The following is a 72,089-nucleotide window of genomic DNA, read 5'->3' as shown; positions in this document are numbered from 1 at the left end:
TTACAAAATAAGCAGTATAAAAAATAAAGCCACACAAAGCTAACTGACTGGACAATGTGCCTAATGAAACTTACGCATAAAAGTTGTTTAGTCAGAGCCCAAACTGGCAAGTGTTTATTTTGTGTTGTAGGGCTGAAAAGCGCCCCCAGAACTTTGCAGTTTGTTTCTGGACTACATAAAGCGGAGTTTGAATTTGTAAACTCATAAAACCTGTGAAGAGCCATTTGCTCATCAAGGCCCAACGGAAGAGCCCAATAAAAATATATATTTCTTAGAATTGAATCTACTATCAATCTGAGCTTTTCTCAGAGCTGACAGGTCCTCTGAGCTTCCAAAGACATCCTAGCTCTAGAAATCAGTTCAGAGTCTGAAGAACTAAAGCTGAATCTGCAAAACAGAAGAGTAAGAGTAAAATATGCATTAAATATCCAACACTAGCACAATACCATTTCTGCTTCGCTTTGGTAAAAGTTCTGAGGAGTGAAAAGTTTAACTGTTTTGTAGGAGTACTGAGGTTTTTGAAGTGATCCCCTCCTCCCATTTCACAAAACTATAGATAGTCTTCCTGTTGCTTCCGTTGATATTCTTTTCTAGGTCACTCTTTTGGGATTAAAAACTTCCCTTACCTGGTCATCTAATGCATAAGCAGCACTGTCTGCCCCTTATGGTATGGATAGTGGCGCATATGCTAATCAACCCACTGAGAAGGACCCCTATCAATCTAGTAAATCCAGAAGTAGGGCAGCACATAGGTATTAAAATGCAAATTAGTTGAAAGCAGCTCCAGTGTTAAGGCCCATTTAGACGCAACAATTATCACTCAAAATTCGCTCAAAAGCCGTCTTTTGAGCGGTAATCATTGTGTCTGTTTGATTAAAAACCATCATTTAGCAGAACAGCTGATAAGCAGGACCACACACTGTGCTCTGCCTGGGAAGAGCTGATAACAGCTGATAACATTGTATCAGCTGTTCTCAGCTGTCAGCCCCACAGATCAAAGTGAAAGTAATCAGGAAACAGCGGGAGGTCAGTTCCCTGACTACAGCTCCTGGTGGCTCACAGGCTATTAATTGGTACTAATAGGCATTAGTACCAAGTAGTAGTTTATGCAGAATGATCACTCAAAAGCCATCTTATGAGCAATCATCTTTGCAGTGTAAATGCACCCCTATACATAAGAAGTGACACTTCAGACCCACAGAGTCCTATATCAAGCTGTGATACAGAAGATAATGAATGAGGAATTAATGTGGATTGAACATAAATATGGTAGTTATAATATTGAAGAACATGCATACATATAATGGATTTCAGGAGGGATTGTAATATTATATACAATCCACACTGAAATCCATTCTAATTTATATAAACACACACAAACATTAACTAGCGCTGGTCTGACATGTAATCAAATTGAGGCAGGTAGTTGTGTGGTATATGTAGAAAATGGCTAGGCAGGGGTGTCAAACTCATTTTCACCGAGGGCCACATCAGGCTTATGGTGACCTTCAAAGGGCTGATTGTAAGGCCGCCTGCAGACGGCCAGGTCGGATCCCGCTGTGAGAATTCTCGCAGCGGGACCCGACCCGAGCCCCTGCAGGAATCAGCGCGGCACTCACCTGTTCCCACGGCTCCGGCTCTGTAATGTGCCCCGCACAGAAATAGAAATAGAGCATGCCACGATTTTTTTTTCCGTGCGAGATTTCGTGCAGACAAATTGCAGCCGTCTGCATAGGATTGCGTTTTCTACTGCAATCCTATGGCAGCTTCCATGGGTGGAAATTCTGCAGGAAATCCCGCTGCAGAATTTCCGCGCGTGTGCAGGGGGCCTAAGACAGTACAGTAAGGGCTCGTTCACACAAGCGTATTCGCGTACATAATATGCAGTGAATAGAAGCCACTGATTTCAATGAGTTCATTCACATGATGTATATTGTCACACAGCATGACCTATTTTGTTGCGTACGACGCACCCCAATAGACCATTGAAGTGAATTGGCCGCGCAAATACATGGTGAATGCGCAGGAAACCTGTGTATTCACTGCATATTTGCGTACCATTTCAGTGGGCCCTTCTGCATTCCTTTTTACGTATGCAAATATACAGGCATAAGCAATTTTCGATTGTGTAAATACACAGCGTATTTGTGCGACCAAAAAACAATTACACCCGTGTGAACGAGCTCTAATAGTGACCCTGATAGTGGCCCCAGTAAAAATAATGACTCCCACAGTGGCCTAATTAGTAATATTAACCCCCATAGCAACGTTATAATTATAAACCCCCCCAGTAATAAGCCCCGACCTCAGTAATAAGCCCCCTCAGTAATAATAAGCCCCCCCTCAGTAATAAGCCCCCACCTCAGTAATAATAAGCAGCCCCCCAGTAATAAATAGCCCCCCAGTAATAAGCACCCCCCCACGCAATAATACCCCCTCCACAGTAATAAGCAGCCACCCCCCCGTAATAAGAAGCCCCCCACCCAATAATACCCCCTCCCCAGTAATAAGCAGCCCCCCCCAGTAATAAGCAGCCCCCTCCCCCCAGTAATAAGCAGCCCCCCCCTTAGTAATAAGCAGCCCCCTCCCCCAGTAATAAGCAGCACCCCCCCAACCCATATACTTACCTCTTCCTTCCTGTCAGCGCCGCTCCACCTCTGCTCACGCTGAGCCCGGATGCAAACTGACGTTAGTGTGTAGCCTGGCACGCTTTCTCCCTGAGTCCTCTCCTGTGGAACTGATGAGCAGTGAACTCAGGGGAGGCGGATCCTGGCTGCGGCACCCCCGCTGGTAATCGCTGCAGCGGTGAGCGGCGTCGGCACGCTGCGGGCCACATAACACGAGGCAGCGGGCCGAGTGTTTGACACATGTGGGCTAAGGCATGAAACCGTATTATACAACATCCAGAGAGCAGTACACATATAAGGAATGCAAGTAATAGAATCCCCCATGGATGTTTGTTAGCTACAGGTTAACAATCTCAAATAATCCATGATGGTTATATCCCAAAACACCAGACAACATGGTTAGCAAAGGGAGCCATACCGCAGTAAAATATTAAAGCAGTTTACTATATAGAGAGTTTAGTAATTGCTCAGTGGATAGGATGAAGCAGGGACGTCAGTCACCTGGAGGAGCTAGAACGGTGCCATAGCCGGGTTTCAAAGTCCTATGATGAGTAGGCAAGGTCTAGAATGCCAGTGTGGTGTTGCATCATGACATCCCACTGAGCTAACTTGTTCCTATTTGTGACCCTGGAGCTACAATACACCTCGACACCTGTATGCTGTCCTACATTTGGAATCACCCGCCAGCTCTGTCAGCCCAAGTTCAAGTGATTTAAAAAAATCACAACTATGATGCAGACTTCATCCCAAATTCTTGTCTTAAAGGGGTTGTCCCGCGAAAGCAAGTGGGGTTCAGCACTTCTGTATGGCCATATTAATGCACTTTGTAATGTACATTGTGCATTAATTATGAGCCATACAGAAGTTATTCACTTACCTGTTCCGTTGCTAGCGTCCTCGTCTCCATGGTGCCGTCTAATTTCAGCGTCTAATCGCCCGATTAGACACGCTTGCGCAGTCCGGTCTTCTCCCTTCTGAATGGGGCCGCACGTGCCGGAGAGCTGCTCCTCGTAGCTCTGCCCCGTCACGTGTGCCGATTCCAGCCAATCAGGAGGCTGGAATCGGCAATGGAACGCACAGAGCCCACGGTGCACCATGGGAGAAGACCTGCGGTCCACCGTGGGTGAAGATCCCGGCGGCCATCTTCGCAAGGTAAGTAAGAAGTCACCGGAGCACGGGGATTCGGGTAAGTACTATCCGTTTGTTTTTTTTAAACCCCTGCATCGGGTTTGTCTCGCGCCGAACGGGAAGGGGGCTATTGAAAAAAAAAAAACACGTTTCGGCATGGGACAACCCCTTTAAGTTAACAATAGGTAAAAATCTACAGTAGATGACAGCCAATCATCTCCTCCACAGAATAAGTGTATTTAGCCAAGTTAATAAGGAAATAAGGGTCCTTTTACATGGGATGACAGTAGGACGTTTAAGTGCCCGACAATCGTCCCGGTGATTATCGCTCCTCTGCTTTCACAAAGAAGTCATGATTGCTCACTGAATGGAGATGGAACGGGTCAAAGATTGTTTCCAGCCGCCTCCATTCACAGTAAACAGGCGCTCGTTTATGAATGATTGCCAGTTTACATACGCTAATCATTGCTTAATTTTTATGGCTACCTAAATTGCACGACAATCAATAAGCGAATCAATTATCATTCGTTGATCAGTCGCTGGCAGTGCTTACACTTTATCGATCAGATTCACACGATCCAGCGATAACTTGAATGATAATCGTTGCATATAAAAGGGCCCTTAGTCAACAATAAGGGCTACGGACAATTTCTGCGACACTTCTGATCCAACTCTTCTGCTGTCATTTGGATGAATAACATAAACCACTATCACCTGGTATTTGTTGATAAGCCAATAGTTGTAGGCCGCGGCATGTTCTTTTCCATTTCTCCAGCCTGTGTTTTTTCTGCACATAGAACAAGCACAATGATTTCATTCTAACAATATCACAACACGATTTAGGGCTTATTCACATCGACATAGTTTCCATCCATGCGCTGTTCATGTATTACACAGAGCATGGACCCATTATAGCCTATGAGGCTATTCATATGAGCCATTTTTCATACAAACTGGTGGTCGTTGTGAAAAAAAGATATCACTGCATGTCCTATTCCCATCCGTATCATAAACAAGAATAGGACATATAATGAGCACCGTCCACACAGACTGGACAGCACATGAAGCCGTGTCCATGTGCTGTTCAATGCGAGGTGTGCCCCATAATACCAGACGCACCTTGGAATCCACCTTAAAACCTCAAGGTGTTGTATATGAATATAGACATGAATAGATACCATCATTTATGGTGAACGTGGTCCTTAAGCAATGATATTAGTAAATACTGCGGTAGGTAGTCATTTTTTGCTTACTAATGTATGTTCATATATACCAAACACTATGGATCTGCGTAAGGAAATAAACAGAGCCCCTTCAGATATGGTCCAAGAGTCTGGGAGACAAATGTATAACATTTCAGTCACAATAAGCATTAAAGGGGTTGTCAAGCATTAGCAACACTTAGTTGCTTTCTCCTCCCCTCTCCTCACCCCCCCAAAAAAAGCCTGACCTAGAGTTCTGTGGGGTATTGCAGGTCCACCCCATGCACAACAAGGGAGTTGAGTTGCGTACCAAAGACCAATGAATGGACTACTTCTCTAAATTGTGTGCGCACGCATACACTGACCACTGACTTCTGTAGAGAAACCGCTCAGCAGTTTCTGTAAGCCCCAACCACTGGGAGCACTGCATTCAGCCAAACCAGAGGTGATTGGAACCAGAACTAAACATAGGCTTGAGTCTTAAAAGGCGATATGCCATGACAGTCTCAGGAGGGAGTCCCTCTTTAAAGGGGTATTTTGGGACATTTTCTATTGATGACGGACATCTTATCAATAGATGATCGACAGGGGTCCACTAGTCGGGATCCATGATGATCAGCTAATTCCCAGGGCCGCAGTCACTGCAGTCAGTAGAAAGTGCTAATCATAGCAGATCCACCGACAGTCACCAACAGAAAAAAAAAAAGTTCCTAAATGCCCCTTTAACCCCTTAGTGACATGAACTATTTTGGTCCTAAGGATGCAATGATTTGGGGGGGATTTTCATCTCCATTTTGAAAAGCCTAAAGTTTTTTTTTTGTCAAGATGGCCGTGTGAGGCTTGTTTTTTTGCGTGGCAGCTGCTATTTTTATTGGTACCATTTTTGGGGTACATGTAATGTATTGCATAACTTTTATTACATTCTTTTGGAGGGCAGCCTCAATTCTGGCATTTTTTCACAGTGTTAAAGGGTTGTCAGAGTTGTACCATCTCTGGGCAACCCCTTCCGCATGCACTAACATAACAAACTATCAAACCCACCTCTCCCAGCTCTGTCCCCTACTTTAGTCTCTGTTGAGAGCTGCGGAGCTGCTTGAAGATGGTAAAAATCGGCAACCTCTTTCACTATACAGCATAAATTACATGATAAACTTTTTTTTGTGGGTTGATTAAATTGCAAGAATACCAAAATTATATATTTTGTTTTAGGTTTTTCCACAGTAAAAAGTATTTTATGAAAATCATAAAAGCATTTTTGCTCACTTTTTAAAATTTTTACGTGTGTTCAATGTATTGTACGGGCCATTACAAATGTGACGATACCAAACATTTGGCTCTTAAAATTTTGGTATTTTTTGAAGGGAAGAAAATGCAGTTTTCTTTAACTATTTTTTTATAACTTATTTTTTTGACCATTTTTATCTATTCGTTTTATATATTTTATGCCTTTGAACCTAAAATCCTATGATTATACATTGCAGTACTTCTGTACTGCAATGCCTTATTGCTATTCATAGCAGTCATGGGCCATGGCAGGTCCGGATGCTATTGTCTTGCATCTTGCTGCCATGGCAGCCCACTACATGGTGAAGGGCCGATGACATCACAGAGGGAGCACCGAGAGATCGTCTGTCAGTCACAGCTATAGAGGGAGACCGGCTGTCAGTCACAGACAGCTCCTACAGCAGATGGTGTGGGCTCAACTTCTGCCATCCATAGGACATTAGTTCACGGCCATTTGCGGTAACCCCTTCCCAGCCGTACCGTAAACTCACATTCTGGGTAGGAAGGGGTTATGTGTCAAGTCATACTGAGGACAATCTCATTACTTCTATTCTAGTAGCGCACTTCTGGATGTGTTTTTCCTTTTTTGTTACTACTACTTTTTCACTACACTAATATGTGCAGCTGAAATCAAACATTTCACCACCTGGACAGGGTTTTCACCAGACTAGGAATTCTATTTAGTCATATGCTACTATGAGGAGCAAGTGGCTTGACAACCTTACTGCTGCCTTTGATTTTAGTACTGAGGTGACATTCACTCAGCATTAGTCAAGTAGGTACCGAAGAGTTGTCAATGAACTAAAACTACAGTGGAAGTGAAAACTTATCCAAATTAGCCTCTCCTGATAAACTGGCTGGTCATGTAGTAACATTATGCAGAAACTGTGTAGAAGTCATATATGCTTTTAATAGGGTTTTGCATACCTAATGACACAATGGAGCTTGGTCCTGGACTCCATTCGCTGAAGGTAGGGTCTGATACATCACACACATTCAATGTCTAAAATGAAAATAAAACACAAACAATAATAACATATCACTTAGATCAGTGAATGTGCATTAAAGTCCTACTGGTTTCAATAAGAGAGCTGTCAGTATAGGGCCTCGTTCACACCAGCGTGGTTTTAGCGCAGTATAGGTGTGTGAAAAGATCGTGGCTATACTGCACTAAAAATAGCGTGAACGGGCGATTTCCAGCTATTAAGTCTCGAGCTTAATTAGCAGTGAACTTGCCGTTCACACGATCGGGAGCTGCGTGGTGCGGGTTATCCAGACCCTGTGGGCGGCTGAGGACCCGGCTTACCTGGGCAGGTCTTTTATTTCCTAGCCTGTGGACTCGTGCGGAAGTGCTAGCCGACATGCACAGTACTTTTTTTTTTAACCCCTGCTTTCCCTGCAGAATCCGTGGCCCGTCTGCAATTCAATTGCCAGATCGGACGGCTTCCACTGACTTCAAAAGGTCCACAAATCAAATCCGCATGCTTTATTTAAATTTGCAGATGCTTTTGTTTCCCTATGGGTGGCTTGATTTGCACAAATCAAATCCACCTGTAGACATTGGCCTCAAAGCTAGAAGCTTAAGGTGCACATACACAAAACCCCTGGAGCAAGCATAATCACAGTTGCTGAATATGTGCTCTTCCAACTAATAAAACATCCCTGCTTAAGGGCTAATGCTCACGGACGGATTAATGCCGTGTTCCCTGTGACGGAATAACGCAGCTATTAGGTTCTATTGAACCTAATGGCTCAGTCCTCACATGCGGGATTCTGCCGCAGGAAAAAATTGTGGCATGTTCTATTTTACGGCGTTTTTTTCCGCGGCGGGTGATCTCCATTAATATAGTATAGTAAAACTCATAGCTTTTTACCACGTTTTTCAGTGATCACCAGCGGGCATTTTTTTTTTTCCCCACGGGATGCCCGCAACGTAAAACCGCCGGTGTATCCGGCTCCATTCGTGAGCAGGAGGCCAAAGGAACACAGACAGTAGCAAAATATGGACAAGAACCATCTTGCAGAGTACAAAAAACAACTAGTAAATATCAAGGATGTGCTTTCATAATACAGCGGGGTATAACATGCCTCTTGTTCCGTCTTCTCCACTGAAATATCAATTTCTGGAGTAAAGTAACTTGTTCCAGCGCTAAGATTTGAATCGTCAGTGTCTCTGGAATTATCCTGTAAATAAATAGATAATTAATCTATGCTTATGTATCCACATTCATTTCAATGGGACAAGTCCGTATTACTCAAAAGGGCCGCTATAAACAAAATACAGCGCTTTGAACACTAACAGGATTGTGCTCAGATGCAAACATTACGGTTACTAGTGTATCTAATGAACGTGGTAATGTAAGGAGGTCTGACTAGTGACAGTCTCTGATCTGCTAGAAATCAATACTTTTCTCACAGTAGGGTAGTATTTTAATAAGTTTTCCTAAACACAAATAAATGTGACAAAATAAAGGACATGATAGGACATGACTTTTTTGCATCATGCTTACTTGGAGTGCCTTTGTTCCCAATGGGATCCCACAATAGTCTTCATTCTCTTCAAACTGGTCATTTCTACCTAATTAAAGACATAAAAAAACAACATTCACTGCGAAAAATTAATGTAAGTTAAAATCTGGGTAGAACAGTCCTCGTTGCCGGCGTGCTTATTTCCTAAGGGCTCATTCACAGGTGCATATTTTTTGTCCATGTGCTGTCCATATTACTTTAGACTAGGTTCACACGGGGCGGATTCCCGACGGAAATCCCGCGGTTTGGCCACAGCGAAAAACCGCAAGATTTTCACCAGGAGAACCTCTGCTTTAAAACCCGCGGAGGAGGAGATCGCGGCCGCAGCGGAAAAAAAAAAGATAACATGTTGAGGTCGGCAAATCCGTATCGCAGTGGCGGCTTCTGCCGGCTTAGCCGCAGCGGATTTGCCGTCCCGTGTGGACAAGATTTCTGAAACCCTGAAATCAATTGCCAGCAGAATCCTCTACCGCGGGTGACATGTGTGACAGCTGCGGTAGAGAATTGAAGAATTCCTCTGCTGTATCTGTCACAGATGTTGCAGATGTAGCAGCAGGGAATTCGTTTAACTAGCAGAGATGAAGGAAACATCTGCCGCATGCGGTAGATGTGTTCTTCATCCCCACGGGGATCACGGCAGCGGCGGAGAGGTAAGTCTATATATATATATATATATATATATATATATATATATATATCTTACACTAAAATTTTTCTTTTTCAGGGAAGGGCTTATATGTAAAGCCCTTCCCTGAAAAAGAATGCAAGGGTGCCGGAAGACCATTGTTTTCAATGGAGCCGACGTCATTCATGCCTTTAGAAGGCATGACTATATCGCGGCCCGATAGCTGCATTTACTATCATGACAAATACCGTATCCAGCTGTCACGCAATGACTCATCCGATGTAATTTATTAGTGTGGGAGCTTGGTGCAAACCATAGCTGCATATTATGATTAATAACCACAGGGAGATCTGGGACTTAGATGACTATTTCTCTGTGAAGAGCTCCTGGGACACTGGTTTTTAAGGCTATAGGCACAGGGAAATCTGGGACTAGGATGACCTTCTGTGAAGAACTCCTGTGGACACTGATTAGGAAGGAACAGGAACATCTAGGACTCAGACCCAGATGAGTCCCAGAGTGTACGGGGCTGCTGTGAGAACAGGTAACTTGGGAGAAGAAGGAATCTGGGGCAGAGGGGGTGGAGCAGGACCTGGCCAACTGCATATAGTTCAAGAAGGAAGTCCCGTCCCTCCCAGGGCGCCAACAGGAAGTCTCACCCTCCAGCTTCAGCCTGTTTAGGCCTGAAAACCTGGGATCGAAATTAGAAGTAAAGGACTGCAGGGCAGGTGCTACTAGCTCTGAAAAAAAGCCCTGGAGGGAAGAAGGTGGCAAAAGAGGAGTCTTCTCCCCAGCACAGGTGTGGGAAAGAGAAGGCCATGGATGTGCCCTAAAGAGTTAGATAAAGAATGAGGAGGAAGGGGAATGCCAGAGACCTGCCCAGGAGGGAAGAAAACTTTGGAAGACTCCAGAAAAAAAGGGAAGGATTTGACCCAGATGGTTGATAGTAGGAGGATAGTGTTCTGGGTGATGGCTGAGAATGAAAAAAAGAGTCTCAACATGGTGGATGGAAGGGATGTTCCCATACATACCTGGGATATTTATTTCTGAAATAAGGATCTTGGCCTGGATGGTAAGAGTCCCTCTGACTCAACTCACCTTAGTGAAGATCACCATATTGGGGGGACCCTATTACTGGTAGGCCACAGAGGAGTTAGGGCTCATCTGTGCTTCCTTTTCTTCTGTAGGTAGGACAGGCAATAGAGAGGTTAGAGCCACTCTGTTTTCCTTCCTCACCCTCCATTATTCCCGATTTAGAAAATGTAAAAAAAATGTAAAAAAAAGATCTACCTTCTATTGACACTAAGCTGAAGATGATTTAGCTTAGTACGCACAGGAGGGGCATAGCAGGTGGAAGGAATTAACACTTTGTGTAGTAAGTGTCCATCACCTAGTGATAGCAGCTATACCCCAAGGTCTTGCTGTGTCCCCCAATGACAGAAACAAGAAACACATACTCAAAAAATATATATGGTACACACACATACAGTGAAATCAGTCCTTTTGTCATGAATCAAAATTGCCTAAACCCACGTGAATGAGCCCTAGAGGTGTTATGACCCCCTGTAAACACCTTTTAGCAACCCCTCATCAGTACTATACAGGTATTGGCTGCAGAACACTGATGTCCTCATTGCTCCTCTTTCCCATGTATGCTTGCATAGTACATCTTTGAAAAGTTCTATACATTGCTATAAATGATTCCTCCTCCTTTTTGATGCACCTGGATGAAAGAAAACTCAGTTGAACAGAATGATATGTGTTTTATTATATCTGCAATTAGTATATCAACTGGACCTTAGAAGTGGGGTATATTATATTGCATACAGATGTATATTATGTACTAAGGGCATTACACATTTACCATAAAAGGTAATGTTTAAATATTACTTTCTGTTGAAATACTAAAGGATCATCTCTCATATATGATATCTAATGCATCTTGTACCAGTGGCCTAACTCTGCAAAGAGCTAGTGATTCAACTCCATAATTGTCTACAACATTTCATGGAAAAACATTCAATCAAAACTATTCAAGCTGCTCAAAGCAATGTGCTGCAGCCACAGCCATTGCTACTGATCAAGACTGTGCATTGTATGCTAACTGGCCAATATATACCATACTACCAATTATTAGGAAATTACAGTACCAGTGTTTCTGGTGGCGCAAAGCGCTACATAGCGTTGCTACATGCACATCACACACACAGCTGTAGTACATGGGCATGTGACAGACACACACAGCTGTGCTACATGCCATGCGCCTGACAGACACAGCTTTGGTACACGACATGCGCCTGACAGACATGACATGCGCATGGTACAAACACAACTCTGCTACATTATATGCACGTGACAGATGCAGCTGTGCCACAGTACATGCACATGTTACAAACTCATCTCTCCGACATGACATGCGAGTCACATACACAGCTTTGGTACATGACATACATCCATGCTGACTATACACATTACACGCATAGCACATTAGACAAACAGCCACTCGCAGCTCTACTACATACAATGATGAGCCCCTAGTCATCCCTGACTCCACCCACATGGGTGATCACATGATGGTGATGTCATCACAGATTCTGTACTTTGTCAGCTTATCCAGTATACAGTATGGTACCAAACCCCAGAATGGCTCACATGCACACAGCTACATGGTACAGGATGGGTTAGCTACATGGAATAGGAAGGGTCAGCTACATGGTGCAGGACGGGTCAGCTACATGGTGCAGGACGGGTCAGCTACATGGTGCAGCATTGATCAGCTACATGGTACAGGACGGGTCAGCTACATGGTACAGGCTGGGTCAGCTACATGGTACAGCATGGGTCAGCTACCCGGTAGAGGATGGGTCAGCTACATGGTAAAACACTTAAACGTCGCTTAAAAGGGTTGTCCCGCGAAAGCAAGTGGGGTTATACACTTCTGTATGGCCATATTAATGCACTTTGTAATGTACATTGTGCATTAATTATGAGCCATACAGAAGTTATTCACTTACCTGCTCCGTTGCTAGCGTCCTCGTCTCCATGGTGCCGTCTAATTTCAGCGTCTAATCGCCCGATTAGACGCGCTTGCGCAGTCCGGTCTTCTCCCTGGTGAATGGGGCCGCTCGTGCCGGAGAGCTGGTCCTCGTAGCTCCGCCCCGTCATGTGTGCCGATTCCAGACAATCAGGAGGCTGGAATCGGCAATGGACCGCACAGAGCCCACGGTGCACCAGGGGAGAAGACCCGCGGTGCATCGTGGGTGAAGATCCCGGCGGCCATCTTAGTAAGGTAAGTAAGAAGTCGCCGCAGCGCGGGGATTCGGGTAAGTACTAAACGTTTTGTTTTTTTTAACACATGCATCGGGTTTGTCTCGCGCCGAACGGGGGGCCTATTGAATTAAAAAAAAAAAAATGTTTCGGCGCGGGACAACCCCTTTAAGTGTGCAGATCCGCCTCCCTTTGCCAGCCAGCTCCCATAGGGATCTACGAGAGCGGCTAGCGTGGTGTCACCAAAAGATAGTACTTGTCCTATCTTTTGACAGAGAGAAATGTCAGAATTTTAAAAAAAGAGCCTATTTCTTATCTTTGTGCAGCAAAAAAATCGTTCATCTGAATGAACCCATAGGAAACCGCTGGTTCTTTTAGATCCAATTTTTTGACATGCCTACTCTGTGTCAGAATGCTGCTTGTGTGAAAGAGACCTAAGGGCTCACGCACATGGACATATGCATCTCATCGATTATGTACGTATTTTTCAAGCACATAAAATGTGAAGCACACATGTATTAGCTGTGTATGCTAACCCCCCAGCCTGAATTGGTGCGTAATATACGACAAAATAGGACACGCTGCATTCTTTGTCATATTACCATTGCCGATCCTCAGCATCTCTGTATATAAATCTGAAGACAAAACTGACAAAATGCCAAATTAACTGAACCAATAGAAAGTGCAGGGGTTAAAAAGGTAATTTATCCAAGTAGTAATATATCCAAGTTCAAGAATGTACAGTATGACAAATTGTATCTCACCCCAGAGAACAACATGGCCGCAGCTATAAATGGCACTAGATGGATAAAGATGAAAAATATAAGGAAAGGTTTAAGTATCCATTGAAAACCATAATATATGAGCCTGGAAGGTGAGATGATGGGAGTGCGGCCTCCCTCTACATTTACTGCTGTGTGAACCATTGTGACAGGTGCCACCAGCAACAGCCAATAGGATCGCAGGATTTGCTTTCAAGCCGAGCAAGAAAACGACAGTTGGTGCCAGTCAGCGATTGCTCTTTCAGAGTTCAGATTGGCTCCCTATTGCTCCCACTAAAGAGATTTTAGCAACTTTTCAGCGACTTTAAACACTTCTTTCTTCTACTGAGACCCGGATCTACATCACTGTGATGGCGTATTTACCACCCGTTGACCGTGAGGAGGGGTAAGAACCAAAAACTATAATACAGGGAATTGCTGGTTTATATAATCTGAGTTGGTGATTATTGATCACTGCTTATTAGGAGCAAATTATAGCAGTGGGTTTAATCAGAATTTGAAAGAAATGGGTGATTGTTAATAAATATGGAGAGTTGTTATAATTATTAATATGAAGATATTTGGGTTAGTGAATATATAATGGTGATATTGAATAAACTGAGATATTTGGATGACTATGAATAAATATGGACATGATTGTATTTATCATGTTTTTGTATGTAATGTATCTTATATTAGACAGTTTATTTGTATTATTTATGTATTTATCATGCTTTTCTATGTAATGTATCTTGTATTGGACAGTTTATTTGTATTATGTATTTATCATGCTTTTGTATGTAATGTATCTTATATTGGACAGTTTATTTGTATTATGTATTTATCATGCTTTTGTATGTAATGTATCTTGTATTGGACAGTTTATTTGTATTATTTATGTATTTATCATGCTTTTGTATGTAATGTATCTTATATTGGACAGTTTATTTGTATTATGTATTTATCATGCTTTTGTATGTAATGTATCTTGTATTGGACAGTTTATTTGTATTATTTATGTATTTATCATGCTTTTGTATGTAATGTATCTTGTATTGGACAGTTTATTTGTATTATCTATGTATTTATCATGCTTTTGTATGTAATGTATCTTGTATTGGACAGTTTATTTGTATTATTTATGTATTTATCATGCTTTTGTATGTAATGTATCTTGTATTGGACAGTTTATTTGTATTATTGTATGTATTTGCACTTTATCTGTGTTTTGTATATGCATCTATGATGAATCTTCTTGTATTATTCCCAATATACTGTATGTACATTTTACTTCACATACGTGTGCATGTCTTCATTCAGTTAGTTGCCAGTCCCCTAATCTATTATTACAGACCCTGGTGCAGAGGTTCACTTTTGCGGGATAAGTTGTGTTTTTTAATAAAATTATTTTTGGGTGCATATAATGTACTGTATACCTTTTATTAAATTGTTTTTAGGGGGGTTGGGGGAAAAAACATTCTGCCATTTGTTTTCGGTTGCAAATTTTACAGCATTCAACATTGCTTCTGTGTTGCCGCATTCCAAAAACCATAACATTTTTATTTTTCCATCAACGGAGCTCTATGGGGCTTATTTTTTGCAGGATGAACTCTAGTTCTCAATTAGCCAATCTCTCCCACTAGGGGGCCTTGAATGTCACCATATTTTATCATTTTTAGAATATAGTACTATGCTTCATTTTAGCAGTGTATTACAAAGCCTATGAAGATCAGCCAGTGGCTAAGTCTCATAGGCCACCATAGCTGGCAGACCCAGTGACCACATTCAAGCCATAGCAACCCATCAGAAGCCCCGTGATCACATTGTGGGAGTTTCACGATTTTGGGACGCTGGCATCCCTTCGCTGCCTGGACTTTTTTACTCGGCGCTGCTCTTTTCTCCTGGAATTGTATCTGGGAATAACTACAGAGATATTTGGGTGACGAGGAATAAATATGGCGCTGTGTTAATAACTGTTTATTGTAGTTTAATGAACAATATTAACATGTTCTTTTCTTGTTTTCTGTGTAGAAGAGACGACGTGAGCACCTGGTAAGCTATGACGTTCACTATAGGGGGTCAGTTACTATACAGAGAGGGACGGGACATATACACATAATGTAACGACAGGTCTATAGGGACTGCACTGGGATCTATATGTATAACTTAGTTACACTGGACACAGAAACGATCAAGTGTTTGTCCTAATAATAACCCCTTTTTATTTCCCCTGTTAAGGATCATGGACGGCGTAGTGAGATTCCTGCGTATGCTGTTCCGAAGAGACGACAGAGGGCGGAAGAGGAAGCGAGATCCCAGCCCGTGCGAGGAAGACCCCCAGAAGAGGAGGAGGCATGACCCAGCCCAACAGCAGGAGGAAATGGCAGCATTCTTCCGAGTTCTTGGTAAGATGCATTGGGGGAGATTCAGAAAAGGTTTTATGCCAATTTCTGGCATACAAAAAAATTGTAATTCTTTATAGAAGTAAGGAATTGTAGAAAAATTGTAATTTTTTACTATGTACACCAATGTTCATCACTATGAACGCCGATGTTCATCACACCCCCACCCAGCAAGGTAACATGGCTTGGTGGGAAGGGGTGTGGCCTCCTGGACCGACACATTTATGTATAAATTATGCCACAAACTGGCATAAATTATACCAGAAATGAATGCCAGATTGGATGTGATATGTCTAACCTACTTATCTAGTCTGCTGCGCTATTAGTCCCCTAAAGAAAAAAAGCCAAACAGAATGGATAAAAACAGAAGTATTTCCATTTTTTTTCTATAATTGATTTCAATATGAAAAAATGGATCTGTTTGAATTCAGGTTAACTTCAGTTTCTCTATTCTAAAAAATGAAGATAGAAACCGAATGCCCTAATGGAGCCTAAATGTAGATGTGAATGGGGCCTTATTGTATCACTGTCTCTGTGATACGGTCACATGTGATGTCCATGACTTTCAGTAGAGCTCCTGTAGAAGTACAGAACTGATGGCTCTTCCTGCTCTGCTGCTTCTTTCAGTGTTACATGATGGAGGAGATTATGTAACTTTACTGCAGTCACTAAACTAATTCATAAAACTGATTCATTTATTAAAGAAAAATTGATATAGTTCCTTTTTGTTCTAGATTATGGACAACACTGGACGTTTCTCGCATCTGATAGCTGCATGATGATATCCGACAAGGTAATATAAAAATGTGGAATATGTGGTTCTATTCTTTACTTGTTAGTAGTCGCAGCCTCTAACTGTCCTTCTTCTCACTCTAGTATCTGCTGGCGATGGTGATGATCTACTTCAGGAGAGCCGGACTGCACATCGAGGAATATAGAAACAACTTCTTTCCCGCTTTGTGAGTTGCTTTATTATAACAGATCTGTATTTACAGACTGATGTATAAATGTAATGAATACTAAAATAAGTAACAGGAAAATGAAAATAAAATATGGTGAAGACTCCAGGATCCCATGACTTTACCGAGTGTTCATTCGATCGCCCCTTTTCTCCAGTTCTCTCTTCTTCTGACTTGTTCATCGTCCAGTTTCATTTTTTCTTCCAGGTTTTTAGCCAACCAGATGGAAGAGGAATTCTGCTTCCGATGGGAGATCTTCCCCTGGGCCTTTGGACCGACCTGGATGGAGAACAGACAGCAACTCTTCAAGCAACGAAACCAGCTACTTATCCGGATGGGATTTAGAACTTGGGTGGACCGAACCACTTGTGATCTCGTTAGTAGAAATAATATAAAATACTCCAGTCTTTGATGAAAAATCTGTGGTGATAATGATATTCATACTCTGTTTAATTCTAGGTCATGGCAGAAGCCCCTTCCCATTGGGCGTGGACAAGAGAGCGGCAGAGCCATCACAGCTGGGCTCTTCACATGTTCAGGAGAGGCGCTGAAGACTTCACCATCAGCGGCCCACAGTTCAACCGACCAACCTGTTCCCTCTGCAAGTTCGTTCACCAGAATCCATCGATGGTAAAAGCCTTCCAGGCACAGGAAGATCTCTACAACGATCTCGACGTCAGCGGCGACCGATGAAGACCGGTAACCTTTTTATATTCCTACACATTCACAGAGACACTGTGTCACATATTGATGGATCATATTCATACATGTACACATGCATACACCCGCACACAGTCACTGTAGATAGTCACATGCAGTCACTGTAGGTAGTCACACACCCCCACCTTGCATACATTTTATAGTGTTACCCTCCCTTAGTATACCCTGAGGAAGGGCAGTACAGCAGCCATGGTTTCCCTACAGGTTTCCTCCACAGGGGGTTTTTCCTGTCCTGCGTGTTGCTGTACCCTCCTTGTGAGTGATGGGAGGTAACAACCAAAACACATATAATGAAATAAATTTTACATTATTTAACTTACTATATTTGGTCTGAGTCATTTTTTTCTATTTCTGTGTATGATAGTAAAATCCCATTTACTGGGGTCCTGTGTAATATTACATATTGCCTCCATGTGCGTCAGTATGTGATTGGTGTTGGTCTGCCATTGGGATTCCAACTGTTCATGAGAATGAATGGGCTGCTGTACTTGGTGGGTCTGCATGTGACGATAGAAGAGGATATGAGAGTAAGAAGATATGATCTGTCGACAGTTCTGCTTTTTGTTTCCACTCAAAGGACATCAAGCTGTATATACTTCATATAAAGATTGTCACTGACTGCTATGCTTTGTGCCTCTTGTGGAATAAAGTATTCTTCATTACTGACGTTGTCCGCTTCAGTTATTGCGCCATCATTGAGCATTACAAGTGGGTCAGGTGCCACACATTAAACACTGACCCACTTGCACATTCAAATTGTAGCAACCAATGAAGGATATGTATCTGCACCCGCACCTTATTTGTTAGAAAGAAGGATCCATGCATTTCTTTCTGCACAGAACGGTCTCTGCAGCAAATCCCCATGCGGCCGCTAATCCCGGGATTAGCCAGCCATGCAGACGAGATTTGTCAAAAATCTTGTCCACACGGGACGGCCAATCTGTTGCGGCCACGCTCTCCTCTATGGGAGTGCCGGTCACAATGGAAAAGCATACGGCTAAGCTGCTCCAAAACCCGCGGTTAAGTGCCGAGGGTTTTGAAGCTGCGCTTTCTGGGGGAAAATCTTGCAGTTTTTCGTTGCGGCCAAACCGCAAGATTTCCGGTGGGATCCACTCTGTGGGAACCCAGCCTTAAAGGAAACTTCTCAGTGCCCAACAGCACCAAAAACTAAGTCTTTTTTTTAATAGTCACCTTTTCGCGGTGCTCGCTAATGATGTCCACTCGCAGTCTGATAGTCTGACTCTTTCTGGACCACTGTGCGCACACAATCTCACAGAAGGGACTATAAAAAAATAACCTCCCCGACCCCGGCCCCACTTCACTGAGCAGCATCATAATTATTTATGGTGATGTTCAGTTTAGAGAGGTTCCCTTTAAATAAAGTTGTATTATTCTGTAACAAGGCGTATAAGGTAACAAATGAACTATATCATAGAACAGAAGCTACAGAAGGTATGGGCATGCTTTTGAGTTCCCTGTTAAACCTTGAACTTGTCCAACTGTGTAGATAAATATCTAGTTAGTAGGTGAACACTGACCTCCCAAAAATGCTCAGGTCATAGCTCTAATTGCCGGGCTGCACCTGCGCTTGAAAATTTAGCCTGCCAAATTTGGGGAAGATGCGAGCTCTAGCACTCGTATAATAGCACCCTGATGGTACATCCCATTAACCCCTTAGTGACCACAGATATGCCTTTTGATGGCCTCACTAGCTGTACCTTATTTCACACGGCCGGAAAACAGTGATTGCATAAAAATGAATAAAAAGTGAAATAAAAGTTAAAGTTTCTGCTCCCCTTACAGATGAGATCCATGAGAGGAACTGAAAATACTCACCTCCGTCCTCTATGATGTCCTAGTGCAGTCTGGTCCTTCCAGGACCCCACGCTGTCTTCTGCGCATGTGTGCCAGACGGAAAATGATGGGCGCATGCGCAGAAGGCTGGATGCCTGGAAGATTTAAAATCTCTCCGCTAATGGCTAGCATGAGTAGCTGAGAGCAATGAGATGGCATTCACCGGGTAAACATACCGACCTGAAGGCCTTAAGAATCTTTCAGTACAAAAAGGACAAATACTGTAAGAAACTGTGTCAGCTTGGGCTTTAAGTCAGGACTCTCCCAGCATGTCTTGCAGCCTTGGCTACGGTGTCATCGAGAGTTTCCAGACCCTAGTGCAGATATTCTGACTATAGAGGGAATTGATTAATGCTAGCGCTGACTGCCATCAATGCCATACACATGACCTGACAGGAGAGGGCAGTCTGCAATCACCTCTGGTGGGTAGGGACAAGCATAAGCTGGAATAGCTGCATGATTGTGTCTAGTACAGAGAATAACTAACTGTCCCCTATGGGAGAGATTACTGATGCTGTATGGTGGTTGTGACAATAGAGTAACTGTCTTAGAGTTAAGCAGCAAAAGTATAACCTGTTCTGCGGAAGGAGGAAATGAGCCGTCTGGTACTCGTCATAACAGTGTGGCCATGAAGATATTGATTGATGGACATCTGTGACCGTTATAAAACCATGTTAACCCCTTAGTGACGGCCCAATTGTGTTTTTACGTCCTGCTATTGCAGGACGTGTATAGAGGGAGATAAGGCCGCTATCTCCCTCCATACAGCGCGGGCGTCAGCTGTTTCTTACAACTGACACCCGCGGGCAATAGCTGCAATCGGCCTTTCAATTCTGACAGCGACATTTAAATCCCCTGAACAATGTTCGGGGGTCCCTTACGGCCCCCCGCGGTCAGATCGGTGTCATGGCAGCCGGGGGCCTTCTGAAAGGCCCTAGGGGTGCCTTAGGAGACTCCCTATCAAGCCATCCCCGTGGGGTGGCTTGAAGGACTGCCTGTCAAAAGCAGTATGACATAATGCTATACGTCATACTGCAGGAGCGATCAAGGCATTGGTCCCCCTTGGGAACTGAAAGGTGTAAAAAAAAAAAAACAAGAAAGTTTTACTAATTAAAAAAATAAAAATAAAAGAATCTAAATAATAAAGCAAAAATATGTATTTGTAAAGGTCCGATCTAGCAAAGTAATGCATTATTTTCCCCGCACGGTGAATGTCGTCCGAAAAAAAAAAAAAAAAGAACGCCAGAAATACGCTTTTTTGGTCACCCTGTCTGCAAGAAAAAAAGTAATAAAAAGCGATTAAAAAGTCATTTGTATACAAAGATGGTACCAGCAGAAATGTCAGAACATACCGCAGAAAATGAGCCTTCAAACAATTATGTCGCCAAAAAAATTAAAAAGTTATTGTGCGCAGAAAATAGAGACAGAAAATAATTTTTAAAAATTAAATGTCTTTAAAAAAATATATAAGCAGTACAGAAAAAAAAAAACTATAAAAGTTTGGTATCATAGTAATCGTATTGACCCGTAGAATAAAGGTATCATGTCATTTATGTTGACGTTTGTGCGCCGTAGAAACAGAACGCACTGAAAGATGAAGGAATGTCATTTTTTTTCAATTTCTCTCCACTTAGAATTTTTTTAAAGTTTTTCAGTATATTATATGGTACATTAAATAGCACCATTCAAAAATACAACTCATCCCGCAAAAAACAAGCCCTCATACAGCGACGTCGATGTATAAATAAAGGAATTACGATTTTTTAAAAGGGGGGAGGAAAAAATGAAAATGGAAAAAAGCAAAAAAGCTCCGTCACTAAGGGGTTAAATAGAGACTGGCCATATAGGACGGTTTGCGAAAATACATTCAAGACGGAGAATAATGCTTAAATGGATGAACCCGTGAAACAACCTGATGCCTGTCCAGTTGCTTTCATCGTGTATAGAATCTAGTTCTAACGCAGATATTCGTCCTATGGAAAGCAGTGCTGTAGATCACGTCTGATGCAGCGTCTCACAGTAATACAGAGATGCTGCATGTAATGTGACCGCCTGATTCTAGCAACCATGTCCTACACAGAGTCCAGCAGTAACACAGATATCCATTGTATGTGTCTGGTGGATACCTGCAAGCACAATGTAATCAGAAGAATCCAGCAGTCATGCATTTATTGATCTTATGGAGGAGGAGGCAAGTGGCAGCCTATGCTCACAATCACCCCACAATCATGTCGGACACACAATCTGGCACGAATACCCTTCTTCCTATGGAAGAGAAAACAAGGCGGCTTGACTCTTGCATTCACCACCTAATCATGTCAGATACAGAGTCTAACAAACATATTAGTACAAATCCTGTAGAAAGGGGTAACGAGGCAGTCTGGGACTTGTAGTTACTCTATTATTTCAAATACTGAGTTTAGCAATAAAATATTTATTCCTTCTATGGAGGACGGCGTTATATTTCTATGCACTGCAAAATCATGTTGAATGCTGAGCCTAGCAGTAATACATCTACTTCTTTAGAAGGCATGACGATATGGGGGCCCGATAGCTGCATTTACTATCATGACAAATACCGTGTCCAGCTGTCATGCAATGACTCATCCCATGTAATTCATTAATGAGGTAGCTTAGTGCAAACCATAGCTGCATATCGTGATTGATAACCACAAGGAGATCTGGGACTTAGACGACTATTTCTCTGTGAAGAGCTCCTGGGACACTGGTTTTTAAGGCTATAAGCACAGGGAAATCTGGGACTAGGATGACTTTCTGTGAAGAACTCCTGTGGACACTGATTAGGAAGGCTGTCAGCACAGGAACATCTGGGACTCAGATCCAGATGAGTCCCAGAGTGTACGGGGCTGCTGTGAGAACAGGTAACAGGGGAGAAGAAAGAAACTGGGGCAGAGGGGGTGGAGCAGGACCTGGCCAACTGCATATAGTTCAAGGAGGAAGTCCCGTCCCTCCCAGGGCGCCAACAGGAAGTCTCACCCTCCAGCTTCAGCCTGTGTAGGCCTGAGAAGTCGAGGCCTAAATCAGAAGTAGAGGAGGGAAGAAGGTGGCAAAAGAGGAGTCCTCTCCCCAACACAGGTGTGGGAAAGAGGGAGACCATGGAATACCATAGACCTGCCCAAGAGGGTAGAAAACTTTGGAAGACTCCAGAAAAAAGGGAATGATTTGTCCCAGATGGTGGATAGTTAGGAGGGAAGTGTTCTGCATGATGGCTGAGAATAGCAAAAAAAGAGTCTCAACATGGTGGATGGAAGGGAAGTTCCCATACATACCTGGGATATTTATTTCTGAAATAAGGATCTTGGCCTGGATGGTAAGAGTCCCTCTGACTCAACTCACCTTAGTGAAGATCACCATATTGGGAAGACCCTATTACTGGTAGGCCCAGAGGAGTTAGGGCTCGTCTGTGCTTCCTTTTCTTCTGTAGGTAGGACAGGCAATAGAGAGGTTAAAGCCACTCTGTTTTCCTTCCTCATCCTCCTCTATTCCCCACTTAGAAAAGGGAAAAAAAATGTTAAAAAAAGATCTGCCTCCTACTGACACTAAGCTGAAGCTGATTTAGCTTAGTACACACAGGAGAGGCATAGCAGGTGGAAGGAACTAACACTTTGTGTAGTTAGTTTCCACCACCTAGTGATAGCAGCTATACCCCAAGGTCTTGCTGTGTCCCCCAATGACACAGACAAGAAACACATACTCAAAAAATATATTTGGTACACACACATACAGTGAAATCAGTCCTTTTGTCATGAATCAAAATTGCCTAAACCCACGTGAATGAGCCCTAGAGGTGTTATGACCCCCTGTAAACACCTTTTAGCAACCCCTCATCAGTACTATACAGGTATTGGCTGCAGGGCATTAATGTCCTCATTGCTCCTCTTTTCCCGTATATGCTTGCATAGTACATCTTTGAAAAGTTCTATACATTGCTATAAATGATTCCTCCTCCTTTTTGATGCACCTGGATGAAAGAAAACTCAGTTTGACAGAATGGTATGTATTTTACTATATGTGCAATTAATATATCAACTGGACCTTAGAAGTGGGGTATATTATATTGTATACAGATGTATATTATGTACTAAGGGGATTACACATTTACCATAACAGGTAATGTTTAAATATTACTTTCTGTTGAAATACTAAAGGATCATCCCTTCTATATGATATCTAATGAATGTTGTACCAGTGGCCTAACTCTGCAAAGAGCTAGTGATTCAACTCCATAATTGTCTACAACATTTCATGGAAAAACATTCAATCAAAACTATTCAAGTTGCTCAAAGCAATGTGCTGCAGCCACAGCCATTGCTACTGATCAAGACTGTGCATTGTATGCTAACTGGCCAATATATACCATACTACTAATTATTAGGAAATTACAGTACCAGTGTTTCTGGTGGCGCAATGCGCTACATAGCGTTGCTACATGCACATCACACACACAGCTGTAGTACATGGGCATGTGACAGACACACACAGCTGTGCTACATGCCATGCGTCTGACAGACACAGCTTTGGTACATGACAGACGCATGACATGCGCATGGTACAAACACAGCGCTGCTACATTATATGCGCGTGACAGATACAGCTGTGCCACAGTACATGCACATGTTACAAACTCATCTCTCCTACATGACATGCAAGTCACATACACAGCTTTGGTACATGACATACATCCATGCTGACTATACACATTACACGCATAGCACATTAGACAAACAGCCACTCGCAGCTCTACTACATACAATGATGAGCCCCTAGTCATCCCTGACTCCACGCACATGCATAATCACATGATGATGACATCATCACAGGTCCTGTACTTTCTGTCAGCTTATCTAGTATACAGTACAGTACTACCAAACTCCAGAATGGCTCCTCCCACAGCAGTGACATCACCACAGGTCCTTTAGCCTGCTGGCTCTCTGTGGTGGCGGTAGGTCAGTGTCTTCTATCAGGACTGCTGAGTTGTGTCTGACATAATAACAGCTTAGTTAAATTCTCAGTGTGTTAGGACCAACTATGACGGCGCCAGCGGGCGGAGCTATGACGGCGCCAGGGGGCAGAGCTATGACGGCGCCAGGGGGCAGAGCTATGACGGCGCCAGGGGGCGGAGCTATGACGGCGCCAGGGGGCGGAGCTATGACGGCGCCAGGGGGCGGAGCTATGACGGCGCCAGGGGGCAGAGCTATGACGGCGCCAGGGGGCAGAGCTATGACGGCGCCAGGGGGCAGAGCTATGACGGCGCCAGGGGGCAGAGCTATGACGGCGCCAGGGGGCAGAGCTATGACGGCGCCAGGGGGCAGAGCTATGACGGCGCCAGGGGGCAGAGCTATGACGGCGCCAGGGGGCAGAGCTATGACGGCGCCAGGGGGCAGAGCTATGACGGCGCCAGGGGGCAGAGCTATCACGGCGCCGGGGGGCAGAGCTATCACGGCGCCGGGGGGCAGAACTATCACGGCGCCGGAGGGCAGAGCTACGACGGCGCCGGGGGGGCAGGGCTACGACGGCGCCAGGGGGCAGGGCTACGACGGCGCCAGGGGGCAGGGCTACGACGGCGCCAGGGGGCAGGGCTACGACGGCGCCAGGGGGGGGGGCTACGACGGCGCCAGGGGGGGGGGCTACGACGGCGCCAGGGGGGGGGGCTACGACGGCGCCAGGGGGCAGAGCTACGACGGCGCCAGGGGGGGGGGGGCAGAGCTACGACGGCGCCAGGGGGGGGGGGGCAGAGCTACGACGGCGCCGGGGGGGGGGGGCAGAGCTACGACGGCGCCGGGGGGGGGCAGAGCTACGACGGCGCCGGGGGGGGGGGGGCAGAGCTACGACGGCGCCGGGGGGGGGGGGGGGGGGCAGAGCTACGACGGCGCCGGGGGGGGGGGGGGGGCAGAGCTACGACGGCGCCGGGGGGGGGGGGGGCAGAGCTACGACGGCGCCGGGGGGGGGGGGGGCAGAGCTACGACGGCGCCGGGGGGGGGGGGGGGGGCAGAGCTACGACGGCGCCGGGGGGGCAGAGCTACGACGGCGCCGGGGGGGCAGAGCTACGACGGCGCCGGGGGGGCAGAGCTATGACGGCACCAGGGGGGGCAGAGCTATCACGGCGCCGGGGGGGGGGGCAGAGCTACGACGGCGCCGGGGGGGGGGGGGGGGCAGAGCTACGACGGCGCCGGGGGGGGGGGGGGGGGGGCAGAGCTATGACGGCGCCGGGGGGGGGGGGGGGGCAGAGCTATGACGGCGCCGGGGGGGGGGGGGGGGGGGGGGGGGCAGAGCTACGACGGCGCCGGGGGGGGGGGGGGCAGAGCTACGACGGCAGATAGGGATGATTTTCATGGAAGGGTTTATATTTCAAGCCCTTCCCTGAAAATCACTGCAGGGGTTGCCTACATCCCATTGCTTTCAATGGGGCGGCTGCAGCGCTGGCCACATTGAAAGCAGTGGGGGAACATCGCGATCCTCTGCCACAGCTGTAGCAGGGGATTTTTTAGTCTCTGTGGGGAGTCCCATCATCACTGAACACTGTGACCTTGCATCTGCACGCATATCGTAAAGGTGCGAATATTTTGAGACATGCTTTTTTTTGCGCACATAGGCTTCGTCCTAAAATTGAAACAACTTTGGGAATGTATAGTTAAAGTACCTGGTGGCCTTCTTTTGAATCATTCTGAGGTGAATCTACTTATTCCTAGTCCACTCCTGCTTTTAGTCTTTCGAAAAATTACCTTTGAATGTAAAAGGGACTTTAAAAAGGAGGCCACCAGGTACTTTTACTATACTTTTACATTCCCCAGGTTGTTTTTATGTGGAACCGGAGGGTTGCTTTAACATAACAATCTACAGATATATTCTATTGGAACAGTAGCATACCAATTTACTGCTGTATAGAGTAGTTAGTAAAATTATAAACCAAGTGGTATATAGCAAAATGATATTTGTCTACATTTCTGACATAAGTTTCAAGTAAAAAGAAAATCAAACCAGCAAAATGACGAAATAGTTTCTCCAGCTTAGTTTCCTCACAAGCAGCCTTGTTTTGCTTCTGCTCTTGTTGGGTGTGTTCTTCATCGTCGTTATCATAGCCATGTTCACACAATGTCTTGTTTTGTAGGTGCTGACTGCCTGACTTCACTAGGTTAGAGATAAACAAAGTCATAATTGTTATTACAACAAAAGCTATTCATACCACGTCTGGCCACCAGCACAGACCCAACAGAACACATCACTGTTCAAACACATGTCCGGCCACCTGCACAGACCCAATAGAACACATCACTGTTCAAACACATGTCCGGCCACCTGCACAGACCCAACAGAACACATCACTGTTCAAACACATGTCCGGCCACCTGCACAGACCCAACAGAACACATCACTGTTCAAACAAATGAACGGCCACCTGCACAGACCCAACAGAACACATCACTGTTCAAACAAATGAACGGCCACCTGCACAGACCCAACAGAACACATCACTGTTCAAACACATGTCTGGCTACCAGCACAGACCCAACAGAACACATCACTGTTCATACCACGTCTGGCCACCAGCACAGACCAAACAGAACACATCACTGTTCATACCACGTCTGGTCACCAGCACAGACCCAACAGAACACATCACTGTTCAAACACATGTCCGGCCACCAGCACAGACCCAACAGAACACATCACTGTTCAAACACATGTCCGGCCACCAGCACAGACCCAACAGAACACATCACTGTTCAAACACATGTCCGGCCACCAGCACAGACCCAACAGAACACATCACTGTTTATACCATGTCCGGCCACCAGCACAGACCCAACAGAACACATCACTGTTAATACCACGTCTGGTCACCAGCACAGACCCAACAGAACACATCACTGTTCAAACACATGGCGGGCCACCTGCACAGACCCAACTGAACACATCACTTGTTACGGCACTCTGCCCCCCGAGCGCCAGTTGGGGTGCCCTGATCTCCCGCACCCCCGCTGTCCCTGCCTACTTGCCTCGGCCCTGGCTAACCCCAGGCGGACAACTGGACGGCGGTCCCTGCCCTGGCTAGGGACCTGGCGACTGACAAGCAGGAACCTACCTAATGGGGGGAACAGAGTGCCGACAGAGGAGGCAGATGAATCAGACCAACAAAACTGACAAGGCTGGAGATGGAACTCGCAGGCCAACTGGCAGGGTGCTGGATAGCAACTAGTGCTGACTGGGCCAGACTAGATTAGAGGCAAACAGAACCAACAAAAACAGACTGAGTAACAGGGGACCAGAGGGAGCTGACCGACAACTAGGGACTGACTGAGGAGAACCGCAGACAGACTGGCTAGGTGCATGCAGAACCAATAACTGGCAATGAGCTCAGTTCACTGCCAGTCTTTTAACCACAAGGTTCCGCCCAGGGGCGGAGAGTGGGAGGAGGCAACTCCACCCACTGCTGTATAAGAAGCACAGAGGAGTGCGGGCGGCACCCTACGGGCGGGCACGCCCACGCCGCCACCCACTGGCCAACCCAAGCTGCTGGGATGACCTCGACACAGGGCTCCAGGCTGCTGGAGCCGACGCCGGAGCGACGCGCGCCGACCGCGGGACCCCATGCCGCACTGTATGGTAACATTACCCCCCCTCTGACGGGGGACCTCCGGGCCCCCGAAAACTCGACCAGGCTTATCCAGGCAAAGGCTGTGAAAACGCTGTACCAACCCGAGAATGTGACCCTCCTGAGTGGACACCATGGACTGATCCTCAGGTCCATGACTTCGGTAGTCTGTGGCTGCCCCATTTCCTTCAGGGGCAACCGTTGACATATCGTCATGTTTCAGGTCGTCTTCCGAGTCAATGTCCAACCATTCGCCACTGTCTTTTGACCCATCCTCGCTACCAATGACGCTGCCTTCAAAATCTGAGGCATCTCTAACTTTAAAATCACTGTCATCTGAGCTATCATACTCAAAAAAACTCTTCCGGGCCCCCAAAAATTGTACGGTTCCTGGACCCCGGCAAGAATCCAGGACCTCCTGGGCCTTGTGTTCAACTTCATCACAGACCAGGGTGGGCGGCGGGGGACCGGAGGTGGGCATCACCGAAGAGACAACAGGTTTCGACAAAGACTTATGGCACCCCGTGCGACCCCTCCTTTTGCGATTTCCAGAGGACCGGTACCCCTTCTGTTCGACTGAGCAGGGGGGAGGGGGAGCACGATGGCTATGGCAGGAAGGCCCCCACTGGGTTAGCTCCCCAGTGGCCCAATCGAATTGGGGGTTGTGCAACGCCAGCCACGGCATCCCTAGTACCATGTCTACTGACATTTTCTCCATCACCAGGAATGATAGACCTTCCGAATGGCGACCCCCCACCATGAGTTGTAACACTGGGGTCTTCCATCGAACCAAGCCCGAAGCAAGAGGAGTGGCATCAATGGTAGCAAAACGAATTGGCGTCTTCAGCGCCACAAATTCAGCCCTCAGGGGCTCAACGAGACGCATGCTTATCAGGTTAGCAGCTGCTCCGGAATCAATAAACTCCTGCCCTAGGCGGGAGAAGTTCCGGAATCTAACCTGGCAGGGTATCAGAAGTCTAGGACGTACCTGAGGTCCTAGGCGACCCTCCCTGCAGTCGCCTAGGACTGGAAGTCTTTCTGCCGATTCAGACTGTGGACGCTGAGGCCTCCAGGGGCAAGTTATCACCCGATGTCCAGCTTTCCCGCAGTAGAGACAGAGATTATGTAATAACCGAATCCGGCGTCGCTCCTTGGGGTCCAGCGGGTCCAGTTCCATAGGTTCGGGAACAGAGACTGGTACGGACGGGGAGGGAACAGGACAAATGACCTCCCTGACTCTATGGGTCGGTCTATCTTGCTTCCCAGCCCTGAGCCTCCTATCTGCCTTCACTGCTAACTCCATAGCCTCCTTTAAGGACCCGGGAACGGGATGGGAGATCAACAGTTCTTTGACCGCGTCTGAGAGACCTTGCATAAAAACGTCTTTCAGGGCACTATCGTTCCATGCAGTATCACCCGCATAGCGTCTGAAATTGGAGCAATAATCCTCCACACAAAGCGACCCCTGATGCAGCGCCAGCAACCGAGAAACCGCCAACCCCACTCTGTCTGGTTCATCGAAGATGCCCCCAAGTTCCTGAAAAAAGGAGTCCACCGAATGCAGGGAGGGGGGAACCCTCGGGAATGGAAAAGGCCCAAGTCTGGGCAGAGCCCCGCAGCAGGGTCATTATGAGCCCGACCCTCTGGACCTCCGAGCCGGAAGAGCGGGGACGCATCCGAAAAAACAGGCGACACGCCTGTTGAAAAACAAAAAACTTGTTCCTCTCCCCAGAGAACACCTCGGGAAGAGGGCACTTGGGTTCGGGACTGGTAACGGCATTCTGCTCCTGCGACAATGCCCACTGCTCCTGGGCCACCATGCGAGCTGACAAATCCCGGATCACCGGCACCAGGTCTTGCAGCTGGTTTGCGAGGGCGCTGATCGCCGCCATGAAAAGAAAAACAGTATTTTAAGGGCCAGTTATTATGTTACGGCACTCTGCCCCCCGAGCGCCAGTTGGGGTGCCCTGATCTCCCGCACCCCCGCTGTCCCTGCCTACTTGCCTCGGCCCTGGCTAACCCCAGGCGGACAACTGGACGGCGGTCCCTGCCCTGGCTAGGGACCTGGCGACTGACAAGCAGGAACCTACCTAATGGGGGGAACAGAGTGCCGACAGAGGAGGCAGATGAATCAGACCAACAAAACTGACAAGGCTGGAGATGGAACTCGCAGGCCAACTGGCAGGGTGCTGGATAGCAACTAGTGCTGACTGGGCCAGACTAGATTAGAGGCAAACAGAACCAACAAAAACAGACTGAGTAACAGGGAACCAGAGGGAGCTGACCGACAACTAGGGACTGACTGAGGAGAACCGCAGACAGACTGGCTAGGTGCATGCAGAACCAATAACTGGCAATGAGCTCAGTTCACTGCCAGTCTTTTAACCACAAGGTTCCGCCCAGGGGCGGAGAGTGGGAGGAGGCAACTCCACCCACTGCTGTATAAGAAGCACAGAGGAGTGCGGGCGGCACCCTATGGGCGGGCACGCCCACGCCGCCGCCCACTGGCCAACCCAAGCTGCTGGGATGACCTCGACACAGGGCTCCAGGCTGCTGGAGCCGACGCCGGAGCGACGCGCGCCGACCGCGGGACCCCATGCCGCACTGTATGGTAACATCACTGTTCAAACACATGTCCGGCCACCAGCACAGACCCAACAGAACACATCACTGTTCAAACACATGTCCGGCTACCAGCACAGACCCAACAGAACACATCACTGTTCAAACACTTGTCCGGCCACCAGCACAGACCCAACAGAACACATCACTGTTCATACCACGTCTGGCCACCAGCACAGACCCAACAGAACACATCACTGTTCAAACACATGTCCGGTCACCTGCACAGACACACACCACACATAATGCATGAAGGCAAAACACCAGGATGTTGGGTAACCCACTCACAACTTTCATACATATAAATCGCTAATGCAAGTGTCCTCACACCACACGATTAGTGATTAAAAAAATGTGAAGGGTGTAGGAGCAGCTGACCGAAATATAATGTTCAGCACAATATAGGAAGTAAGCTTGCTTCTCTGTTTTATTTTAAACCAGCGTAAAGACGCATTTTGGGGCAATGCCCCTTCCTCCGTTATAGATGAGGATACACTATTACAAGTACAGTAGAACCTCAACTAACGTCATTAATACTGAATGAATATAAAACACAACTGTAAAGAATAAATTAACATTTAACAGATCTTTGGACATTTAGCTTACAGTGCTTTGACATAGGACTGCAGGGACAACATTAGAGCAGTACGTATCACTGAGTCATCTGTGGTTTGACATAGGACTGCAGGGACAACACTATAGCAGTACATATCACTGAGTCATCTGTGGTTTGACATAGCACTGCAGGGACACACCCCTTCACTTCCTGTTGCAGGGTGTGTCTCACCAGTGAGCAGGTGCTAGCAGCTCCAGGCCTCTCTCTTTCTCCTCCAGGGCCAGGGACTTTTGCTCTCTCCTACCCAGGAGAGAGTGAGGTCCTGGGCTATGGCTAGAGGGAGGACTACTACCCCCACTCTCTGGAGCCAGCCGGCGGATGATGGGGATGCTTCACAACCGGCTACCCAGGAGGGGCTGAGGAGATCTAGCAGGAGACGCAGCGATGTGTCTCCTGCACCCCTCCTGGAGACCACCCGAGGTGGCCGTCGGGCTAGCCAGAGTGAGGGACGGCGGCCCTCCGGGACCTCGGCTGCTGGGACTTCCAGCAAAGGCCCTCCTGGAGCCAGGCCAGGTACTCCTGAGGGAAACCCCAGTCCTACCATCGAGCACTGGGGGACACTGCGGCCTAGGGAGGATGTAACCGTCTTTGCTGCCAGGCTCGCTTCAAGGACCCAGGAGTACCGTGAGGCCGGTGGCACCATCAGAAGGCTTCAGGAGGAGTTAAAGGCAGCCAGGTCCCTGGCCAACAATTCAGGTGGGTCAAGGAGGGCCCAATACAATCAGGCCGTCCAGGAATTGAAAAGCGAGATCCTCACCCTGGTTGAGAGGAGGGCGGACATCTTAAAGGGGTTGTCCCGCGCCGAAACGGGGGTTTTTTTTTTCTTCAACCCCCCCCCCCCCTGGAGGGTCTCTATTTTGGCAATGACCTTCCTGAGCGAGACCCCCAGGCTAAAAAGAAGAAAAGTGGCAAAGAGATCACCCAGGTGGAGTACAGGTACGTCAGCCTCCCTGGGCAAGCTTCTGAACCAGGGGAAGGGGGTAGCTGCATGGGTAGCCCCCGGGTCCGACCCAGCCTGGATTCTGCTAATGTGGGTTCAGTGCAAAGGAAGGGGGAGAGTACTAGGCATCCTGATCCAAACACGCCCCCGGTTCGTAATAAAAGGAGGGGTGATGGGCAGAAGCTGGTGTCTGACAGTGAGATTCCTAAGAGTGGGGGTCATCCGGCGTCGGATGATCCAGGTAAAATGTCAAAAAAGGTTGCGAAGGTGGGGGGTCATCCGGCGTCGGATGATCCAGGTACAATGACAAAAAAGGTTGCGAAGGTGGGGGGTCATCTGGCGTCGGATGATCCAGGTACAATGACAAAAAAGGTTGCGAAGGTGGGGGGTCATCCGGCGTCGGATGATCCAGGTACAATGACAAAAAAGGTTGCGGAGGTGGGGGGTGCACCGGCATCAGGTGGCCCCCAGAAAGGCCCTGCGGTGGGCCTAAGTAAGGGGGGTCACCCGGCGTCGGGTGATCCCAAGAGTTCAGGGAAGGTGGAGGAACTGGTTGGGGATCACCCGGCGTCGGCTGGCTACCCGAAAGGCCCTGCGGTGGGCCTGGATAAAGGGGGTTGCCCGGCGTTGGGTGGCCACCAGAAAGGCCCTGCGGTGGGCCTAAGTATGGGGGGGTCTCCCGGCGTCGGGTGATCCCAAGAGTTCAGGGAAGGTGGAGTAAAAGATGGGGGGTCATCCGGTGTCGGCTGGCCCCCAGAAAGGCCCTGCGGTGGGCCTGGATAAAGGGGATTGCCCGGCGTTGGGTGATCCCAAACATCCTGGGAGTTTGGGGGGCCATCCGGCGTCGGGTGGCCCCAATAAGGGCCCTGTGGTGGACCCTAAAAAAAGTGGAGACCCAAAACGCCGGAATTCTTTTGCTGGGGTTACACGAAGTATGATGGCAGGAGGCGGAGCCAAAGGTCCTGAATGCATGGCTGGAAGTCCCTTTCCCCCCAGTGCTAAGGGGGGTGGGTCTGGAGGCTCGGAGGGGACTATATTTAAGAAACCCACCCTGGGTTGCTCCTCTGCAGGCAAGGGGGGAGCGGCTGGGAAACCTCCGGGCCGCCAGGTGCCCCTTACTCTTCCGGCCAAGAGAGAAGCCATTACCGGTCTGGTCGCAAAGAATAGGGAGAATGATGAGCGTGAGAGTATGGAAGGCATGGAGGTGTGTGAAAGGGAGGAAGGGAGCAACATCATGGTGAGAGGTGTGCGTGAGGGAGAGTCCAGGGGTGTGGGGAATCTAAATAATACAAGATTAAATGTTGGGGTGTCTGCTGGTGGAGGAGTATCTGAGGGAGGTACAGGTAAATTTACAAAAGTCACAAGTGAGGGTGGAGTGTCTAGTGGTTCGGGAAGGAGTCGGGGCCCTGGTCCAGCTGCCGCCCCGGCGGTGACTGCCCCTAGAAGCTACGCTAGTGTTGCTGCCGGGGTAAGTGGGGGACCTTCACCTCCCGGCTTCAGGGACCCCAGGTCACACGAGCTATTCCTATCCGCCTTAAAGAGGGGAGAGAGGTCGGTCACTATAGAGGGTGAAAAGCGCGACCTATCCTTTTGGATAGATAGGTTTGGCACAGGGGCCGTCCGAGAGCAAAGGCAGGGAGAAGAGGCATGGTCGCTTCCTACAGCCGGGCAGGGGGGGTCCGGAAGGAATGTGGTTCGTCTCCGATGGGGAGGCAGTGAAGCCTGCCCTAACCGTACTAGGGTGGTGGAGCTTCTCCTCGGGATGGAATTCAAACTCCCTGTTTGATGTTAGCTTCGTGAGACCAGAGGGGCTCGAGCTCTTCTGGTCAAAATACGAGCTGGCTCAGACGGAGCCCGAGTGGCGGGATTTTGCAGTTCAAGCAATTACCCGCCAGAATGACACTAAGAGAGTGACCGTTCTGACTAGTAACGAGTCTCTCTCTTAGGCCTCCTTCCCATGAACGGATTTACGCCGCGTAAATCCGCTGCGTTGCACCATGCTATTAGGTTCTATTGAACCTAATAGCACAATGCTCACGATGCGTAATTCCACCGCGGAATTACGCACCGTGAAATCTCCCGTCCTCACCCGCAGCATGTTCTTATTGCCGCGGGTGTACGCGCTGACGGCTTCCATTGCAGTCAATGGAAGCCGTCCGTTCACGCTATCTCCCGCTGCAACCAGCGGAAGATAGCGTGAAAAAACGCTTCCCCGCCTACCGCCGCGCGTCACATGACGCGGCCGGCGCGTCACATGACGCGGTGGGCGTGTCACATGACGCGACGGCGGTGGGTGGGGAAGCGTCTTCACGCTATCTTCCGCTGGTAAGTATGGGGTCTCTGGGGGGCGCCGTGACGGGCTTCACTGCGGAATATTACGCGGCGGAGCCCGTCACGCTCGTGTGAAGCCGGCCTTATGTTGACATCATGACCTGGATGGGCAGGTATGGGCAGGTATGGGGAGATTCTCCATCCTCCCCAGAAAAACAGGGATGCACACAGTATCTGGTCAGGGGCCTGGACTTTCATGGTAAAGTTGAAACGTGCAGGTAATTCCGTTACCCACATCCCTTCTTCTGCGTTCCTGGGAAGGGACAGGATTCTGGTTTTCTACCAGGGGCAGCCGAAGGTCTGCCACAGGTGTGGGGACCCCACACATTTCAGCGCACAGTGTAAGGTGCTGGAGTGTGCGCTGTGTGGGGGCAGAGACCACCCATCCTCCTCCTGTGGCAGCATTCGGTGTAACCTGTGTGGTGCTTTAGGGCACCCATTCAGTCGTTGTCCCTTATTCTTTGCCAACATCGGCCGAGCCCAGTCAGAGGGTCAGCGGGCCCGTCGCTCCGAGGGCGAAGCTGGTGGCAGCAGGGAGGAGGAAGAGCTACGGGGTCTCGGCGGGGTGCCTGGCCAGCCAGGGCAGGAGGGGAGTCGAGCTGCTGAGGCCCCAAGGGATAGCGATGTGGATGAGGCAACCAGAAGGATGGAGAGAGAGGAGGTGGCTGCCAGTTCTGCCGGATCCTCCCATGAAGAAAGTGCGGACGAGGAAAGCGAGAAATGGCAAAAGCAGAAAAAAAGGGTAAGGGAAGAACAAGAAAGAAAAATAGGGGTTCTTCCTCTCTAGAGTGGGATGACTCGGTCCCACTCACTCTGGTGCAGATACCAAAGGAAGGCCCCATCAGTTCTCTTACGGTCGACCTCTCTAACCGGTACCAAGCTCTCAATAACACCTCCTCTTCCCTGCCAGGGGGAGAGGCTGGGGGTGAGGTACCGGAGGTGTTGGCGGAGATAATTGAAGAAGGAACCCCGGGGGACGCTGGGTCTCTTTCTGTGGGGGACCCGGTTTCTTCCGGGAAGGGGGCTACCCTGAAGCCAGAAGGTGAAGGTAAGGATGAGAGTAGTGATATGGATGTCTCAATTTCATTAAAAAGAAATAAAGGAGAGACCTCTTCTTCCGACAGGGAGGAGGGGGAGAGTAAGAGGAAAGCCATTCAGCTCAATCACCAATGATGGCGGCACTCACCCTGTTGACGCTGGCATCCATTAATGTTGCCAGCATTAAGTCAGATGCGGCTAGGTTTGCGGCCTTTGATTTTCTCAGCTGAGTTGAAGCTGACATTTTATTTTTGCAAGAGACCAGGCTGACAGATTTGTCGGTCATGTACAAAGCCAAGCGTGAGTGGAGGTGCGGAGCCTCCTATTGGTCTCTTGCGGCCGAGCCGTATAGCGGGGTGGCGGTCCTTTTTAAGACCGCACAGGTAGAATGCAGACGGGTTATCGAGCTGGAAATTGGGAGGTGCCTGATCTTCGATATTCTCATGGGAGGTCAAGAGTTGCGTCTTATTAACATCTATGGACCCCAGTCAAAGGAGGGGCGCAAAGACCTCTTTATGAGAATTAAGCCTTCCCTTTTTACAAGCCGGCAAGTGGTCTTTGGAGGAGACTTTAATAATGTCACGAGGCTCTGTGATAGAGGAGGTTCCAATAACCAGTTAGGCTACGATAGCGTCGCGTTAAATAGAGTAGTGAGGCACGCCTTGTGGATGTCCACGTTCGGTACACCCCAAGGCGCACGGGATTCACTTGGTTTAGAGGTAGTTATTGCAGGTCTAGGATAGATAGGTTTTATTTAAAGGAGGAAGCCGTCTCCTCACCGTTATCGGTGGTGGAGGTGGAGTTCTCCGACCACTGTATGATTCTTTTTTCTCTGAATGTCACAGAGACCCCTCGGATGGGCAAAGGTTTATGGAAGTTGAATTCGTCACTCCTGGAAGAAGCGGAAATAAGATGGTCCCTTGAGGATTTTCTTCAGAGCCAGGAACCACTACTGGGCCTATGCAGCAGTAAGTCAGAGTGGTGGGAGATGTTCAAACATCGGGTAAGAAGGTTCTTCCGACAGATCTCCAACCTCAGAAGCCTGAACAGAAAGCGTATGTATCAGAGCCTGAGGAGGAAACTCGAGCGTTTGGTCTCGACTGGAGGTAGCCGCGAGGAGATCTCCAGAGAGAAATCCTTGCTCAAGAGATGTCAGTATGATAGGCACGCATCTGTGGTTCTTGAGAGGGACTTTGGGAAGTACCGCTCGCCTGACCCCTACAAGAACTGTAAGATGTCAGTGAGTTGTAAATTGGTTACGGGTCTGCTAGACAGTACAGGCTCCCTGAAAAGGTCCAGATCAGGGATCCTGGAGGTCGTCAGATCCTTCTACTCACATCTCTTGGGCGGGAAAGAACTTAATCGGGACGAAATCTCGACTTTCCTGGCAGAAACCGTTCCCGAACCAGGAGTAGACCCCTCTCTTGGCGTTTTGACAGAAGCAATTACGGAAGATGAAGTCGGACTGGCGATTGATGGGCTCTGGTCCAAAAAGTCGCCAGGCCCAGACGGCTTAACATCTGAGTTTTATAAAGCCTTTAAGGAAATTTTAGTTCCCCTCTTGACCGAGGTTTTTAATGAATGTCTATCCTTGGGCGTTCTGCCGGAGTCAATGAGGAAGTCGGCCCTAATTATTCTGTCAAGGGGTAAAGATCCGCTCCGTATTGAGAATTGGCGTCCCATAGCGCTCCTCAATACGGACAGAAAGATTCTGGCAAAAGTGCTGTTCAGTAGGTTGGTGAAATTTGCACCCCAGCTCCTTTCTGGGGCTCAGCACTGCTCTGTTCCTGGTCGAAGCACGTTTAGCGCCGTGCTGAGTGTCAGGGAGGCTGTGGAGCAGGGCAGGGCGGGTCTCTGGAAGGGGTTTTTACTTTCCCTGGATCAGGCTACAGCTTTTGATCGAGTAAACCACGAGTACCTTTGGTCTGTCCTTTTGAGATACGGTCTGCCGGTGGGGTTCGTAAAATGGTTAAAAACATTGTATTCAGGGGCTGAGAGTTTCCCGCTCGGGAACGGTTGGGTTGGCCGTCCTTTTGTAGTCGGGTCTGGAGTTCGTCAGGGATGCCCTCTGAGCCCCTTGCTTTACGCGTTTGCTGTCGATCCCTTCCTCAGAAGGGTAGATGGGGGACCGTTGGCGGGGGTGAGGATGGACCTGGGGGTCCCGGACCTGGCCTTGAGGACAGTGGCGTACGCTGATGACGTTACTATCTTTCTCTCCTCTCAGGAAGGGGGGGGGGGTGATGTCGGAAGTTGTCCGCTACTCGGAGGTCTCCGGGTCAAAGATCAATCGGGAAAAGTGTGAGAGTCTCTGGCTGGGAGGGGGAGATCCTGCTTTTGATCTTCCAGACGCTCTCCCAGAACCCCAAGATTCTGCTAAAATTTTAGGCATCGATTTCGACCAAGGGAATTATCCCGAGAAAAAGTGGGAAGGCAGATTGAGGAATGCCGCTCAAAAGGTGGATCAATGGAAAGGGTGGTCTTTGACCCTGAGAGAAAGGGTTTGCTTGATCAAGACTTACCTGCTCCCTTTGTTAATGTACCTGGAAAGTGTCTGCATTTTGCCAGAACCTCTTTGGTCACGGGTCTACAGCCTGTTCTTCCAGCTGTTATGGGGGAATAGGTTGAACCCAGTCAAGAGGGAGGTTACTTACCGTACGAGGAGACTAGGCGGGTTGGGTATGGTCAACCCAGTGGTATTCCTCGTGAATACCTTTTTGAAAGCTAATATCGCAAACCTCTGGAAAGAGAGGGCTCCTCCGTGGGTATCCTCCTGTAAGGGATGGTTTCGGCCGTTCTTCCAGGAGTGGGAGACAGGAGGGCGTGAAGGACTTTCGTACACCGCACGGACATCTTCCGGCTTACGTTGCACCGGTTCTGAAGGTTTTACGCCAATGGGGGCTGACCGTGGGGGAAGTCAGGACGCTGGCCAGGTGTGTGCTGGACCAGAGGGTCTTGGCAACCCACTTTCAGAATTCATTGGCCCTCAGAGACTGCCCAGGTGGGGATTTGAGGGTGGGTTTGTCTCTTTTAAATTTGGTAAGAATCCCCTCAAAGTATTGGGACTTGACCTGGCGCTGTTTCCATGGTAAGCTATATGTGGGGGACAACTTGAAGCACAAGAACACCGAGGACAGAGGTTGTCCCCGGAAGGCATGTGGCAACACTCGGGAGAGCATGGACCACTTCCTGCTTCATTGTCCCTTTAATATAGAGGTATACAAGAGGGTAGGGGCTTCCATCGGTTGGCCTTGGCTGGCTGACCTTACCTACGCTGAGTGGTGTTATGGAGCATTAAGAGATCTGGGTGGCAGGGACCGCTGCACTTTATTTTTAGTAAGTCTAGTGGTTAGGTATCACACGTGGAGCGCACGGCGTGTAGTATCGACGCAGCATAAAATCCTCCTCGAGGACGAGGTAAGTAGGAATATTCTCGGTGACCTGGTGAAGGTGCGTTCTCTGGAGTTTGAAAGGTTGGGTAGGCCTCGAGCAGCCTTCCTTTGGAGGGGTTTTTGTTTGGGGTTCCCTAGCCTGGAGAACTGTTTCCCGGTGGGGGGCTGGATTCTTTCACCCTAGCTTTTTGTTTTGTTTTAAGTTAAAAGTTAAATAAAAGGCTTACGGGACCCGAACCAGGGCTGGAGGTAATGGTTATATTTTTGTTATTTATATATTTTTCTGTATATTTAGGGCGCCCACCCACTGGCGATATTTTTTTTTAACCTGCGAAATTCGCAGCATTTTTTTCTCTGCAGTGGTCTATGGGACTTGTAATGTTAAAATCGCGATCGCGCAAAATCGCAATTTACCGCGAAATCGCGATTTTGCGCGATCGCGATTTTAACATTACAAGTCCCATAGACCCCTGCAGAGAAAAAAATGCTGCGAATTTCGCAGGGAAAAAAAATCGCCAGTGGGTGGGCGCCCTTAGGCTGTGGATTATTATGCATTATATGGGTTTGTGGGTGGTATTATATGTTTGTTTGTTTTTTTTTGTTGTTTTTTTTTCGTGGGTGGTATCATGTTTCATGGGTGGTATTATGTGTTTTCGTGGGTGGCATCTTTATAGGTGGTATTTGTGGGGGGTTAGTATTACGTTCTGTGTATTTACAAAAAAAATAAATAAATAAACAAAAAAGTAAAAAAAAATAAAAATATATATATATAATATATATATATATGTTCATAAGCATGATTAGCAGGTATTGGCAGCGGACCAGGGGATGGGTAGAGGGTAATGTGTGTGTAGTTTAGAGGGGGGGGGGGAATAAATAATAATAAAAAAATAAATTAAAAGAAAAATTTAAACAATAAAAAATAAATAAAAATAAAAAAATAAATAAATAAAAAAAAATTTATATATTCTTGTTTTACTAATGTGTGTTTTTTCTCTGTTTAGTAGGTTGGAATATACAGTACGACGGGATTATGGAATAGGTTGTCTTGTTTTTGTTGTGATATGTTTTCTTATGTAAAATTTGTAGTGTAAATGGGACGCGTGAGATTGGGGATGCGGCCAGACCGGTTTTTCACTCCTGTACAGTTTCTGTAAAATTTTGTAAATATGAATATGTTTGGCTATTATTTCTTGCAAATATTTCTGTTATTTTCGGTTATTTTTGCAAATATTTCTGTTCTGTAAATGTGTGTGTATATATGCTTCTTGCGAATGTATTTGGCAAATTTTTGTTATTTTGTTATTTTTGTTATTACGCCCTGTAATTTTTTTTACTTTTATAATAAAAAGATTATCACTGTGTCATCTGTGCTTTGACATAGGACTGCAGTATTTATTTGCAAATATTTCTTTACTGTACTCATCTGTACAGTACTTACATTTTGCAGTACAGTGGGGATTCAGGAGGCAGGCAGCGCTTAGCCGGCACTTTGGGAATTCAGCTGCTGTACTGCGTCAGGATGCAGGCAGACACAGCAACGTTCAGCCGGCACTGTGCACTGTGGAGAGGGGAGGAGTAGGCGCGCGCTGATGCAGGAGAAGCAGAAAAGGAATGGCATCAGCTGTGCTCTGCCTCACTGAGCGGCAGCCGGGGTCATGGAGAGGTCGGCACCCTTATCTGAGGAATGCAAGTATATTTGAGGGACCGCCGCTGCCCTGACACATCGACTTTAATTGAAAACAGCTTTACTTAAAAGCAACGCTACTCAAGGGTTTACTGTAACATATTAAAAAAAGGAAAGATGTGGGTACAATAATTATAGTGGATAAAAAGTAAGTAAAAGAACAAAAAGAAAAAGAAAACAGAGGAAAAATATGTCAGTCATACAATAAAACATTATGCACTGTTCTAGTACATAGTAATACAATAAATATAAAATAATGTAATATAATAACTATGGTGGTGATTTTTTTGTATGGCTTCCTGCAGACGGCCGGGTCGAACGCTGCTGCGAGAATCCCTGCAGTGAACCGGCGATCACCTCCTCCCGGTGTCTCGCTCTGCTCTGAGCTGGTTGTTGCACAACCGCGCTTGCGCAGACCAGAGGCTGCGCGTCACCGGTGACATTTCTGTCCTCGCACAGAAATAGGACATGCTGCGATTTGTTCACTGTGCGAGTCTTCATGCAGTCAGATCGCAGCTGTCTGCATAGGATTGCATTATCTAAGGCAATCCTATGGCAGCGGGCATGGGCGGAAATTCTTTGGGATATCTCGGTGCGGAATTTCCATCCATGTGTATTTGGCCTATGGTGGAGAAATATATTGCGACACAGAAAAACGGAAACTAACTTTAATAAGCAGCCATTAACCCCTTAGTGACTGAGCTTTTTTCCATTTCCGTTTTTTCCTTCCCCCTTTTCAAAAATTTTAACTCCTTTATTTATCCATCGACGTCGCTGTGTGAGGGCTTGTTTTTTGCGGGATAAGTTGCGTTTTTCAATGGTGCTATTTAATATACCATATAATGTACTGAAAAAATTCTAAGAGTGAGAGATGGAAAAATATAAAATGCCACCATCTTTCAGTGCGTCTTGTTTCTACGGCGCACAATCTGCAACAAAAATGATATGATATCTTTATTCTATGGGTCAGTACGATTACTACGATACCTAACTTACATAGTTTTTTTTTTTTTTGCTGTACTACTTTTTTAAAGAAAACTATTTTCTGACACCATCTTCTGCGTGCAACACCTTTTTATTTTTTCGTTGACTTAGGCCTCATGTCCACGGGGAAAATAAGAATTAAAATCTGCAGCGGATTTTAACTCTTCTCCCGCGCGTGGATCCGCACCCCATAGGGATGCATTGACCACCCGCGGGTAGATAAATACCCGCGGATCGTCAATAAAAGTGATTTTAAAAAAAATGGAGTATGAAAAAATCTGGACCATGCTCCATTTTCATGCGGGTCTCCCGCGGGGACGGCTCCCGCGGGCTTCTATTGAAGCCTATGGAAGCCGTCCGGATCCGCGGGAGACAAAAATCATATTTTACTCACACGCTCCGGTTCTTCTCTTCGGCGCCGCGCCATCTTCTCTCAGTCGCGGCCGGATCATTTTGCTTCGACCCGGCGCATGCGCGGGGCACGTCACCGACGTCATCATGCACATCCGCCGAGCCGAAGAAAGAAGATCCGGCCGCGACGAGAGAAGATGACGCCGCAGCGAAGAGAAGAAACGGAGCGGATCGGAGGTGAGTTTATTCTCATTTATTCTTATTTTCAGCCCTCATGTCCGTGGGGCAGGAGGGACCCGCTACGGATTCTACATGGAGAATCCGTAGCGGATCTGATTTTCCCCGTTGACATGAGGCCTTAGTTGTGTGAGGGCTGATTTTTTGCGGAACGTTTTGTAGCTTGTGTAGGTACCATTGTTGAATACGACTTTTTAATCACTTTTTATTGCATTTTTTCTTGGAGACAAGGTGACCAAAAAAGCACATTTCTGGCATTCATCGTGCGGGGGGTAATGCATTACTTTAATAGATCAGACTTTTACGGACGCAGCGATACCAAATATGTATTTTTGTTTTAGGATTTAGATTCTTTTATAACAAATATGGCAAAAGGTTTTTTTTAAACTTTTATTATTTATTTTAATAATTAGTAAAACTTTATTGTTCTAATTTTTATCTTTAAAGTCCCCACAGGAGACAACAACTTGCAATACCCTGATCGCACCTGCAGTATGATGTAATACCATAGCTATACTCCACGGGGGTGGCTTGATAGGCATTCTGCCATGATAGCCCAGGGGCCTTTCAGAAGGCCCCCAGCTGCCATGACACTCGCATGGCTCCCTGCGATCTCATTGTGAGGGACCGAACAGGACACCCAAACATCGTTTGGGAGACTTGACAGCGGCATTTAAAAGGTTAACACCTCCAATGAGCCATGTGGCTGAGTGGTGCTGTTGCTGCTGGGTGTCGGCTGTAACAAAAAGCCGACATCCAGGATGTATGAAGAGAGATCTCTCTTCATACATAGACCGATGATACAAGTCGTCAAAAGGCGTATTGGCGGTCACTAAGTGGTTAAAAGACAAAATGTGTGTATGCTAAAATGACTTTTAACCCCTTAGTGACCACACTTTTTTGTTTTTTTCCATTTTTGCTTTTTTCTCCCCCTTTTAAAAAATCATAACTGCTTTATTTATCCATCGACGTCGCTGTGTGAGGGCTTGTTTTTTGCGGGACGAGTTATATTTTTCAATGGTGCTATTTAATGTACCATATAATGTAATGAAAAACTTCAAAAAAATTCTAAGTGGAGAGAAATGGAAAAAAAACATTCCGCCATCTTTCAGTGTGTCTTCTTTCTACGGCGTACAAACTGCAAGAAAAATGACTTACCGTATATACCGGCGTATAAGACGACTTTTGAACCCCCAAAAATCTGCTCTGAAGTCGGGGGTCGTCTTATACGCCGGTAATACAAAAAAAAGAAAGTGTCAAAAAAAAAATAAATCATTACTCACCTCCCCCGGCGTTCTGCGGCGCTGCTGCAGGCTGTCGCTCCCTCCTGGTCCCCGGCAGAGCATTGCTTTCTGAATGCAGGGCTTGAAATCCCCGCCTCCAGAAAGCTAATACTGTGATTAGCTAACACACGCCGTCAGCCAATCACAGCCATTCAATGACATCATTGAATGGCTGTGATTGGCTGAAGCCACGTGTGTTTTAGCCAATCACAGCTTTCAATGATGTCATTGAATGGCTGTGATTGGCTGACGGCGTGTGTTAGCTAATCACAGTATTAGCTTTCTGGAGGCGGGGATTTCAAGCCCCGCATTCAGAAAGCAATGCTCTGCCGGGGACCAGGAGGGAGCGACAGCCTGCAGCAGCGCCGCAGAACGCCGGGGGAGGTGAGTAATGATTTTTTTTTTTTTGCTTCGCTGTATTCCCGGCGTATAAGGTGATAGTTGGGGGGTCGTCTTATACACCCCGTCGCCTTATACGCCGGAATATATGGTAATAACTTTCTTCTATGGGTCAGTATGATTACTACGATACGAAACTTGTATAGTTTTTTTTTTGCTGTACTATTTGTATATTTTTTTAAAGATATTTAATTTTTTAAAATTATTTTCTGTCTCCATCTTCTACGCAAAATAACTCTTATTTTTCTGTTAATATAGTTGTACGGCGGCTCATTTTATGTGGTACGTCCTGCAGTTTCCGTTGGTACCATTTTGGAATACATATGACTTTTTGATCACTTTTTATTAGATTTTTTCTTGGCAACAATGTGACCGAAAAAGGGCATTTCTGGCGGGGTTTTTTGGACGACATTTACTGAGCGCGGTAAATAATGCATTAGTTTGATAGAACGGACTTTTCTGAATGCAGCGATACCAAATATGTATTTTTGTTTTATTATTCAGATTTTTTTATTGTAAATATGGCAAAAGGTTTTTTTTTTTACTTTTATTTTATTTTTTTTTAAATAATTAATAAACCTTTATTGTTCTTATTTTTATTTCAGTCCTCCTGGGGGACCACAACTAGTGATGCTTAGATCGCTTATGCAGTATGATGTAATGCCATAGCATTACATTATACTGCATTCTGAAAGGCAGACTATCAAGCCACCCCACGAGGATTGCTTAATAGGCATTCTGCCATGACAGCCCTGGGGTCTTTCAGAAGGCCCCCGGCTGCCATGACACCTGCACGGCTCCCCCAATGTCATCGCAGGGGGGCCGTACGGGACCCCTGAACATCGCTCGGGGAATTTAAATGCCGCTGTCAGATTTGACAGTGGCATTTACGGTCGGGCGGCCGAACGATCTGTTGCCTGCAGGTGTCAGCTGTAATAAACAGATAGCAGCGCTATCTCCCTCCATACACGTCCTGCACCCTCAGGACATAAAAACGCTATAGCGTGGTCACTAAGGGGTTAAAACTACTGTGATGCGATAAGCAATATTAAAGGTTATGGTGAAATGATTTTCTGGGGGAAACTTTTTTTCTGGCCTTTATTACTTTATAAACCAGGGAAGAAGGCGTACACACACATCTCTGCCTCTCTGCCTCGTACACCATACACGTACCAATAGCCAACACAAGGGTAAGTTCTCTACACCTAAAAATTATGCTAGAGTCTATCTATTGGTGTTTCATTTGAAATCCACAACTAGTCTTTTAGTGTAGTATTACTATCTCCCCATTTGTCCCATCATTCTACCATACCTTTTAACCCCTTAGTGACCAGCCCATAGTGTTTTTACGTCCTAGCCAAGTAGGCTTTAATCCCCGAGAACGTAAAAACATGCTTCCTGTGGGGATTGAAGACACGTGGGCTGTGGATGTGACAGTTCCATGCTGTCGGTGCCCGGAGGTAGCCGACAACATGGAGCTGTCATGGGGCCACAGGGAGCTTTCCCCGGCAATGCGATTGGCGCTATCCAATGAATAGCACCGATCGCGATAAAGTGCAAAAAAGTTAAAGAAAAATAAAGATTCAGCTGCCCTGATGGATGGGATCCATCAGGGCAGATGAGATTACTTACCCCGGTCCTCTGTGCTGTCCCGCGGTGATGTAGCCTTACAGGACCTGGCGCCGGCCTTATGCACAACTGCGCCAGGCGTCATTATGTCAGCCCCATGCGCAGAAGGCCGGGAGCTCCGGCAATTTGAAATCCACTTGCTCCCAGCTCCTGAAGGTAGCTGGGAGGCAGGAGTTGTCACTGAGAGTCGCGGTGAGTGGTCCCTGGGCCAGTAATTCCTGTTATCCAATGGATAACGGCGATCACGGAAAAGTGAAAAAAAGTTTAAGTTTCATCTCCCCTCATGAATCAGATATATTAGGGGAGGTGAAAATACTCTCTCCGGTCCGCCGTGATTTCCCCCGCCAATCAGGACTTGCCGTGGGCTTCTACGCATCTGCCGATCTGGCATGCATGCGCAGAAGGCCGAAGAGCTTGGCAAACTTAAAATTCCCCATGCATCCGGCTGTCAAAGATAGCCGAGTGCAAGGAGATGTCCCTGGGGACAGCTGTATGCGGTTCCCGGTCACATGATCACTGTTATCTATTGGATAACAGTGATCATGGAAAGTTAAAAAGTGTAAAAAAAAATTTTTTTAAGTTTAAAAAGAAGTTTCATCTTCCCGTATGGATTGTGTCCATGAGGGGAGATGAAATGACATACTCAAGGTCCCGGATTTGTCCCCAGATGCGATCTTTATCCGTGGACATTACTGTAGCTTCGACGCAAGCGCCCGTCAGCATAATGGCGCAAGAGTCAAGGATTGCCCGGCAAATTTAAAACCCCCCTGTTCCTGGCTGCCATAGGTAGCCGAGAGCCAGGAGATGAACTGGGGGGCTGTGGTGAGCGGTTCCTAGTCACATGAATCACGTAAACATTTTTAATAAAAGTTATAGTTTCATCTCCCCTCATCGATGTGATCAGTGAGAGGAGATTAAACTTCTTACAGGAGGCCTCCATATTTGAACCCCGATGCAATTATCCTCCACGGACCTTTCCCAACTCATGCGCATGTCCCCGCCAGAAAAATACTGGACACGTGCGCAGGAGCCGGGATGGGCCTGGAAAATTTAAAATCTCCTACCTACCGGCTACCTGAGAGCCTGGAGCAGTGATTGGTGGCCTTGTTGAGCGGTACCCGGTCACGTGATAAAAAGGTCTACCATTAGGCCGGTCTCACACGACGAAAGAAATAGAGGATTCCGCATGCATTGGATCTGCGGTAATAAACTGAACAAATGCACAGATTACACAGTTCCGCTCACATTAGCGGATCGGAATTACGTAATCCACTCGCAGAAAACAGAACGCAGCAGGTTCTATTTTACAGCGGATACCAGCAACATAGAGACCATTGCGCTTCATGGTCATGGATATACCCACAGCCCAAACATAAGTACATTGTGTACGGGCTGCGGGTATCCGTGTCATCGCTGAGCAATGGCGGGTGAAATATGAACAAGAAGAGGTGTACTGCGCATGACCGCCTGTGTGAGAAGGCAGTTATGTGCAGTACATTACGCGGCCGTATGCAGCGCCACGGCTGAGCTCACAGCTAAGGTCCGCTGTGGCCTCCGCAAGCGGATTACACATCTGTTCGTGTGAGCCCGGCGTTATTTGGACCGCTACCTGTAATACGTAATTTACAAGAAGCCCCGAGAACGCTCGCCTTCCTGCAGTTCCAGGAACAGCTTGTTGGGAGTCTTCTGTGTGAAACCGCCGCACCTCAGCAAGCTTACGAAGCCTTACAGAGGGTCACTTTTTACACCCCATCCCTGAGGTCAAGAAATACCCCCCAAAAAGCATGAGAGGAGGGGAGATACCCGATTTGATTGCCCTATGTGCCCATCCCAACCAGAACCCCGTAATTACCCCTGTCTTTGGAAATACCACACAGTTAACATTATTACTTTTATCTAAGATTTGGGGAACGCCAAAAAAGTGTGGAGGGGTTGGGGGGATTATTTTTCGGGAGTCAATTTTTTTTTCCACACAAGTGAGCAATGGGGCCTGGGACTTATTTAGTTGTGCCCTGCAATCCAACAGGTGTTCCCTCCATTATAAGCCTAACCATGTGTCCTGTAAGTAGATTGGGGCCACAATGGGTATATTTCTGAACACGAGAGAAACAGGGGTATCAATTTTGGGGTGAACGTCTTCATTCCTATGTACACTGTACAAAAAAACCATTTTTAAATTAACACAATTACCAAAAAAATGTAAATCGTAATTTTGTCCTACTGCTTTGCTTAGATTTACTCAAACATTGTAGGATAAAAATACGCAGTGCACCCCTAGATGAATTTGTTAAGGGGTCTAGTTTTCAAAATGGGGTCATTTGTTGGGGTTCTTTGTCGTTTTGGCCGCTCAAGGGCTCTACAAGTGGGCAATAGGGCCTGAATCACCTTCATGCAAAATCTCTGTTCTGAAAGCCACCAGCTGCTCCTTTCATTTTGGGCCCCGTTGTGCATAAGGACAGAAGATTAGGGACACAATAGTATGTTTCTGAACACAGGACAAAAAGGGGTATCCATTTTGGGGTGTAAATTCTCATTTTCGTATGCACTACAAAATCTGCCTTTAAAATGACATATTTGCAAAAACAAGACATATTTTTTATTTTTTCTCTTCTAAGTTGCATTAACTCCTGAAAACAAATGATGGTGCAAAATACTTCTGACCCCCCTCAGTGAATATATTAAGGGGTGTAGTTTTTAAAATGTGGTCATTTGTGGGGGCATCTATTATTCTGACACCTATGAGGCTTTGCAATCTTGGCTTGGTGTAGGAAAACAAAGTGTTCCTCAAAATGTTGATAAATAATGTCAAATTTGTACATCTCCTAAATGGTTAAAAAAAACACGAAAGTTCTTTAAATGTGCGTCCAGAATAAAGTGAACAGATGGAAATATATCAAAAATTTGAACAGTATGATTGCATATATTTGATGTAATTGAAAATGTGAACAAAATGATAATTTTTTTTATTTTCCCAATTTTAGCACTTTTAATAAATTATCACAAAATTCTATCGGCCTATTTTTACTACCTAAATGAAGTACAACATGTGGCGAAAAATAACAATGTCAGAATCACTTGGATATGCAAAGCCTTTACAGAGTTATTCTATGTAAGGCCTTAGTCAGACGGGCGTTTTTAGCCGCGATTTTTTTAAAACCATTGCTTTGCAATGGTATCGGACACATGAGCGCTCTTTATGCGCTCGTCCGATAAATTATAGAACAAAAAATCGCATATCGCACCTATCTGCGATCTGCGATTCCTGTTCTCTTCTGTATATGCGCTCAATGGGGCCGGCGGCAGCAGCGCCGACCCCATTGAGAACATATAGAAGACAAATCATTCTTCTCTGCCACAGCTGTAACAGCTGTGGCAGAGAAGAACGATGTTTGCCCATTGAATTCAATGGAGCAGCAATACAGCCGATCCATTGAAAGCAATGGGCTGCCGGCGTGCGCGGGGTGAATTGTCGGGAAGGGGTTAAATATATAAACCCTTCCCTGCAATTCATCCTAAAATGTATTAAAATAAAAAAAAATTGTATACTCACCTTTCCGCTGCAGCCGGAGTCCAGCCGCGGCCGCTGTCAGTTTTCCTGAACTGCTTCTCTGCACTATCAGCCGGCGGGGCTTTAAAATCCCCGCCTGCTGAATGATCTGCCTCTGATTGGTCACAGCCCTGACCAATCAGAGACTGAAAACACTCACACACCCATTCATGAATTCATGAATGGGTGAGTGACTGCTGCCTCTCAGTGCTGAGCCAATCAGGGGCAGGTCTGACTCACATCCATTCATGAATGGGTGTGAGTGAGGCATGCCTCTGATTGGCGCAGCGCTGAGCCAGTCAGGGGGCAGGTCTGACTCACACCCCCTTCACACTCACTGCAGGACGGCCGCGCGGAGCTCCGGCTGCCGGCAGAAGGTGAGTATACAATTTTTTTTTATTTTTACACATTTTAGGATGAATTGCAGGTAAGGGCTTATATATTTAAGCCCTTACCGACAATTCATCCCGGGCTCGCCCGCAGCGCATTGCTTTCAATGGAGACGGCTGTATTGCCGTCTCCATTGAATGCAATGCGCTGGACAGCTCCGGCCCGTTTCTAATGAAACGCGGCTAGGAGCAGATTTTCGGGCGATTTGCGGGCAACTTGCGCACACCGGTCACGCGATTTGTGGATGCGCATCCGTCATGCGATCCGCAAATTGCGCAAAAAACGCCCGTCTGACTAAGGCCTTAAAGTGACACGTCAGATTACCAAAATTTGACTTGGTCATTAAGGCGCAAACAAAATTTCAGTTCTAAAAACCAGCAACTACTCCTTTCATTTTGGGCCCCGTTGTGCATCCAGACATAAGATTAGAGCCATATATTTCTGAACACAGGACAAACAAGGGTATCCATTTTGGGGTGCAAGTCTTCATTCATATGTGTGCTGTACAAAAAAAGCTGTTTTTAATTTGACAGAATTGCCTTTTGCTTTGCTTGAATTCATTCAAAAACAGTGGGGTCAAAATGGGCAGGATCCCCCTCAGTGAATACATTAAGTGGTGTAGTTTTTAAAATGGGGTCATTTGTGGGGGTATCTATCATTCTGACACCCATGAGTCTTTGCCATCTTGGTGAAGGAAAACAAAGTGTTTCTCAAAATGCTGAAAAATAATGTTAAATTTGTACAGCTGCTAAATGGTTAAAAAAAGCGAGAGTTTTTCAAATGTGCACCAGAATAAAGTAAACAGATGAAAATATAAATCTTAGCAAAAATTTGTACAGTATGTTTGCCCATATTTGAGATTCAACAGTTGAAAATGTGAAAAAAATGAAATTTTTTTTCAAAACTTTCCCAATATTGGCACTTTTAATAAATATACCCATGTTCTATCGTTCTATTTTTACAACCTAAATAAAGTACAACATGTGACGAAAAAACAATGTCAGAATCACTTGGATATCCAACCACAGGAACCCCCAGAGATCACGAAAATGGTGCACCCGAGTCCCCCTAAATGAATGAAGTGGAGGTGCACTATGTAACAGAGGGAGAACGCAAAGTTCATCAGTCAGCTATCTCCATAGACAGTGAATGGAGTGACCACTGCTCCATTTACTAAGGTGGACTCAAAATCAGCTGTTTTTGTAACTACCCAATAGTTGGAACTCAGGCAGTAAATATATGATTGCCGATCTGGTGGATAGATGACAAAATGATTTTAATGGAAAAGCCCCATTAAGATGAGCTACAGCCAGCAGCCATGAAGAGAAGTTACAGAACAGGGAAGCCCAAGTTGAACGTCTGCACCAGAGCCCATAAACCTCCAGCTACAGCCCGGGGTATAAAGTATGTATACTGTAGCTACACACGTTTTAATGTGGTTTAGTGATTCACAATTTTAAATTATATGTTCTTGTTCCTCAATTAACCCCTTAAAGACTTGGCCTATTTGGGTGTTGACGAAGTGGAGATTTTTGGGTCGATTTTCATCTACACTTTTCAAAAGCCATAGCTTGTTTTTGCGTGGCAAACTGTAATTTAATGGTGCCATTTTTGGGTGCATATAACGTATTGTAAAACTTTCATTCATTTTTTTGATAGCAGGGAGAGAAAACAGATTAATTCTGCCATTGTTTTTTGTGTGTTTTTTTACAGCGTTAATTATGCAGCAAAAATGACAATACATAATTTCTGCGGTTCGGTACGATTACAACAATGCAAAAATTCTTTTTTTTAAGGTTTCCCCACTTTCCCACAATAAAAACCCTTACTTTTTGGAAATGATTTGTTTTTATAAATCGGTGCATTCTAAGTCCAATAACGTTTATTTTTCCATGGATAGAGCTTTGTGAGGGCTTATTTTTTGTGGTACGAGCTGTAGTTTTTATGGGTACTATTTTGGGGTACATATGGCTTTTTAATCACTTTTATAGATTTTTTGGGGGGGGAATGAAAGAAAATAAACATGTGGCCTATTTTTAGAGGGTTTATTCATGCTTTTTGCCGTGCAGGATAAAACTAGTGTTCAATTTGTTGTGCGAGTCGTTCTGGATATGACGATACCAAATATGTGAGATTTTAAATTCTTTTACATTTTGCACCCTTAGGGTGACTACCCACTACACTTTTTTTTCACTGCGACATTCGCAGCGTTTTTTTTCTGCAGGAGTCTGTGGGACTTGTAATGTTAAAATTGCAATCGCGCAAAATCACGATTTCACGGTAAATTGCGATTTTGCGCGATTTTAACATTATAAGTCCCATAGACCCCTGCAGGGGAAAAAACGCTGCGAATTTCGCAGTAAAAAAAAGAAAAACTGTAGTGGGTAGTCACCCTAAGGGCGCCCACCCACTGGCGATTTTTTTTTGCCTGCGAGATTCGCAGCATTTTTTTCTCTGCAGGGGTCTATGGGACTTGTAATGTTAAAATCGCGATCGCGCAAAATCACGATTTCGCGGTAAATTGCGATTTTGCGCGATCGCGATTTTAACATTACAAGTCCCATAGACCACTGCAGAGAAAAAAATGCTGCGAATTTCGCAGGGAAAAAAATCGCCAGTGGGTGGGCGCCCTAATAAGGAAAAAAAAAAGCACAAAAAGGGTTTTTTAACGTTTTTTTTTTTTTTACATTATTTGTGTCCCTGTGGGGGACCTGTACCATAGCTGTTATAACCACTATGATAAAGCATTGCAGGACTTCTGTCCTACAATGCCTTATCACTTGTTATAGTGATAACAGGCACTGGCAATGCAGGACGGCTGTATCTGGCGTCTTGTTGCCAGGGTAACTTCACGGCCCTCCGCAATTACATAGCAGAGGGTCCGATGATGTCATAGAGGAGTGCGCTCCATCTGTGAACCCTTTACATACCACGATCTACATAGATCGCAACAGGGAAGGGGTTACAAGTGGGGGTCGCTGTCTTGATGCATCGGTAGGCCAGCTATCAGTGACAGCCGACTCCTGCTGCCGAATAGTGTGGGATCTCGAACTATTGCACTATCCCTAGGGCGTAACTGTACATCGTGTTGTGTTAAGTACCACCTTCTTAGCACGTACAGTTACGCCCTGTGGCGTTAATGGGTTAAAACACCTTAAAATATGGGAAGAGATCGAGATCAAGATCAATACACTTTTGCAAACTCTTAAAAGCAAGTAGAAGACAGGAACAGAAGGCTGATAGCAATCAGATGATGGCACAAACTGATGATGAAGATGGTTGTCAGATAACAGAGTAGATAGGTGATGGAAAAAATAATAACAAACTGAAAATTACTGAGCCTTAGGATACTATTACATGGCTGATGGTTGCCAGAGTGATCACTCAAAAAAGTCATTACGGAGGGCTGTAACCGCATGTAAACACGGGACCTAACAAAGCAAGCGAGCGAGATTCCCTCACTTGTCAGGGGTAATTGATCTCTGTCTCACCTAAAAACCAAGCAACTGTTGGCCCGTATAAACAGGCAGTCGGTTATCTATATATTACTGCCTGTTCAAGGTAAATGAAGGCGGGCAGCCGGAACAGATCTCTGACACACTAGGCTTTCATTCAGTGAGCGATTATTGCATTATTAAAGCATAGGGGGCAAATTGTTGGGACGGCTGTCCAATGCTTAGCTGTCCTGTGTAGAAGTACCCTAACGCTAATCTATCCCAGATGTTGACCCTAACCAGACACTACTGTCACTGAATATCCTTATATCTCTAATGGAAACTAACTGAAACACTGACCCTGACAAACCATGAGAGAGCACAAAGACCCAGAGATAAGAGAAGCCAACTAAGCAGAGCTGAATATAAGAAGCAAGGCAGATACAAACCGAAAAGAAGGGGCTCTGGTGAGTGCGGCATCTCCATCACTGTTTACAATACACAGCTTTGTACTTTTAGTAGGGGCCGTGACTTCTATTACAGCTCAGTCCCATTAACTTGAATGGGACAAAGATGCAGTGATCTGTAATAAGGCACAGCCGCTACTAAAGCTACAGCTGGTAAACACTGAAGGGGAAGCAGAACTTGTCAGAGCGCTCAAAGAGCTGATTTAATACTGACATCCTATCCTAAGCATGCAGATTTACTTTACTACTACTACCCCAAAAATAACACACTGTCTTATATTAATTTTTGCCCCAAAAGAGGCACAGTGTCTTATTTTCAGAGGGTGTCTTATGCTCACCTAGCTGCCGACGTTCCGCTGCCTCGCGCTGGTCTGCGGCGCTGCGGCAGGCTGCCGTGTCCTCAGTGCTGACAGCATTCTCTCCCTGGCAACTAACGGGGCTATGAATACCCAGTCTCCAGCAAGAGAGTGCTGTGATTGGATCACGAGTGCCGCTGGCTCAGCCAATCAGAGCCGGGGCCAGGGTAGGGCTTATTATTGGGGGAGGTTTTATTTTTGGGGAAACACGGTAGGTGAATACATTTTTACCTAATAAAAATATAAGTTCTGTATATAAAATGCCCTATTTTTTGGCCTGTAAGGTGCACTTTCTTTTCCCTACAAAGTGTGTGTTGGGGAAAGTCAGTGTCTTATAGAGTGAAAATGCCGAAATTCTTACCTGGCCGGTCCGCTTCATAGTAGGGGAGGAGAGCCACCCGTACGTATAGCTGATTGGTCAGTGTTGGGGGGGAAAGGCTGCTGCTCCTCCGCATCTACCAATCAGCTGTACGTACGGGCAGCTCTCCTCCCCTGCTATCGAGTGGACCCTGTGTGATAGCAAACTCTAGTGTAAATATTATTCATAGTACACACGTTGTATGATATACTCTCATTGGTATAAAATGCATATGTACATGAACCTTCATAGCTACATTTTACTGCAAATCCAACAGCAGAAACATGGATAACTGCAATCTGAAAGTTGGCGCAGACATGTGCAATCATTAAAGGAAAGACATAACTTCTAAAGCCTTCAGCATGACATTGAATGTTAAAGATTAGAGATGAGCGAATGTACTCGGTAAGGGCGATTTCACAATCGAGCACTGCGATTTTCGAGTACTTCACTACTCGGGTGAAAAGTACTCGGGTGCGCTGTGGGGCGGGGGGTTGCAGAGGGGAGTGGGGGGTAGCAGCGGGGAACAGGGGGGAGCCCTCTCTCTCTCCCTCTCCCCCCCCACTCCCCTCTGCAACCCCCCGCTCACCCACAGCACACCTGAGTACTTTTCACTCCAGTAGTGAAGTACTCGAAAATCGCGGTGCTCGATTGCGAAATCGCCCTTACCGAGTACGTTCGCTCATCTCTATTAAAGATGTATAACGAGATCTCTACAGGCAGCTCGTTTTCCTTTAACCCCTTGAGTGGCGGGTTTCCTACCACCCTGTCAGACCCACCAGGGCAGGTTTTTTAAAACAGTCTAATTATTGAATTTCAACTAATTTTGCAGTTGCGTCTCAAGAGCCATAACTTTTTCATTTTTCCATTGACATGGCCATATAAGGGCTTGTTTTTTGCGGGACAAGTTGTGATTTTTTAAACAGGGCGGAGGTAAAAAAAAATAAATGGGGAAAACAGAAAAAAAGGGGCCAAGTCATTAAGGGGTTAAATAATGCATTAACTTCCTTCTCTGGGTCATTACGACGCATGGATACCACATGTGTGATTTTATTTTTGATTTTTTACAAAGTAAAGGTAGACAAGTGTTTTTATTATTTTTTTTTTTTATTTTTTACTTTTTTTTTTTTTTTTTTGTCCCTTTAGGGGACTTCCACAGGGACCCATCAGGACCCCCTGATCACATTCCGGGGGTCCGATGGTGACAGCCCTTTACATGCTGCAGTCACAGCCCTTTACATGCTGCAGTCACATAGACTGCAGCATGTAAAGGGTTAACACAGCAGAGATCGGAGGTTTTCTCTGATCTCTGCAGTAAGAGCTGGTACCTAGCTGTCCTCTGACAGCCAAGCACCAGCTCTCCCTGCCACAGAGACCATCGGCTTGCTTCTGACAAGCCGATGGTCTCTATGGCAACCTATAAACAAAGCAGGAGACTTAGAAGCAGGAGATTGCCGGCATATCGGCAATATCTTCTGCTGGTTTTTCAAAGCCCTTGCTTTGTTCTCTGTGGGACTGTGCAGGCAGAGCACAATGTCACAGCTTGTGGCATTGTGCTCTGCAGCTCCCATAGTGATACATAGCCCGGAAGATTTCCGGGCTATATCACTATCGGCAGTGGAGCTCGTCCCGCAAAATTTCCGGTCGTGCTACTCAAGGGGTTAACGGGTCTTCTCCTACATGGAAATGACATCTAGACAACGAATGCTACTTTTAATAAGAGTCATTATCAGACAACAGTGTACACTACGAGAGTTGGAACAATGTTACGCATGCAATGTCTAAGGTCCAATGTCTATGGGCGGATTTGAATTATAAAATCTGAGCGTGTCTCCTGTGCGGGAGATCCGCAACTTCTGCTGCCCATAGGGAGTCATTAGCATCCGCATGACAAGTAAAAACATGCGGATGTGATTTTTCCCGGCGTGTGGATAACACGCACAGGAAGAAATCGCAGCATGCTCAATTTTACTGCGGATCCCGCAGGGACAGCTTCCGTTGAAGTCAATAGAAGCTGTCCCTGCCGCGGCACACCCGCCGCTGTCACTGTGGCTGTGCCGCGTCTCCGCGAGAAAGCAAGAGATTCAAGAACAAAAAAGAAAACACTGTGCATGCGCATCGCCAGATGTAATTGAACGCATCTGCTGTGCTGAAGAAAGAAGATCTGGCCATCTTGGAGGAGACCCATGCTGGATTGGGAGAGGTAAGAAACTGTCTTTCCCTCTCCATGTCCGCGGGCATGCACGGATTCTGCTGCGGGATTCGGTGGTGGAATCTGTGTGTGCGCAAGCGGGCATGAGGCCTAAGATGCACTAAATATCTATGTGTGTTATTCCTCCTGTAATACCCCCCTCACGGCCTGGTCTGGGGGAGTTCAAAATATATATTTCTCCTATGTTCCTTCTCTTTAACCAATGTGCATCTTCTAGAGCTAAAAATATGGTATATTTTTTTCCAATAATCACATTCCTACTATACTGATTTATTGAACAGTTAGAGAGCGACACCCTGTGGATAATTTCAGAACTTCTAGTAGCTTATAAATGTCTCCATATCCTGGCAATAGAAAAGATCTAGGACTAGATGAACTGCTTAATATTAGGAATATAGTTTAAAGGGGTTGTCTGATATAATTTTATTTTCTTTTTCTAAACGGGTTCCCCGTACTGGAAGATAATATAGAAGTGTATGCTCGCCCCCTGCGTATTCAGCAACGCAACTCCATCCTCAACGCGGGGTCTGCGTTTACAGGCTTCAGTCAGCCTGTGTATGGACATCACAGACTACTGCAGCCAATCGCAGAGCTCATCACTCGAGTGCTTAGGTCTGTGATCAACTGCAGCAGTCTGTGACATCCCATACACGGGCTGCTGCAGCCTGTAAACATTATGTCACAGGCGAGATCAGAGCGGGCGGGAGATGTGGGGAGCCAGGGGAGGAGAGTATATTCTTCATTATTTTCCAGGACAGGGAACCAGTTTTTTTTTTGTCAGACAACCCCTTTAAGAAATGTACATGCCTGAAAAGCATTATATGAGATGTCATGTAAGTTCCAGGGAGTATTAGCATGGCCCACAGTGTCCTATATTAGACATTCTAGAATAGGAGGAATGAGTCTGTGAAACATTGGGGCATTGTTGAAATGAGGAAATAAACATCTTGCGGATGCAGAGTACAGATTTAGCAGATATAACAAGATTTTATAGAGTAGCACAATGGTTAGCACTGTTGTCTTACAGACCTGGGGTCCTGGGTTCAAATCCAACTAAGACAATATCTGTATGGAGTTTGTATGTTCCCCTGTGTTTGTATGAGTTTCCTCCCACACTCCAAAACATACACATAGGTGAATGTAGATTGTGAGCCCCAGTGTGGACAGAACCCAAAATCAAGCGATGTGCTATGCATACACAATACAAATAAAGGTGATTAGATGTACTTATGATTACCCTGTATTATCTATATGGTCTTGGTATACAAGTATTGCAGATACCTCAAATTTCTATGGCATTTACCGTATATACTCGAGTTTTAGCCGACCCGAGTATAAGCTGAGTCAATAAGTTTTACCACAAAAAATGGTAAAACTTATTGACTCGAGTATAAGCCTAGCTATACTTGAGTATATACTAGGTAAAGAAAAAATGCAATACTCCCCTCCCAGCCGACGTCTGTGTCCCCGATGCGATGGTCTCCCAGACGGTGCGGCAAACTGCTTGAGAATTCTCCCTGCTCAGCTTTGAATTCCCCTGCTGTTAGCACTGTAAGCTCTGTAATTGGATTGAGCGCCAGCCAATCACAGCCGTCGCTCGATAAACAAAATCACAACCATTCAGTGATGTCAACCGCTGAATGGCTATGAAGGATCGAGCGCCGACTCTGATTGACTGGCACTCGATCAATCACAGCACTTACCTACACAGCGTTGACGGCGGGGGAATTCAAAGCTGAGCAGGGAGATGACAGCAGTGAGAATTCTCAAGCAGCTTGCCACACTGATGGGTAGACCATCGCATCGGGGACACAGACGCAGGCTGGGAGGGGAGTATTGCAGGTTTTTGTTTTTTTTTACCTAACTTGAGTATAAGCCGAGGGGGGCTTTTTCAGCATAATAAATGTGCTGAAAAACTAGGCTATACTCGAGTATATATGGTATATTGGAAAATATAAAACAAAAACTTACACGAAGAAGGATGCAGCATTTCTCCTTCCAATATCTTTGTTGGCCTATCTGGTGCAAAACTTGAACTTGGATATCTGTCCAATAAGAATAATAGATCTTAATATATGTTGATGCTTTTGCCATTGTGGTAAAGTGACCCATTAGGCCTGTAGAAACAAAGATGGCCGCACCAGCTATTCTGATTACCTGAGGCACACTGTGTTTTAGTATGCATCATTAGTATAAGACACTGCACCTGCTTTGATTAACTTCTTAGTGACCGCTGATACGCCTTTTGACGGCCTGTATCGACAGTCTGTGCATTAAGAGAGATCGTGCAGTGATCCCTCTTCATATATCCCAGGTGCCAGCTGTTTCTTACAGCTGACACCCGGCGGCAACAGCTCTGATGAGCCGCGCAGCTGATAGGAACTGTTAACCTTTTAAATGCCCAGAGCAATGTTCGGGGGTCCCGTACGGCTCTCCTTGTGATGAGATCGCAGGGAGCCAGGAGGCCCCAGGGCTGTGGGGTGGCTTGATAGACTACCTGCCCGATAGCAGTATGATGTAATGCTATTGCATTACATCATACTGCAGGAGCAATCAAAGCATTGCAAGTTGCTGTCCCCTCTGGGGACTTAAAAAAAGTAAAAATAAGAATAAAGTTTTACTAATTATTTTTTAAAAAAGTAATAAAAGTAAAAAAAAAAAAATTGGGGTATTTGGTATCGCTGCTTCTTTAAAAGTCTGATCTATCAAAGTAACACATTATTTACCCTGTACGATGAACGTCATCAGGAAAAAACAAAGAACGCCAGAAATGCACTTTTTGGTCACCTAATAAAAAGCAAATCAAAAAGCCGCATGTATTCCAAAAGGTACCAACGCAAACTACAGGATGTCCCGCAAAAATTAAGCCTTTGCACAACTATGTCAACAGAAAAATTTAAAAATTATTGTGCGCAGAAGGTGGTGTCAGAAAAAAAAAGAAATATATATATATATACATATCTCTTTGAAAAAAAACTCAAGTAGTACAGCAAAAAAAAAACTATGTTTGGTATCGTAGTAATCATCCTGACCCATAGAATAAAGTTATCATGTTATTTTTTCTGCAGTTTGTGCGCCGTAGAAACGAGACGCACCTAAAGAAATTTTTACATTTTTTTAAAGTTTTTCAGTACATTATACGGTACATTAAATAGTACCAGTGAAAAATACAACTCGTCCCGCAAAAGGCAAAACTCATGCAGCTACGTGGAAGGGTAAATAAAGGAGTTACAATTTTTTAAAAGGGGGGAGGAAAAAGCGAAAATGGGAAAACTGAAAAAAGCTTGGTCACTAAGGGGTCAACCATTGCTGCCCATGTGAGCAGTGCGGGTCAGTCACCATGTAGTGTCTTGGACTACTGATGCATACTAATACACAGTGTGTATCAGGTAGTAAGAGAAGCATTCAGTCATCTTTGCTGAAAAGCAAGAAAATCTATATGTATAAACAGCTGATTTGCACAATTGTGTAACATTGACCACAAAGAACATATGTACTGGGCAACTGGCTTGTCTATCAACGTTCTGATTGGCTACACTTTTCTCAGTCTTCTTTAAAGTGAATTATTGGAACAGATCATTTGACTGAATGTGGGTCATGCTTCAGTCCTGAAATATGGACTGCACTTTAATTCCCTAACACTGATCACAGGTAAGTAGCAGCAGGAAAGCTTCATGTTCACAGACCCTGCTGTAGACAAGACTGTGCATATTCCACGTGCCGTCTACTAATCCTCACTAATGAATGTGTCTAGGATAAACAGAAGATGATAAATGTGCCAATGCTTATTGAACTTTTTAGTGAAGAATGACTTGTTCTGCTTATGAAACACTGTTTGTGTGGAACTCACTGATGTCTCATCATATCATCAGAATCTGCTTGACTATTCTTGGAGCTTCTCTTGGTTATCTGCAAGACATTCTGTGGGGATGAGAAGAAACATTTTATTGGTAGTGGTTTTCTTATTACACTACATTACATACTTTTTGTGTATTCACAATATTCCACGTAACAATCAAAAAACACACATTATTAATGTTTTTATATATTCTATGTGCAAATAAGGTAGATGAAACCACCTATTAGATGGCAGCATTCCTGCAAATCAATGTTTGACCCTTTATACAGGTCTGTAGAGCAATGATTGGAAATTAAAAGCCAATCCAGAATCCATACACAGACAGCTGTTTCGGGGTGATTGCCCCTCATTAGTGTGCAGTAGGATCCTAGCTTGGCTAGTGAGAGGCCTGTGATGTGGGTCGGGAGGAGTAACATCACTTCTTTGGCAGAGCACAAAGAAGGTGAGTGAGGAGACATATAAGGCCATCCATGCTACTATTGATTTCGGCTCGTGGACATAAGGAAGTGTTTTTGCCTAGCATGTACATAGACATTATTTGCTGTGGAATCCGGAGGCAGACGCCCGCACCGGATTAAGCAATGCAAATACGCCTGTGTGCACTGGGCCTTAAAAAGCAACATATTTTTGAAGCAGAATTGCCTGCAGAAAATCCACATTGTTTTACAGAACCACCAAAAAATCCACAGCGTAAATTGACTGGAGGTGTGGATTTTACCTCTGTGTGTCTCTTTATCCTACAGATTTTTTACACTGATTTCATCCTTTGCAAATGCAAAAACTGCAACATGCAAAAAACACATCATTTATTGTGGTTTTTGTGGTTGTGGATTTTCTGCGGATTTGCTGCACATTTTTTGATTTACATTGTGTGGCTTTTCCCTAAATGTTATTCAGAGTTTGACAAATGGTTTGATTTTAATTAAAACTGAATTTCGCAAGTTAATTTGGAGGCCTGGGCCCAAAGAGAAGAACCTGTTAGTGTAGGGTCCTATTTGAAGAAATCCCCTTGCCAGGGCAGATGGGCTCTCACAATTTGATCAAAATTTCTATCTCCAATGTTTATACAGTCGGTCAGGAAAGTCTCCAGACCCTTTCAATTTTTTTAAACTTTCTTATGTTTTTCTCTATCATTCTGCTCTCAATACCCCATAATGACAAAGTAACAACAGAATGCTAAAAATCTTTGTAAATTTTTTAAAAATGAAAAACTAACCTTTTGCATTAATATAAGTATTCAGATCCTGTACTCCAGTGAAGCACCTTTGGTAGTGATTCCTCCTCTAGTCTTCTTGATGCCACAAGGTTTTTACACCTGGATTTGGGGATTTTCACCTCTCTCAAGCACTGTCAGATTGGATGGGGACTATCGGTGGACAGCTATTTGCAGGTCTCTCTAGAGATGTTCAGTTGAGTTCAGGTCAGGGCTCTGGCTGGGCCACTCAAGGATATTCAGTGTTGTCTCAAAGCCAGTCCTGTGTTTTGACTGTGTTTAGGGCCATTGTCTGCCCAGTCTGAGGTCCCTTGTGCTCTAGATCACATTTTTATTAGGAATATCTTTGTACTTTGCCCCAATCAGCTTTCCATCAATCTTAACTAGTCTTCCTGTTCCAGCCACTAAAAAACACCCCCCACAACATGATGTTGCCACCAACATGCTTCACTGTAGTATTGGGTAGGCGGTGAGCAGAGCCTGGTTTCCTTCAGACAGAACGCATGAAAATGAGGCTGAAAACTTCAATCTTGGTTTCATCAGAACAGAGAATGTTTTTCCTCACAATCTTGGAATCTTTAGGTGCTTTTTGGCCAACTCCAGGCAGCCCATCCAGTGTATTTTACTGAGGAGAGGCTTCTTTCTGGCCACTCAGCTGTAAAGCCCACATTGGTGGAGTGCTGCAGTGATGGTTGACCTTCTGGAAGTTTCTACCATCTGCACCCAGGATCTTTAGAAATCAAGCAGAGTGACAATTGGGTTCTTGGTCACCTCTCTTATTAAGGCCCTTCTCCCCCTGATTACTTAGCTTGGTGTGTTGGCCAATTGTAGAAAGAGTCCTGGTTGTTTCAAACTTCTTTTATTTATGGAGGCCATTGTGTTCTTGAGAACTTTTAGTACTGACATAATATTTGTTGCCTTCTTGATCGTTGCCTCCACATTATCCTATCTCTGAGCTCTATTTCCTCCACATGGTTTAGTTTTGTCTCTGATATGCATTGTGAGCTATGAAACCATATATCGACAGGGGTGTTTTTTTTAAATTAACTTCGTTTACCACACGCTACTCCAATTAAGGTGTAGAAACCTCTCAAAGATGATCAAGATGGAGCAGGTCGGCTTTGTCCCTGGCAGAGAGGCAAGGGACAACACTATTAAAACAATGTCCCTAATAGCTAGGGCCAAATCGACAAACACCCCCCTATGCCTCCTGTCGATTGATGCAGAGAAGGCTTTCGACAGGGTGAGTTGGACCTTCCTTTCTGCCACACTAGAGAAAATCGGATTGGGCCCACGGATGCTCCAGTGGATCATGGCGCTCTACCAGGACCCCACTGCGAGAATTAAAGTTAACGGGACGTTGTCCGACATGCTTAGAGTAAGAAACGGGACGAGACAGGGGTGCCCCCTTTCCCCCTTTCTCTACATCCTCACCATGGAAACCCTAGCGCACTCTATTCGAAGTAATGACTCAATAAAAGGCTACAGGATTAGTTCCTCAGAACATAAAATGGCACTATTCGCCGATGATCTGTTACTATACCTGTCCAACCCCCGAATCGGCATGCCTGTGCTTTTAAAGGAATTTGAAAAATTCGGGAGAATCAATAACTAGAAAATCAACGCACAGAAATCAGAGGCCCTGAACAAATCACTCCCGCAGGCCGAGGTCTCCCATCTGAAGTCGGTACTCCCCTTTCGGTGGGTAGAGCCACACTTAAAATACTTAGGAATAAAAATCTCAGCAGAGCTTACGGCAGCCTACAAATTAAATTTTATCCCCTTTGTCGAAAACCTGGAGAAGGATTTGGGCAAATGGAACCCCCTCTACATCTCATGGAATGGACGAATTAATGTGGTAAAAATGGACGGGCTCCCAAGAGTATTCTTCAAAAAAATTAGATCCTTGTTCATAACTTTCGTATGGAAGGGGCACAAACCACGAGTACGCTACTCCATACTGACGAGGTAAAAAGAAAAGGGAGGCCTGGGTCTACCAGACTTCTCTCTATACCATAAAGCCAACATAGCAAACTGCGCCCTCAACATCATTAAAAGCAGGAGCTCAAGGCTCTGGGTGGAAATAGAGCAAGCAGGGGAGTCGGATGGTCTATACGGAGCCCCCTGGATACCAACCAGGTGGATAAAATCTATTCCTAACATTTCTCCCTTCAGTCTCCAATTGTTTACCACATGGGCGGGCTTCGCGCCCCGCTATGGTTTAGTCACAGTCCCAGGTCCACTAACACCGCTCACGGGAAATCCCTTATTTGAAACCACCAAAAATAGGATGGGTCTCCTGTCCCTCCCGGCCACACCAACCCCCAGGCTAAGAGACGTAGTGACAGAGTCAGGACTGAAATCCATGACAGAGATCCTGGATCAGTCTCCACCACAGCCAGGTTCTTGGCTACAATACCTGCAGTTAAGGGGCTTTGTGAGCTCGCTGACGCCGAAAGTGAATCTGACAGCATATTTTACAGAGTTCGTACAACTCTGCTTATCAAGCCTAAACCAGAGGCACATGATCTCTTAGTTATACAAAACGCTGCTGAGCCGGGAGACGGGGGACGAGGCCCTGAAATACAAAGAGGCCTGGGAACGGGAATTGGGGGGAAAACCTCACAGATGAGGACTGGGGAAAAATCTGGAATCTGACTCACAAGGTCTCCACGGCAGGTAGAATCCAAGACCTTAACTACAAGATAGTTTCAAGATGGTACAGAACCCCTGACCAACTGCAGAGGATCTTTCCCCAGGCCTCCTCGGGTTGCTGGAGATGCAGCGGGAGCAGGGGCAACATGATACACATTTGGTGGGAATGTCAGCCAGTAGCCGAGCTCTGGAAAGAAGTGACAACCCTGTACAACCATGTTAACCACTCAGACATTACGATGACACCCAAATTTGCCCTGCTCTCACTGTTCCCAGGCACTGCGAGAGGAGCGAAAGCAAGCCTATTAAAACACTTCATAATAGCAGTGAGAAGACTCATTCCAAGATTATGGCGCTCAGCCACTACTCCAACTCGGGGCATGTGGGTGGAAGAACTTCATACTCTCATGAGATTCGACGAGCTAGGGGCAGACGAGCCCAAATTATGGGAAGCCTACTACAAGCTATGGCAGCCGTGGGTGGCATTCAGGGGAACTGATAACCTTAGAAAATGGATAGTGCAAGGCTCTATAGACTAACGAGACCGCTTGAAAGACCCCCGGAGCGCATCATACATGGCCACACCTACTTTTAACTCCACATTCCTCCCCTCTCACCTCCCCTCCCCCCTCCTGTTCCCTTCCTTCTTTTCCTACCTTACTCTTCCGCTCCCTGATCAATTCCCCTCCCCCCTTCCCCTCCCCAATTGTGTGTCTTAGAATAAGTAAAACTAATGTCAACAGCAAAGGAGAAGCTCACATCAGAACTTCAAGCTGGGGCGAGACCGGCTACCCAGTCTCGTAACATAGATCAAGACGGAGAGGAGAGCAGGGGAGAGTGCGCAACAATGCGTCAACGCAACCCAGGCGCCTTAGGATCATTGCGCGTAGCGCGTCATTAATTCCCCACGAAATTCTGTCTTCTCTTTTCTGCCAGCTCTCTGCTCTTATAATGGTCTTTAAAGCAGACCTACTTGCAATAGTTTATCAAGTTTTTCTTACTGTTTGTTTTGATACTTTTGAAGTGATCTAAAAATGTGACCAAACTGTTGACAGATTTGTAATAAAATTTATTTGAACCTAAAGATGATCAAGAGATGTTGGAGGCTTCCAGAGCTAAATTTCAAGTGTCATACCAAAAAGCAGCTGAATACTTATGTCAATACAAAATGTTAGAAATGTTTTAAAAATTAAAAACTAAACATTACGTTTCCACTTTGCCATTATGGTGTATTTTGTGCAGAATTTATTTATTTTTTTGTAGTCTGCTCAAGGATACAGCATAACAAAATGTAAAAAATGTAAAGGGTCTGAGGACTTCCCAAACCCACTGTACAAGTGAATATAGCAGCAATTGCCAAAATTGAAAGTATGAATTCATTTTTCTTGGTACTTCCAGAATGCTGTTGCATATTCTGTAAAGCCCTGCTTTGTCATGACATGAGCAAATCCCATTCTTGGCGCACTTTATATTACTCCTGTACAAAGCCACATTATGACTGCAGAATGAAGTATAGGCTGGTTTTTAGGCAATGTTACCATGGCTTCATTTTTGCACCCATTTTACGTCTGCAGATCCTATCTCGACTGGAAATCCAATATCCTAAACGACATAGTCCTGTGATGCTGTTTGTTTCCATTATTGGACTCGGGTGAAGATTTGCAGCAATGATACGGTTGCAAAAGTGCGCCTGTACTACACTTGTCCTTAATGCTTCAACTGTAATGCCAAGATCAAGCTTTCTTTTATCCAAGTACATAAATAAGTGTGATGTAAATCACATAAAAACACCAGTATGTAGCTTATTATGTGCCTACTCCAAATATACAATAACTCCAACATTCTCTAATCCCCACAGGACGTTGAACTATATCCTGTGCCTAGTGGAACTTAGGTCAGAAACGCTATCTTTTCTCCTTAGGGAGAGCATCTAAACCAGTGGTGGCGAACCTGTGGACCTCGTGCCAGAGGCGGCACGCAGAGCCCTCCCTGCTGGCACGCACCACCACCGACTGCTCACCACATTAGTGAATACCACCAAGAGTCGTGGCTTCCCTGCTACCATTCACTCAGCAGTGCTGGTAGCGCCACTGATCCTGGCGCACACTGTGACGTCAGTGTGCACCCAGGATCCTCTTCACCCCTTTTCTGACGTCTCTTCTTAGGTTCCGCAAAAGCAGGGGAGGAGGCGTCCGGCAGCATACTGACATCACAGTGTGCACCTGGGATCAGTGCCAGCAGCAGCGACAAGGAGAAGAGCAGCGGCGCTTCGGCGAGGAGGAAGGGGTAAATATATGGGTCTCAGTGGGGTGCTGTGGGATGTCACTATTACTACTGGGACCACTGTGGGATGTCACTATTACTACTGGGGGCCAAAGTAGGATGTCATTATTACTACTGAGGGCCGCTGTGGGATGTCACTATTACTACTGGGGGCCGAAGTAGGATGTCATTATTACTACTGAGGGCCGCTGTGGGATGTCACTATTACTACTGGGGCCACTGTGAGAGTCAATATTACTACTGGGGCCATTGTGGGATGTCACTATTACTACCGGGGACCGCTGTGGGATGCCACTATTACTAATTGGGTCACTGTAGGATGTCACTATTACCTCTGGGGGCCACTGTAGGATGTCACTATTACCGCTGGGGGCCACTGTAGGATGTCACCATTACCACTAGGGCTACTGTGGGATGTCACTATTACCTCTGGGGCCACTGTAGGATGTCACAATTACTGCTGGGGCCGCTGTGGAATGTCAATATTACTGCTGGGACCGCTGTGGAATGTCACGATTACTACTGAGGGCCACCGTAGGATGTCACTATTACCGCTGGGGGCCACTGTGGGGATGTCACTATTACCACTGCGGCCACTGTGGGATGTCCCTATTACTGCCGGGGCCGCTGTGGGATGTCACTATTACTGCCAGGGCCGCAGTGGGATGTCACTATTACTGCTGGAGGCCACTATGGGATGCAACTATTATTACTGCTGGGGCCGCTGTGGAATGTCAATATTACTGCTGGGACCACTGTGGGATGTCACTATTACTACTGAGGGCCACTGTGAGATGTCACTATTACCGCTGGGGCAGCTGTGGGATGTCACTATTACTACTGTGGGCCACTGTGGGATGTCACTAGTACCGCTGGGGCCACTGTGGGGATGTCACTATTACCGCTGGGGCAGCTGTGGGAAGTCACTATTACCTCTGGGGCCACTGTGGGTATGTCACTATTACCGCTGGGGCAGCTTTGGGAAGTCACTATTACCTCTGGGGTCACTGTGGGATGTCACTATTACCTCTGGGGCCACTGTGGGTATGTCACTATTACTGCTGGCGCTGCTGTGGGATGTCACTATTACTGCTGGCGCTGCTGTGGGATGTCACTATTACTGCTGGCGCCGCTGTGGGATGTCACTATTACTGCTGGGGCCGCTGTGGAATGTCACTATTACTGCTGGGGCAGCTGTGGGATGTTACTATTACTGCTTGGGGCCACTGTGGGATGTCACTATTACTACTGTGGGCTACTGTGGGATGTCACTATTACCGCTGGGGCCACTGCGGAGATGTAACTATTAACGCTAGGGAAGCTGTGGGAAGTCACTATTACCTCTGGGGCCGCTGTGGGATGTCACTATTACCGCTGAGGCCTCTGTTGTATGTCACTATTATCGCTGGGGCCATTGTGGGATGTCACTATTATCACTGTGGCCGCTGTGGGATGTCACTATTACTGCCAGGGCCGCAGTGGGATGTCACTATTACTGCCAGGGCCGCAGTGGGATGTCACTATTACTGCTGGAGGCCACTATGGGATGCAACTATTATTACTGCTGGGACCGCTGTGGGATGTCACTATTACTACTGAGGGCCACTGTGAGATGTCACTATTACCGCTGGGGCCACTGTGGATATGTCACTATTACCGCTGGGGCAGCTGTGGAATGTCACTATTACTGCTGGGGCCGCTGTGGAATGTCACTATTACTGCATGGGTCCACTGTGGGATGTCACTATTACTACTGTGGGCCACTGTGGGATGTCACTAGTACCGCTGGGGCCACTGTGGGGATGTCACTATTACCGCTGGGGCAGCTCTGGGAAGTCACTATTAGCTCTGGGGCCACTGTGGGTATGTCACTATTACTGCTGGCGCCGCTGTGGGATGTCACTATTACTGCTGGGGCCGCTGTGGAATGTCACTATTACTGCTGGGGCCGCTGTGGAATGTCACTATTACTGCTTGGGGCCACTGTGGGATGTCACTATTACTACTGTGGGCTACTGTGGGATGTCACTATTACTACTGTGGGCCACTGTGGGTATGTCACTATTACCGCTGGGGCAGCTTTGGGAAGTCACTATTACTAATAGTGATGTTGGTTCTGGAGTAGGACACACATTCAGGAGGTACATAGCAAGGTGGGGGGCCTACAGCAGACCATTCAGCATAAGTTTTACTCTTGAATAGTGGAAGCTCCTGATCAACCTCATCTTCATCATTGTGAGGTTTGTTTTCGGCCTGCTTTTGTTCCTCTTCGCCATCAAGTATAGTGTAGTGCTCCTGAAAATACTGCTGTATGTAGAGAAGATTATCAAGCATGGATTTGTGATGCATCTGGATTGAATTTAATCTATTAGTTAGTATTTGCAATTCATCTTGCCAGTTTCCATTTGTTTCTACGCTTCTGCAATCAATATCTTCTTCCTCTGAATTAGAACTTGTATCTGTCTCACAATTACTGACTGATGATAATGAAATGGATGGGCTGCTAATACTTTGTGGACAGAAATCCCCCGCCTTGTTTTGACCCTCTTTCTCTAGTGAGTGTAGGTGGGCAATCATTTCATCAGTGTGTTCTACCGAGTCACACAGGGTTTCAGACTGTGACTCAGTGGAGGAAACAACTTTGCTTGAACTGTAACTAGAAATACTTGTTCCTTTATAAAACAGGTCTGTAACAAAGCAAAACATAGTAGTTGACATGTTTAGTGCCATTGGGGGAGTTCAGCATTCATGTTATTCAATAATCCTATTTCAAAACCACCTCTACTCGGTTGGTTAGTAAATCGGATAAGTCATTCTATCTAGGTAAGCATCAATAAGCCTAATCAATCAAAACTTTCCTATAAAAAGTACGTACCTGGTGGAATTTCCTCTTCTATATGCTGCATTTTCATATCCCTTACTGCCTCTTCAACCATAGGTGCATCTTCTGTACATGGAACATTGTCCATGAAGTGCTGTACGTAAATCAAACATAAAGTTGTTACAGGGTGATAGAAAACACAAGTGCATGCTGAAGGAAATACCGCCAACGTATTGTATGAGAAGTAAGAGCAGGATATAATAAATGAAGGCTTTATTAGGGCTATGGCCCCTTTTTTCTTCGTAGGTAAACCTTGAGAGCGCTCACAAGTAATAGCACAATTTCACCCCGACTCATAGGTGACAGTGACAGGTTCTCTGGAGTCCTAGTTTAAGCTGTATGTTAGTGGGGATCAGCAGTTAAAGGGGTTGGCCAATTTACAATTATAGTAAAAATGCTTTGGAAATGTCGTTATTAACTTTCTAGTGTAATTTTTCTCCATACGGACGTCCATTGTGCTGAATTCATGAACCCCCGCTCTCCCTTGCCGACTGTTCTCTCTTCCATATGATAGCTGGATGCTAATTGCAGAGACGCATGTGACCAACGACATCACTCATCTTTCTTCCATGCGTCTCTGCGCCATGTTTTACAATAGAGGTGGCTGAATGAGGTCGATGTTTCATCATATTCAGCCATCTAATGGACGGAGGAGCAGTTAGGAAGTGACAAAGGGAAGTGACATAGGAAACTGGTACAAAGGACCTCTGTATAAATAAAAAGTATATCAGTGAAATAATAATAAGCATATTTCCAAATAATTTTTAATATTAATTGTAAATTGGCCAACCCCTTTTGTATCTGCTAGTTGGCTAACTTCCTGCTGGGATCTACCTACTATCAGGGTAACCTTAATATAGAATAACAGGAAACAATGAATGGATCATCACTATCACTATGCATTATAGCCAATAACCAGACACTATATGGCAGTACTGCATTGTGTCAAAAAGCATATCATGCGGAGGCGTGGCTAGCAGATAAGCGAGTGAGACGTGCGCTCGCCTCGCTCCCGGCCCCGACAGCAATCCCGGACCTAAAAAGAACCCCAGGACATCACTCACTGGCCCGATGGTGAAGGGAAAATCAAAGGAGCACTCCAGGAAGACGCTGACGCGGCAGGGGAGCGGACTGTCGGCTTTCCTCAGAGCCGCGGGAGACAGCGGGGAGCGAGATGCGTCGGGCAAGATGGCGCCGCCGGCAATGAAGAGGGCAGCGCATGTGGAGGAAGTGCTGGCGGGTGCCGGCTCCGCTGGAAGCGAGGAGCCGGAGAAACACGTCTCAGCAGCTTAGCACACAGGAGCAGCCGAGAGGAAGATGCAGGCGGACCGGGCGGCAGCAGGGGCAGAGGAGCCGGCAGCAGACTGGGGTAAGGACAACTCTCCCACACCACACAACCCCAAGACCCAAAGGGGACAGTCCCACACCCCAGTCCAGGGCAGAAGAGACAGGGAGACAGAAGAGACCCTGTTAGCTGACCACAGGGGAGAGAGAGCCGCACAAAACATGGCAGCAGGAGGCAGTGGCCCCCATGTCCAGCAGCCCCCCCAGCCTCAGAGACCCACACAGAGAAGGGGCGAAGTAAGCGGCACTGGGAGAAGAGAGCCCGCAAGCGCGACCAGCGCGTCAGAAGGGTCGAGCGCAGAAGACTCCGCACCCCCCTCCCCGTTGCCCGCCACAAGCACCACACCACACACGAGCACGAAGCAGAAGAGTGCGCGCAGAGTAATGTGCCTAGCGAAGAGAGAGACCCCAGGAGACTGGGGAACCTCAGAAATCCAAGTCGGGAAAACCAGCCTGAAAAGAACACTTAACCACCACTTCGCTTGTTCGGCAGAGCGAGGCAAAGTTGCAAAGGGGAAAGCGAGTTTCTTGGGGTCCAAGGGGTTCTGGAAATCAGACTCACTACAACAAGTTTAAAGTCATAGGGGTAGGGAGCGAAAGCTCGTAAATTTGTTAGTTTCTGCTACTATAGCACAAGCGATGGCAAAGTTAGCCCTCGCAAACTATCGAATATGATAGAACACCAGTTTATCACCAGTTATTTGTTTTTATTGCTGTTTTTGTTTTTTCTTGATTTTCCCAACGTGTCTTCCCCCCCCCCCCCCCCTCTTTTCCCAACTCCCTCCCCAAACCTGGGGGCGGTGGGGGCTCTACGAGAAGGCGGTTCTCCACTGAAGAAAACCATGGCTGAGCTGACATGTAGCACATACAACGCCAGGGGCCTAAACGCCCCCCAGAAAAGAGGTCAGATAATCTACCATCTCCACAAGAAAAAAATTCAGGTAGCTATGTTCCAGGAAACCCACTTTAGGGCAGACAATGTTCCAGCATGCAACTCCAAACTATATCCCATCTGGTACCACAGCCCACATCCCACAAAGAAAGCGGGAAGGGTGTCTATAGCCTTACACAGAAACCTTAGATACAATGTAATGGACACCGCAACAGACCAAGAGGGCAGATTTGTCTTCCTAAAATTAGAAATGTCTGATATGTTGTATACTTTGGCTAATATTTATCTTCCCAACCAGGAACAAGTATCAACGGCTACCAAGATCCTAAAGCACTTGGCCGAATTCGCCAGCGGATCCAAAATTATCCTTGGAGGGGACTGGAACCTGGTACTGAACCCAGAAATAGACTCTTCATCAGGTAGGACCTCTGTACCCCGATCAGCACTACAGCGACTCAAAAAAACACTACACGCCCTACACTTGGTGGATCTGTGGAGGATCCTTCACCCGGGGAACAGGGACTACACATTCCACTCAGCAGTACACAACACGTACTCACGGATAGACATGCTCCTAGTCTCACAGAGTCTGTTGGACTGCTCCCCGAGGTGCTCCCTGGGCGACTTTATCTGGTCAGACCACACCCCAGTGTACGGTGGGTTCTCAGTACGCCCAGGCCGCGCGGGAATCACCTCGTGGAGACTCAACAACAACCTGAT

This window comes from Eleutherodactylus coqui, chromosome 1 (assembly GCF_035609145.1).
Source record: "Eleutherodactylus coqui strain aEleCoq1 chromosome 1, aEleCoq1.hap1, whole genome shotgun sequence".
Taxonomy (NCBI): Eukaryota; Metazoa; Chordata; class Amphibia; order Anura; family Eleutherodactylidae; genus Eleutherodactylus; species Eleutherodactylus coqui.
This window is presented reverse-complemented; position numbering follows the sequence as displayed.